A 72,089-nucleotide genomic window follows, 5' to 3' on the forward strand; every position below is an offset into this window, starting at 1 on the left:
AGAAACAAGGAACTTTGTGAATACGTTCTGAAATTGCAAATTGTGATGGCTTGGCCAATCAGAGCCATTTCCAATGTAGCAAATGTAGCATGTTACCCAAAATTCTTTATAAAAGGGGGTTAGTAGAAGGGTTGGGTGGTTGCGTTCCAGGAGTGTGATCCGAATCCCGTTGACCGATTTGCTTGCACGAGTGCTGGGTCCCCGGAGATCTTTGGGACTGCGTCGTGCTGAGCGAAATAACTTTTTCCCGGACTGATTGGGGTTGTAGCCTGCATTCGATTGGAGGGTTACATCGGAAGAGATTTGATTTTTGCAGGGCTGATAGGTTGTGGGAGAATGGTCGCCAAAATCAGAGATTAGGTCAATATAATTGTCATACTGATTTATGCCAATGTTATTAAGATTTTGATTGATTATAATGACGATCATGCCAATGAAGGTGAATTGATTAGATAAACGAAACATTTATTAATAGAGAACGAGTTTGTGATTCTTTAACGGGTATTAGTTAAAGATTCTGAGACTTTAAATGTGTTTTAGATGGTTCTAAATCACCATCAACCAGTCCAACCAATTGGTCCATCGACCAAGTGGTGGAGTGCCTTGATGCGAAGGTTAGGATTCTAGAAGTGCAGATGTATAACATGTAAATACTGTAAACATTTCTTTCTATAGGTAATAAGGTACCCCCCACATGTCCAGCGCTTCTCTTCCTCCTGTGTCCAGATTCGAGTGAGACGTATGAGTGTTGGTGTTATGGGCCCCACCAATGGATGCGTGCGTGAATGAGTTAGTGTGTGCAGATTCGAGTGAGACGTATGAGTGTTGGTGTTATGGGCCCCACCAATGGATGCGTGCGTGAATGAGTTAGTGTGTCCAGATTCGAGTGAGACGTATGAGTGTTGGTGTTATGGGCCTCACCAATGGATGCGTGCGTGAATGAGTTAGTGTGTCCAGATTCGAGTGAGACGTATGAGTGTTGGTGTTATGGGCCCCACCAATGGATGCGTGCGTGAATGAGTTAGTGTGTCCAGATTCGAGTGAGACGTATGAGTGTTGGTGTTATGGGCCCCACCAATGGATGCGTGCGTGAATGAGTTAGTGTGTGCAGATTCGAGTGAGACGTATGAGTGTTGGTGTTATGGGCCCCACCAATGGATGCGTGTGTGAATGAGTTAGTGTGTCCAGATTCGAGTGAGACGTATGAGTGTTGGTGTTATGGGCCCCACCAATGGATGCGTGCGTGAATGAGTTAGTGTGTCCAGATTCGAGTGAGACGTATGAGTGTTGGTGTTATGGGCCTCACCAATGGATGCGTGCGTGAATGAGTTAGTGTGTGCAGATTCGAGTGAGACGTATGAGTGTTGGTGTTATGGGCCCCACCAATGGATGCGTGTGTGAATGAGTTAGTGTGTCCAGATTCGAGTGAGACGTATGAGTGTTGGTGTTATGGGCCCCACCAATGGCTGCGTGCGTGAATGAGTTAGTGTGTCCAGATTCGAGTGAGACGTATGAGTGTTGGTGTTATGGGCCTCACCAATGGATGCGTGCGTGAATGAGTTAGTGTGTGCAGATTCGAGTGAGACGTATGAGTGTTGGTGTTATGGGCCCCACCAATGGATGCGTGCATGAATGAGTTAATGTGTGCAGATTCGAGTGAGACGTATGAGTGTTGGTGTTATGGGTCCCACCAATGGATGCGTGCGTGAATGAGTTAGTGTGATGACGGGTCTGTGACGCAGGGAGGATATGTAAATGTGCCCTTAACCGCTGGAGCAGAAGCTCAGACTTCCGACCAGTAACAAGTGGCCTGTCTGGGGTCCATGCGTCAGGTTGGTTTGCGTCCTTCCATTTCTGGAGTGTAGCAGCAGTTTTACGATCTTTTTAGAGTTTCTTGTTGCTCAGATGGGTCTAATTTCTAATATTTATAGGTTTCAATCGTCTTCATTGCTCGGTTTTGCTCGCAAGAAAGTGTCACTCGTAGTCATTGAAATCAGACATGCCAACCCTCCCGATTCAGGCGGGAGACTACTGATTTCAAGGCTAGTCTCCCGCCTCCCGATTCAAGCATCCAGAAACCCGATTCCTCGGGGTTTCAGGTGACAGGGCTTGTGTGAGACCGGCCTCACGGCGTTGCCCTCTCCATCATCCCGCCAACCTGCAACCACCCTCAAGACACGACATCCCCGACTCCGGCCGCCCCAGCCACCCCCGATCCACGGGCCGGCCAGAGACCTGACAGACTCAACACCCTACTACGCATGCCCAACCGAGGGAGCGGGAACCCTCGAGCCAGACCCAGAGGCGCCAGCCCAGTCACACCTCGGGTCGCCTTCCCCGGGAGGACTCAATCGGCCACCAGGCCCCTGGGGAGCAGGCGCCTCCCCTACCGAGCGTCTGGGGTCCCTCCCAGACCCACCTGAAAAGTCCAAAGAAGTGAGCGGCAGGAAATGCCGCCGAACCCCCTCCGTCACCCCAGTCCCCCCTCTGCGAGCACTCCGGACTTCAAAGAACCAGCGGAGTATAACAAGGGGTGCCGGAGGGACAAGGACAGAGAAGACCTGGAACCATCTGAGCCTGCTGACGCTGTCGCGGCTCCTGAACGCTGAATTCACCTGGGCCTGCTGAGTGACTCGCGGCCTCTTGCTATTGAACCATCTGAGCCCTGCGGACGAGGTCGCGGCTCCCGAACCCTGATCCACCTAGGCCTGCTGAGTGACTCGCGGCCCCCAGCTATTGAACCATCTGAGCCCTGCTGACGGAATCGCGGCTCCTGAACTCCGACCACCTGTGCCTGCTGAGAGACTCGCGGCGCTCCCCTTGAGGACGACTCGGTAAGAGATCGCCCAGAGACACGACACCCTCCAGCTCGAGGATTGAGAGCTTCCGCAGGGTATTTCGCAGAGACACTATCTTGAAAGACTGTCCCGCTACCCTCATTCCCCACGACTGATTTGTGATACGTTGTGCCACTGCTGTACTATTTGCCTTTGGGGTCATAAAGATCCCTTGAAATCATTGATAAAAGAACTCATCGTCCTACAAAGAATACGTGTGGTGTCCCTCTGTTCACAGTGCAGATCCGGGTGTGCGCGCCTGGTTCGGCTTACTTGGGAGAGGTGGGTCAAAGGGGTGGGCACGACGTGTATCGAACCCCCCTCCGGCGAACGCCTTTCCAACAGCTTGGTATTGTGTAACGTGCTAATTCTTCCAGCAATAGTCAGAACGGCGATGCAGGGGCTCTAGAAGGGGTGAAAAACCAACAAAGCCCCATTAACAATGGTCTTTTAAACACCTGTGAAGTACTGGGGGGGCGGCTGTGTGTGTGCCCGGAAGCTGTTTCAGCCCGGGCTGACGGGGGAGGGGGGGGGAGTATGCACTGACCGCAACCTGCCAGGCCAGTGCACAACTCTTGCATCCCCCTCTTTCTCTGCCTGCTCCATGCTTCTGAAAGGTGATAAAAAAAACACGTGAATTTGCTTTCAAATGTCCGATCCTGCAGCAGCCACTTCCAAAGTCCATACATGACAGAAACCCGCTTGAAGGCCCCATTCTCACGATTTTTTTTTTGATTTTTTTTTAAATCTCCCACTTTGCTCTTCTGAAATGTTGGCATGTATTCTGAAATTATGAAAATGTCACACACAGCAAATCTGAACCCTTGGCAGGTATGCTTTACAGACTGTAATCACAGCGCCAATGCTTGTTTGTATCCTCTTCTCACAGCCAGGAGTATTGTACTGTCCGTGGCAGAGCTGCAGCTGTGAGAGGGTAAAATATCCGCATCGGAAGCGCTCTCTGGGGTCTGTTTTCATCTTTTCTTGTTTCTGTCCCCCCACCCCCCACCCCCCTCCAGCAGCCGCCGAACATATCTCTGTTTTTCTTTTAGAAATGACCCGGGCTCACGCACGCCTGTCAATCAGAGTGTGTGAGGGAGTCTGGGGCGGAATCTTAAAATATCTGCCTCAGTGTATACACTGTAAATTTAATGACATCTAAACGTTAATTCCTGAATTGTTTTTTAATAAAGACAAACTTTTTTGTAGGCTCCGCCCCTTATCCCTCCGCCCTGAAACCTCTACCAGGGGTGATTGGAAGGTGTGCTGAGGCTGCCCCCGTCTGACCCCTCCCCTTGCCACACTCTGACGTCACTAGTAATGGCAGGGGTGGGGAGACCACATAAGCCCTGGATGCCAGCCAGGGAGTTACTTTCATCCCGAAGTGCTGCGTGGAGAGAGCGCGCCGTGTGATCTGCTGCAGGTGAGTTGTCGGTGTGGGAGGACTGGAGCCGGGGAAGGCACAGAGTGAGAGGGGTTTTGTTCCCCCTTCTGTCTGCAATGTAATTGTGGCGTAAGGGCCTGAGTAGCTGACTCTGGAGCTGGGAGACCAGGTTGGAGTTTCGGCGTCTGTTCCATCTACTGTGATTCTGGGCGAATCGCTTACCCTCCCCCTATCAAAAATGAATGTACCCTTGTGTAATGTAACTGGTGCTCGTGGCGGCTGGTATTAAGGGGCGTCGGGGGCGTTGCCTTACCTACGGAGAAAACGAATGGGTTTCCGGGAGGGGTGTTTGTTGCCGGAAGAAGGCGCCTGCAGCCGTGGTTTCAAAGGACACGACACCGGTGAGCCTTTTCCCTTTCTTTGAACCCCAGGACTCGGCAGACCTGCTGTTAAAGGTCGGACCCGAGTCCGGAGCCCCTCACTGCACACGAGAGCCCCTCACTGCACACGAGAGCCCCTCACTGCACACGATCTGTTAAGGAGCCTCTCACTGCACACGAGAGCCCCTCACTGCACACGATCTGTTCAGGAGCCCCTCACTGCACACGATCTACCCAGGAGCCCCTCACTGCACACGATCTACCCAGGAGCCCCTCACTGCACACGATCTGTCCAGGAGCCCCTCACTGCACACGATCTGTTCAGGAGCCCCTCACTGCACACATGATCTGCTCCAGAGTCTGAGCCCCTCCCTGTGCTATGACGCGCTCTCTCACTGCACAGAGTGCACGCACTGCCTGCTTCTAAGCTGCACACTGTACTCCTGCGGCTCTCACTGCACACAGCGTCTACTCCCGGTCCGCTCACTGCACATACCTACCATCTGGGCTTCTAACTGCCAAAGCGCACCTCTGCCCCTCTCCCTGCCCATACAAACTGTGGCACCACCCTGCCAGTGCCACAGCCACCTCCAGCATGAACTGGCATCCCTCCCTGCTCACCCCGTCATAACTCCCTGCGCATGCGGTGCCTCTCCCTTCAAACGCCAGCATCAGCCAGTGGCGTGTAAAGGAAGGGAGAGGTGCCGACCTGTACGGAGGGCTCAGCCCCACAGGGCCCGCACTGGTGATGGGGTCACTGGGGGTGCCCCTGTTGGCAAAGCTCGCACAATCACGTGCATCGTGCCGCCATGCAATCCGCCTTTTGGGAGCACTTCAAAGGCTCCGCTCCCCCGCCCCCAAGCGTGCGCGCGCCACGCTCTGCCGGCTTGTTTTCGAGAGTCTTGTAAAACTATACCTCTCAGCCTCGTGTACAGTATAAACGTTGGCTGATTGGGCTTGCCACACAATTAAAAAGACCAAGAATGGCGGCTCTGGGCCAAGTGTCCCCCCCCCCCTCCCCCCTTCCCCATGGTGACCATAATTATTGGAGAACATTTTTTTTTTTACATAAGCCCCAATGCGCATAATTTAATAATACCATGTGTCCGCCATTAAAAGTAAACTTCCGTAAAGGATGTTGCTCGTGTTTATACAAGAATTTTACTGTTCATAAGTCTTGGACGCTGCCCTTTAGTTACTTAAGGTTTATTTTATTTAATTACACCAAAACTCTTTAAGATCCAACGCAGCCAACACGTGTGTTGAGGTAAACACCTCACTTTTCAAAGCATCAGGATTGTCAGGAAATATCAAATGAGGATGTATGTGTCCGTCCATTTTTCACATCGCACTGTACATATTCTCCCCCCCCACCCCCACCGTGTTTGATATCAGTTTTTGTTTTCCTCTCAAAGACAACGACTCGCAACAAACGAATTCTACGAATTTCTTGATGGAATCAAAGTAACCTACTCACATGAACACGTGACTACATACCACAGCAGTGAGGGCCGGTGCTGGGGGTTAGAGGCACCGAGCTCTTTGTCTCCTTACCCCAGTTTCTATGAACGTTACTATTAAAGAAGAGGGTACAGTGGTGTTCATGAGGGTGAGCTCATTTTAAGGCACAGTGCTGTCAAGCAGTACGAAACACATCATCTGACATCTACGCACCGATAGCACCCCTTATTCGAGGGATTTCGCCCCAAAATGTAGAGCTGTCTAGAAGCTCAGGTTTTTATAGCCTCAATGGTTTCAACGAAGATACCAGAATAGCGCTCCCCTGTGGCGCTATGCCAGCAGCACCTCTTCGAGTCACCAGTGGGCCACGTGCGCGGCAAGTAAAAGGCGACTGATGCCATACACAGTCCAACCACAGAAGCCATATTGCCCGGGCGCACTCTCGACCTCTCTTGTTTGTGAATGACAGACCCGCAGAAGCCCTGCTCTGCAGCGGGGCCCTAGACCTTGGAGTGCAGGCTCGCCCCCGATGCACTGGTGTCATCAGCCCCCTCGCGCATACGTGTGATCGATCAGACTCCTCGATGCTGTGTGCAGCTCAACCGTATGTGATTGCGACCAAGCCCGAATGCATCTGTGTGCAGCCACTTCCAATGTGCAAGCCAAGACTCCAGCGGGTAGGTGTGACCAGATCCCGAAATCCTCTGTGTGGGCTAGCCACCTGTAGGGGGCAGACTCACACCGAGCACGTGCATGATCAGACCCCTCAAGGCTGTCTCTGCATCGACCTCCGGGCTGCAATTCCCAAATCCGAAAGTCCAGGGTACATCCCTAGAGGTTCTCAGCATTTTGAACAGGCGCGCACCTATGAATCCTTTTCGACGCGGTTGGCACTCTGTGCCTGTCTAGAGCATATTTAGGTCGACTCGTGGGGAGGCTTCTACAAATAACAATGCCTTACTAGGGAACAGCCACCTCAGTACATGGGATGCCAAAGAATCAGCACATTCAGCAGTTCTATAGGTGACAGTAGCAGGGCTTTCACAGGGCGAGTTCGACTATAACCCAAGTGAGAATGGTTAACCAACTCATCCACCTGTCCGCTCCTGGCAGTAAATTAAGCACCTGCTGTAGATATCTGTAAACTGTGTGCCACTCATGCCTTAATTGTACATGTTCTGTGAGCGATTGTACTAGTCTGCCCTACAGGCCTTATTCTGCAGGAAACGAAACACTGCACTTACTACCTTCTGTGAGAGAAGGAAGCTTGCTTTGCTACTGCCACACTGTCCCTTGATTCAGTGAAGCTTGCACTGCTGTTGCGCATATTGTACCTGCCATGTGAAAACTGCACTTTCTGCCTTCTGTGAGAGAAGGAAGCTTGCTTTGCTACTGACACTGTCCCTATTCTGTGAGGCAGTGACGCTTGCACTGCTGCTGCGCATATTGTACCTGCCATGTGAAAAACTGCACTTTCTGCCTTCTGTGAGAGAAAGAAGCTTGCTTTGCTACTTGTTAGACGGACCGGGAGGGTCGGCCGAGGACAAGGGGAGAGGTCTCCGGGGAGAGCCGTCTCCAGCGATCGTACAGACGAATAACTTCCCCCCCACAGATGTACACCACACAAGGATAGGCTTTAACGTTCTTTATAAGCAGTTTCTTAAGGTACGATGGAATGGTACAAGGAGGTCTGGACTCCGGGGTCCCCTCGATTTTAGTCTCTGGGTTCAGGGAAAGGGGGTAGCGGGACAGTCTGGTTACCAATCTGGTAGATGCGATGATGGATAGCTCACAATCCTCGAGCTTGGTGTTCTAGCTTGGACGGTCCGCGGCAGCGCCAGCAGGTCCCGATGAAGGTGGTCATTACACGGTCCACGGCAGCGCCAGCAGATCCCGATGAAGGTGGTCGTTACACGGTCCGCGGCAGCGCCAGCAGGTCCCGGTGAAGATGGTCGTTACTCGGTCCGCGGCAGCGCCAGCAGGACCCGATGAAGATGGTCGTTACAACGGGCCGCGGCAGCGCCAGCAGGTCCCGACGAGGATGGAGGATGCAGAAGGCCGCGGCAGCGCCAGAAGGCAGGATGATGGTTCACAAGGCAGGGCTACGGCAGCGCCGGTAGTCCGTCAAGGATGAGTTCTTCGCGGTGTCTCTCGACTCCAGGATACAACTGCCTCCCTGCTCTGGAGCTGCCCTAGTTATAGGTCTGGCGCCCTTTGATGTCCGGACCCTCGCACTTGGGAGGTCGGGAGGTCCGGGATGAGGGAGTCCCGACACCCAGCAGGGGGTGGAGCCAGCGCCCGGGGGAGCTGGAGGGCGATCGGCACCTGGCGGGGGAGAGCCCTCGACACTCCTTTCTCCCATCGACCTGCCAAGTGGTCCGTTCACCTCCTGGGTGGATGGTGGTGCCGGGATGGCGGGGCCTGGCCAGGCCCAGGGTTAGGGTCGAGCTGAGGCAACGCGGCCTCGTGGTGCAGTGTCCAAGATGGCGGCTGGGCCGGACGGGGGAGCCGGGAGTGGGTCGGCCCCATGATACACAGATGTCCGGGGGCAGGAGTTCCGTCTGGAGACGGGTTGCGGGTTGGTCCTGTGGGTCACACCTGGAGGGCCGGGGCTGGGGCCGTGTCATGCGGGGAGGGAGCAAGCCCTTCATGTGGCCTGTCCAACACTACTGCCACACTGTTCCTTTTCTGTGAGGCAGTGAAGCTTGCACTGCTGCTGTGCATATTGCACCTGTCGTGTGATGCGAAAAGCTGGTGCTGATGATACCATAGATGTACCGCCTTCTGAAGGAGACACGTTTTGCACTGTTTCTGCTGAAGCTGTGCCTTCTCTATGAAGATGGATGTTTCCACTGCTGTTGCGTGTTCTTATTAAGAACAAAGGATCTTTTGAAAGCGCTTGAATAATAACATGCCCAGTTCAGTCAGAAGCTTTCTGTTGGACTCGGGCAACAAATAGTTGTGGGGTCTGTTGTAGAGACACTGGCTTCTGTCCTAGCTTAACCAAACAATTTAAACCTGGGTAATTGCTTTTCTTCCCTATGTCTCCTTTTCTATAATCATCATATTTGAGGACAACTTGAAACTATCCAGTTCAGGATGTGCACAGCAGAAAAAGCTCTCTTGCATACGGGTTAATAGCCCGTAATGTTCTTCCATCTATAACCAGGGCCACTGGAATTAGTTGCAGGGAGGGCCGAATTATGCAGCAGGGTTGAGTAAATTATGCAGCAAGGGAAGGCAAACTATGTGGCATAATGTAGCACATTTTGTGATAGTATTACTTCATTATTTTATACATTTTACACTTGTGAACACTGTCTAGCCATTGGGTGCACCTCTTTAGTACCAATTTAACACCCAAATATAGCAATAAGCAACAGAAAGGTGGTTAGTCACCCTTTGCAAGGGACCTTTCACTGCCTGGCAATACATCACTACATTTTTTTTTGTCACTTTTGAACCGTTTGAGCTATGAGCATTTTTTTGTTAAAATCTGCAGATGATGGATTACGTGGCAAATGCGGCAAATCTATAATTGTGTGAAAAACCTGCAACCACACAATTGCATAATTCTAGTGGCCCTGACTACAGCAATAAAGGCTTTGTATAGGAGGCAGAAGTCAACTGACCTGTCACTTGGGTCACTAATATAATTTTCCTCAGGGTAGAAGGAGAAAAGAATGTGATATTCATCTAGAATCTGAGTTGTACAATGTCTCACAGGAAATCTGGTCTCAATCCCAGCTTTCAAGCTTGACCAAACAGTGTTACCCTAAACAATTAATTTTCTTCACTGCATCTTTTTGCATGATCTTCACATAAGAACGCATCTTGAAACGTTTCATTTCAGGATACCCAAAGTTAAAGTTTCTTTCTTGTTCTGATTCGGTTTCAACTGCGGCTATTTCACCCAGCTGCTGTTTTAACAGGTACAATCCAAATTGCAAGCAATGTGTCCCAAGACAGAAAGTGCGCTTCTGGGAGGAGGAGCTCTAACACATACACGCAGCCACCCATCTTAATAGCCGTGCAGTCTGGGATACGGCAGCTTTCCTAACTGCTGTGCTAGGTGCAGGAGGCAGAGGTCGTCTGTATATTCACTCATCAAGATCTTATGTTTGCTCAGTATGTTCCCTCCACTAACTGCCACCTTTCCATTTTATGTATTTTAAATGTGTCTCGGTATCTCTCTCTCTCTCTGGTCGAGCTCCTCTGTGTTTTTTTCAAACGACTGTCATTTAAAATGAAACGGATGTGGTGAAAGAACGGCACACCCTCAGCACCCAACGATAGCGTTAGTTTATCTTTAAATGGCTTTGACGTGCAAGATAGAACCCGTCTCTTCTCGTTAATCCTTTTGTTTTGGGCTTGTGTTCTCTATTGTGATGGGGGCAGGCGCGCAACACCCATTGGACTTAACCCCTTCGCTGCAGCGGGAATTCCGCCGCAGCGCTGGGGGCGGTTTGGGGGCAGCGCGGTGGCGCTGTGCTCATGACGGAGCCACTCCGTCATGAGCCGCGGTTGAGCTGTGCTCATGACGGAGCGGTTCCGTCATGACTCCGCCCACTGCGCTAATCGCCCGCACAGGCGGGGAATCGGTGCAGCGTGGGCGGAGCGGCGGCCAACAGCCGCAGCATGACGGAACCATTCCGTCATGAGCACACGGCACCCGTGGCTCATGACGGAATGGTTCCGTCATGAGCGCTGAAGGGGTTAAAGGGAAGGGCTTCAGCCCCCCCACCTTCGTGCTTGTCTGCCCGGGATGAGACAGCTTCCCGGGCAGACACAAAGCCGCGCCCGAGCACTTCACAGGTCTTTAAAAAGACCATTTGCACGTTAATGAGGCCTCGCTGTTGTTTCACCCCTTCTAAGAGCCCCTGCAGCTCCACTCTGCCTTGATTCAGCCCCCCCACCCCCGAAATCAGCGCCACTCTGCCTACTGTTTAAAGATTCAGCCCCCCCCCCCGGAAATTTTTGCTTACCCCCCCCAGATTTGGCTCTAGTTGCGCCTCTGGATGGGGGCATGCAGAGAAGTTGAAAGACACACTTTAAACATGATAAAGAACCACGAGAAACACAGATCATACATCTACTAGAATATGTTCAAATGAAATACTGATGAATGTGTTTACGTGGTGCATGTACTTTGTTGTTCATTAGTCATTAGGACGAGAATCTGTTACATAGCACGGCTCTCCCCAGAAAAGGTACCAACAACCCAAATAGTAATTTTTCGAAAGCATGGGTCATATTTATTTACAGAGAAAATGTTAAATTTGACAAGTACGAGGCCAGACTGTGGAATTAAAAGCCGCCCTGGCCAAAATGTTCAAATCAGTCCCACTCCCTTCCTCTGCATTCTTGCACTACATCTCTCCTACCACCCAGCCATCCATTCTCTCTCACCTCTCCCTTCTCTCTTCTCCCTCTTTGACCACTTTCTCTCCCTGCCCCCTCTTTCCCTTATTTGAAGCCTCCCACGTCTTCTACAATTAATCCCGGGGGAAAGTGGCAGAGGCACCAGGAAGTCACCGGGCTTTCAAAACAAAGGGGCATATTTACTAGAAACTGTCAGAGCGCAGACCTGCGCCAAATTGGGCAGCCCCACGCTCCAACATTCTCAAAGCGCAGGGCTGCACAGTATTTACTACAATATGGCACTCCCCTGTGTTTTCCCTAGCGCTGGCACTAAATGTGCCTGCCTTGCGCCAATGCAGGCACCCGTTCACCATAGTGCAAGCAGTAGCGGCCGGTATTGTGGACAAGTGGTGGGGGGGCATAATTAAAAAAACTTGCCTTTCGCTTCGCGTTCTTCTGCTCCTCTTCTCCAGGCGCAGGCTCCCAGACTACCCTGGGCCAATCCTGAGGCCGCTCTCATGCATGAGAGCGGCTTCAGGAGTGCCCTTGATTTGCTCTCACTGCCTGCTCTCTCCAACCCAGCAATGCAGCTGGGTTGGAGAGCTTTCACTGCGTATGGCGGTGTGGCCGGCCTGACACGCCCGGCCAAACCGTCATGCGCCTATAACTCCCCTCAGTGCCTGTCAGCCCCCAGACCCTGCCCCCACAACTCGGCAGGAAAGGAAAAATAAAACAAATGTTCATTGTCATTTTATTTTTCCTTTCCTGATATTTTTTGGGGGCGACGCTCCTCTGCCATAGCGGAGGAGCAGCTGCTGAGTGCAAGGGTGCCTGTGTTGCAGTTAATGATTGTGCAGGTAGCAAATCGCCATTATTTATTGATTGTTTATGTGCAGGAAATGAAACCTTCCTACACATACACAATCATAATGGCTTGTTTGCTCTTTCTGTGCAGAATACAGCACAGATAGAAAAGACAAAACATTTCTCCTCATGCACTATTCTAAAGCCTGCCCTTGCATGGCATTCATTTTTGGCGCTGCAACAGATTTACGCCTTCTTGAACCTCTGGGGCTGCATCAAAAAGCAATGGGTGTTGCGGTGGAACGCCCACAGCCACACCCAATGCAGGCCCCTTTCACGCATACGCCTGCGTGAAAGGGTAGCATATTTACAAAGCAGCGGTAAGCCACAAAAAGTGGCTTAATGCCACTTTGTGAAAATGGTGCAGGGCATACCCCCACAAGAGCATAACAAAGTGACGCTCCAGTGGTGCTAGGGGCTTGTTCATATGACCCCAGGCCTTCAAGGGCTCCAGCACACTGTTGAAATGACTGACGGAATAAAAGGCCTGTCCAGCGCTGACAACCACATTCAATCAGGTAAGTTATAATGCTGGCCAGAGAGTCTAAGAGTGGACTGCAACTTGAAACTTGACAAATCAACATACAGTGTTTTCAGCAGAAATATATGTACAATTGGCAAAAAAATCGAAGTCCACCTTGAGCTCAGTTTAGTTATTTTTTTTGCAGAGTTTTTTTTATATAGCGCGAACTTGACCCGAATCCAATCAGGTATCAGAGCGCTTTACAGAGCACCAGTTACATTACATGAGGACACACATTCATTTTTTTTGTTAGGCACAGGGAGATTAAGTGATTTGCCCAGAATCACAGGATGTTCAGCGTCATTACTGAGACTCGAACCCAGTTCCCCAGGTCCGAGGTCGAACGCCCTAGCCGTTAGGCTAACTCCTCTCCCTGAGAGTTATTGACCAAGCATAAATGCTGTACTGGTCTCACCCACATGAATGTCTTGAGAATTTCTAGACTAAGATGACAGCATCGTCATCATCCTTGAGTGCCCACACGGCCCTCAAACACTGTCAGTGGACGTCTACTTCCTGACCTAATATGCCTTTTTGCCTCCTGGGCCTTTCGGGTTGGGGGCATAGGGATCTGAAACATGGGCCCCTACCAGCGTCCCCCAAAACTACAAACTCCCTAAGTGGCCCACTGGAAGCCAAATTGTTCATGCAAAGCCTTTTTCACATGTCGAACTGTGAGGTATAAAGTTCTCTAAAAGTTTAAAACAACCAATAAAGCAATATTAACTTCTACAAGAACAAGCATTTGCAATGCAACAGGTCTCGCAGTTACGCGAGTTTCAGCTATTGGCATTGTAAATGACAATGCCTTTTATTTATGTTTTGGTTTTTGAAACCTAAATAAAACGCATTGTCATTTACAATGCAAATAGCTTAGTGTCTCTTTGTCTCTCCTTATTTTGATGTGTGCATCATTGTCTCAGTGTGTGCATTACTGTCACTGTGTAGAGCATGACAATGCAAACAATGTACTGAGGAGCAGTCATTGTAAACAGTTGTTCCACCTTTAATTAATTTATTTTTTATAATGTATACAATCAACAAAGTATAACCTGCTTTTAATGTAACCGTATAACACCCTAAATATAAAATAATTTCTTATCATATCTGACATCTAAGCACGTCATTGTTAGCCATGAATTTTTTTCTAAATCAGCAACAAAGTGTATTGGAGCAACAAAGCCACAAGTAAAGCGATCCTAAAAACTGAAAGCAATCGCTTTAGGAAAAAGAAAAGCCGCGAGTAATGCGCGTGCGCGTCTTTGTCTCAGGGTGTAAATTTGTATATGTGTCTCATTTGTGCATGTGTCACTGTCGAAGTGTGCACGTGTCTTTATTGGTATGTGAGGCATATCTCTGTGTGTGCATCACTATATTCTGCGTAAATCATTGTCTGTGACAACGCATCACTGTTTAAGTGTGCATATCATATGTGTGATATTACTGACGCTGTATGTGCATTATTGTAAATGTATCTGCAGCAGTGCCTCTGACCTTGTATAACTATGTCTGTGTGCCTCACTGTCCCTGTATGTGCATCATTGGCTATCTCTTTGCATTTTGGTCTGTAGGTGTGCACCACTGTCCCTATATGTGCAGCACTGTCTGTGTGTGCAATACTATCTTTGTATGTGCATTATTGTTCGTGACTACATCAGTACCTCTACGTCTTTGGCTCTCTGTGTATTTCACTGTTTGAGTGTGCCTCAATGTGTCTGTCTGTGCCTCATTGCCTATATGTGAACATCAGTGCCTCTCTGTATGCATCACTGTCTCTGTGTGCCTCATTAGCTCAGTGTGTGCATTACTAGCACTGTTTATAACTTACTCTCTCTGTATACACATGTCTGTATTGTGGGTGTGCGTGTTTGGCTCTGTGTATGCGTCTCCTTGCACCTCTGTCTCACAATGTCTATCTTTGTATGTACCTCTGTGTCTATGCGGCTTTGTATCTGTCTCTCTGATATGCATCTCTGTCACTGCGTTTCTGTTGGTGCATGTCTGTATTTAAATATTATTCCTCCCAACTGTAGCATGCTTTCTACTTTTACAGTCCAGCTTAGCTTCATCCACCATACAGATCTACACACATAGACGCATCTTGGCAAATGTTTCCAATATGACTACAAAACCCACACATTAACACTCCTCACAAAAAACAATCTGCAAGACCATTTAGACAGCAACTGCTTGCATAGACTGCAAAGCTCGCTTTCATTCAAAGATATCTTTATTGACAGCATTGTTTTACATACAATATTAAACACTATTTCCTTTTATATTATTACTTTACTTACAATACTGTAGCTTTTACTCCATTATACCACTTTGCAATTGAACTTTCTTATGTTATATGCACACACTACTTAGTAAAAAATCTCCTCCACCTGATATGTTATGCACACATACACTCGTACAGTTTTATATGCAACAGCCTTTAGATAGATTTTGTAGCTTTTAACTATAAACTTCCACAAGTCTTCAGAACACAAAGAAACACACTACTAATGTTCCAAATCTATACATAATAAACAAGAAAAGTGCACGAGAACATGCAAAAATGCGGATGAAGTAAACAAAAAGAACACGTGGAGGAGGCATTAGCTTGGTCATTGTAAAACGAATTGAGCCATCTGTTTCGTTTTCCTCATTTCCCTTCTCTCTTCTGCACTCCAGACGTCTCCCATGAACATCCTCCCACCCGCCCTCGTACCATTACTTCTTATCTACAGACTTCAAACAAGGCTTGGTGTTTTTTTTTAGCACTAGCACCAACTGTCAACAAGAAAGGAACTAGCGGCTCCATAACAGAAATATGCCCACACCTAACTTACAAGTTACAATATACACTGCTGTAGATAGCTATTAATGTATGGAATACAAAACATATATTTAAACGCCTAAACCTTTTGCTTATATACACAGTTTGGTCGTGAAAAAAAGACAATGCAGAGTCGACATTAAAAGGCCAAAACCTTTACTAAGTGTATCTGTGTGTGGTCCCTGTCTCAGTGTGTGCGTCTCTATATGTCTCTCTTTACTTTTACATCTCGATCTCTGTATGCGTCTATAAATGTGTTTGACTCACTGTCTATATCTGTGTATGTTTCTCTCTTTCTTACTGACTGTTTCTTTTTCTGTGTTTATCTTGTAATTCTTTCTAGTTCTGTACCTGTTTTTATATCTCTGTCTGTATGTCTCCATGTGTGTGTCTGTCTCTCTATGCAGCTATCTCTGTCTGTGTATGTGTCTAAGTGCAATTGTATATCTGTCTCTCAACGTCTCTGTGTGTATCTCTATAGGTGTGTTTTTATTTTAACTTTTTGTGTCTAGGTTTTTTTGAATCTTCATTTAAAGCTGCGTTTTTAGGTCTCGCCTTGCTATCGCGTAAGCGATCACAAAGCGAGACTATAGGGGCTTTTAAAAGTGCTCCCAAAAAAGCGGATTGCATGGCTAGCATGCGCACAATCACGCGCATCGTGCCGCCATGCAACCCGTTTGGGGAAGCGCTTCAGCCCACTGGCCACAGCCTCGGCATCATACTACTTCAAAGGGTCAGTTTTCTTATCTTTATGGGGCCATGTGTTTCAAACACATGGCCCCATAAAGACAACAAAGCTTTAACAACGGACGAAAGTGAAAGTGGACCGTGAACATTAGATTTCAATGCTAAAAACTCTAATTTTCACAAATGCGAGACTGCCGCACACTGCTGCAAGCCGCACACTGCTGCATGCCGCACACTGCTGCATGCCGCAAACTGCTGCACGCTGCTGCACGCCGCACACTGCTGCACGCCGCACACTGCTGCACGCCGCACAGCTGCACGCCGCTGCACGCCGCTCACTGCTGCACACCGCACACTGCTGCACGCCACACACTGCTGCATGCCACACACTGCTGCACGCCGCTGCACGCCGCACACTGCTGCATGCCACACACTGCCGCACGCCGCTGCACGCCGCACACCGCTGCACGCTGCACACCGCTGCACGCCGCACACCGCTGCACGCCGCACACTGCTGCATGCCGTTGCACGCCGCACGCTGCTGCACGCCGCACGCTGCTGCACGCCGCACACTGCTGCATGCCGCCCAATGCTGTACGCCACACACTGATGCACGCCACACACTGCTGCACACTGCTGCATTACTCACTGCTGCATGCTGCACGACACTGCTGCACGCCGCACACTGCTGCACGCCGCACACTGCTGCACGCCGCACACTGCTGCACGCCGCACACTGCTGCACGCCGCACACTGCTGCACGCCACACACTGCTGCACGCCGCACACTGCTGCTGCATGCTGCTGCACGCCGCCCAATGGTGCACGCCACACACTGATGCACGCCACACACTGCTGCACACTGCTGCATTACTCACTGCTGCATGCTGCACGACACTGCTGCACACAGCACACTGCTGCACGCTGCACACTGCTGCATGCCGCACACTGCTGCATTACACACTGCTGCACGCCACACACTGCTGCATTACACACTGCTGCACGCCACACACTGCTGCATTACACACTGCTGCACGCCACACACTGCTGCACGCCACACACTGCTGCACGCCACACACTGCTGCACGCCACACACTGCTGCACGCCACACACTGCTACACACCACACACTGCTACATGAAACACTGCTGCACGCCACACACTGCTGCACGCTGCTGCACGCCGCACGCTGCTGCACGCCACACGCTGCTACACGCTGCACACCGCACGCCGCTGCACGCCGCACAATGCTGCACGCCGCACAATGCTGCACGCCGCACAATGCTGCACGCCACACACTGATGCACGCCACACACTGCTGCACACTGCTGCATTACTCACTGCTGCACGCCGCACACTGCTGCACGCCGCACACTGCTGCACGCCGCACACTGCTGCACGCCGCACACTGCTGCACGCACACTGCTGCATTACACACTGCTGCACGCCGCACACTGCTGCACGCCGCACACTGCTGCACGCCGCACACTGCTGCACGCCACACACTGCCGCACGCCGCACACTGCTGCACTCCACACACTGCTTTTATGCGAGTTTATGCTACTGACATTGTAAATGACAATGCCTTTTATTTGTTTTAAAACCAAAACATAAATAAAAGGCATTGTAATTTTACAATGCCAATAGCTCAAAATCTTATAAATGCGAGACCTATTGCATTGCAAATGCTTGTTTACTAAGGGACGGGTCTTCAGATTTCAGTCCCACTTGGATCAAAGCATCATCTCTGAAAGTGTGTAAGGTTTTCATTTGGATGACTCCATCTGTGACATTGTGATACATAACGGCAAGATTGGGGGCGGGTCACTCTTAGGCCTATCCTGTAGAAGTCTTGCCAACATTACACAGGCAGTCCTAGAAGCATTATTAGGGAATGAAGTGCCCTTCGGAGCCTGTGGAAAACTCAATAATCCTGAATCCTTCCTGCACCAGAGACTTCTATCTAAACATCCTACAGAAATAGTCTGCGGCAGCTTGAAAGGAACACCCTGTAGTTGGCATTTTGTGATTTCTGATATAAAGCACACAGCGTAAGAACAATTTCACTTGTTCTGCTGCATCTCCAGAGAGGTTTGTAACATTAGCTCTTTCTGAGTTTCTTAGCTTCTATAGGACTTTATACATGTAGTGTATTCACTTGCTTTACATGTGATTTACTTTCAAACTGCAAAAAACCCCAATCCTCCCTCAATGCCGCGGGGCACAGACCATATCTCTGTAGTGCCATTTCAAGCACCGCTCTCTTGCAAGATGTAGCTGTAATATAGAATCCAGGGCATAGGGTAGAGAAGACCAGCACAACACAAAGGACAGACTTCTAGGCCCAGAGGGGCATTTACAGCCTGACAGCCACAAGTCATGCTGTTGTGAAGCAACAGAGGGCCTCCCCAACCTATCTACTCTGAGCAGGATTTATTTGGACACATTTACATTACTATGTTCACTTTACTCTGTGCACTTTTAAAAAGCCCATTACAATGCACCGCATAAACACACTCTCCAGCCATACCTGCACCTTTATTTATTTACCCCTTCCGGTACATTTGAGGTAACCATTCCACAAACCTGCCTTATCTTAGTGTGCAGTGCACCAGGCTCTTGTAGGAATGTGGCTTATCAGCTTCAAATGAGGGTACTGAGCCTCTAACCCAGACTCACCACCACTTAGCCACATTGTGTGATCCTGGCAAGTGTTTTATTTTTCTGGTCCTCCATTTCCTAATGTTGCAAGATTAGTAGTGCTCACTTAAAGGTTAACTCATTTTATTAAGAGCTACCTAAAACAACAGTAAGTTTCTAAACAGCACAGGAGCACTGTTAGTAACCCTAACTTTAATAGTGTTTGCAGGGGGTAGTAGAGACAAGAAGAGCTTTCTGAGACTTCCCTGTTATTGTTGTAAATTAGGTAAAATGTGGGATATTGAAATGCCGGCAGGCACGCCTGTTGTCAGTCACACCAGAGCTATAGCCAGGGCCACTGGAATTATGTGGCAAGAGCGGACAAAATTATGTGGCAAGGTTGAGTAAATTATGCAGCAAGAAAAAGCAAATTTATGTAACATAATGCAGCACATTTTGTAATTGTATTAGTTCATTATTTCATCATTTTTAAGCTTGGTAACACCCTGTGTGCATTGGTTGCAACTCATTAGTATAGGTTGAACATCCAAATACAGCAATAAGCAACAGAAAGGAGACCAGTCCAGCTTTGCAAAGAGGCTTCCACTGCGCAGCAAAACGCATCGTCGCATTTTTAGTAACTTTTTTAACCATTTGAGCTAGAAACAAATGTTGTTTTTGTTAAAATCTGGGTATTATGCAGCAGATGATAAATGATGCGGCAAATATATAATTATGTGAAAATCGCCGCAGACGTTCAATCCCATAATTCCAGTGGCCCTGGCTATAGTCTCTGTGACGGCGTGAGGTCGCATCACGTAGCAGATGTTAATGGATGACTTTTGTCCTGACTTAAAAAAAGACCCTCAGTCTAGCGCTCCAGTGCTGCTTTTAATTCATGCTTGGCGCTGCACAGAACAGTATATAAAGCCTCTCCTAGTTTCAAGTGCAAGATTTTGGTGATATCGTATCGCAGACAGTAAGGCTTAGGTTTTTAGTTTGTGGTAAATATATCACTGCAATCCTGCCTTCTAGTAAACTCTGCCTAGCCCCTTCTGTTTTCTTTTTCTGGCCTCCGAATCCTGGGTGCTTGTGAAGGAATAAATGCAGAGCCATAGGGGGGAGAAAAGCGCGTAGTGCAGGCACTGGTTTAGGAATGAGAGGCACGTGAAAATGAAAGCAATAGGGGTGGGCCTGTGGGATGCACAACAGCCCCACAGGGAAAGTAAGGGCTTTGATGTAGACTTGGTTGAGACAGTAGAGATGGAGCCATCAAGCACAGACGACAAGCAGTGTGTGAAGGGAGGGGCCCAAGAATTGCATGACAAGAAATCCGAGTATTTTACTGCAAGCGTATGTGATGCAAGGGGGAGGGGAGGGGAGCGACCTGGGTTCAGCACGAGAGGCCCAAGGGTGGAGGGCAGGATCAGAAGGGTGAATAAAGTTAAAGTCTGGTAGAAGCAAGAAGGAGAGAAGCCAGTCTCCTACCTGCCATTGCTGGGAGTGTTCTCGAGCTGAAAAGCTCCATGTCCGCCCCGTGATCTAAGGAAATACTACAGACGATTCGCTCTTGAATGTGCTGGTTTAGAAAATTCCTAGCAGCTCAAACTTCAAGCTGTGCTTTTACATTGTGAACACACTGCACTTAATTGAAAAAGGTCTCATCTTTTGTGTAGTTACGTGGTTTACCCCGCACGCACAAGAGACAGAGCTCGAATTCTTAAACTCCATGTGCACTCTCGTCACTGTGATTTCCTGAGTATTAGATCCAAAAGCTGTGTCCAATGTACTATAAGCGGTAAAGAATCACCGCCTGCATCACACCTCACCATTTACTACAGTCGGTACCTGTGGTGAGCAGAGACATTTATCACTCATTTCACCTGACTTCGCTTGACTGCCCAGGAGGGCTCCATAATCGAAAACAGGCTCTCTGCACCCTGCTGTAAATTGTGTCATGTGTGCGTGGGTTACATGATTACGCTGTGGGCGACACACACTGCCAATTTGAAGAGGTCTCAGTTTAGCATAATTTACTGCCTACTTGTCCTTCGGACAAAACAGTAATTAAAACTTCTTGCCCTTGCAATAAATCTTAATGTCTCGGGCGATGTGAATTACCCACCCCTGCATTTTGCCACCTCTGTGCATTATGATTTTATTTTTCCTCACTGAGGGAGGTTTACTGGCCGAGGTGAGACTGTAGTCATAGCCTGCAGGGGAGGAGTGATTGGGGCATTCAAGTGCGCATGATGATGTGGCCGGCCGTCTTTTGTGACAGAAGCGTTGTGATTGGCTTAGGGGAGCCTGTGTGTGCTTCCTGCTTCCGGGAGGAACAGAAGAGGACGGAGCGTGACTGAGGTGGCGGCCGGCAGCCAGATAAGTATTGTTATTGATTTTTCTACCCCTGCCCACCCATACTTTTCGGTGGCAGCTGCCACTGCATTTTTGCATTAAAAAATCTTTCCCTCTCAAATAGCTGATGAATGAAGCTAGATGTGCATGGAGCATGTATGGAAGGAGGGGAAGCGTGCATGGGTCATTCCTGGATGTAAAACAAGAAACAGGACTGCTACAAGCATCAGAAATCACCCTATATCCGGCATCAACTTTTGGAGACACCTTTCCAATCTGCATATGGTTGGTTCATCTGAAAGGTCTGCAGGTCTTGGGTAGTGAGCTGCAATCTGCCCCCATCTCTGGCAAACTGTATCTTTACAAACCCAGGTCTGTTTAGGATCGAGAGAGATATATCTGTATATACGTTAGTATTGCGTCTCCCACTTTTTTTTTTTGTTGTTGTTGTTGTTTTTTTAGGGTTTCCCAACACCTTTCCTGTTGCACACTCCCATCACTGTTATGGCATAGAGGCATTTGAACCCCTTAGCTGCTGAGGCTTTTCTGCCCCAGTGATTGGCTCTTTTGTTATATTTGGGGAAATTAGCGCTTACTCCTTCATGGCTCTGTTTTCCACCTAAAGTATCCATGCCAAATGTGCTTCCTTTTTTTCCAACATCCTGTGGATCATAAAGATACTCAGGGTTTGAACATTTCTCTCAAGTCCACTGTGAAAATAGCCAAAATAAAGATGCTTTTTGGTTTCTAGGGGAATTGGGGAAATGTGTTGGATAAGAAAACACTGTTTTGTCTAAAAATGGCAGCAATTAAATATTTCATAGTTCAACTTCCAGGAACAAGCAGTGTTGTAACAAACCTTTTTACCACAGCTTTTGTATTTTTCAAAGAGCTAATCAATTTCCCTAATCTTTGTGGTTTTAAACAACTTGCATTTTGGGATGGAAACAGGTTTAAAAAACATGGGTGATCTTGGAAAGCTATATATTTCTGAAAAGAAGAATTTTGATTTTGTTTTTTTTTTGTATTTCTTTATTGATTTTTACAAATTAACAACCAAGATGTTTGCACATCATTCAGGAGGGAGAGGTAAAAGAGACATTTAATTATATCACCAACAACTTAAATGGTTAAATATTCAATAGTCAGTTAAACATCACAGGTATATCTGTGTTGCCAGGTCATAGTAGTAGTAATCTGGAAGCAAGCAGGTACATCTCACATCGGACATTAGTCAGTCTAGTACGGTCATCGAGTGGGGCCTTATTCAGTAGTTTCTGGCACTATGGACCGTAGGTAGACCTGGAAAAGTGACCAAATATCCCCAGGGCACGCGGCGAGAGACTGGAAGTATGCATAATCGTCGCCCACTCTCACATCGGCTCATGCTCCCAAGCCAATCCAATCCAACCGGCGTGCAAGCACTTCCCCAGTGCAATGCTATCTCCCGCTTACCCAGCAGTTATGCCAGGGAGACCAGTCTGCAATTAGAACATGATATATTGAGGGTGTAGCCCAGCAGTGCCACCAGGGGATTGGGCATGAGTTCAATGTCAGTCATGGCAGAGTTATGTTCGAACACGGCTACCCAATAGGCACGTACAACCGGACAAGTCGAAGTAAGGTCGGCTCCCTCCCCCTTGCACTTCATGCAGTTATCAGGTCTAGTGTGGTTGAATGTTGTAATAGCAGCAGGCAATAGGTAGTTACGCAGCAGAAATTTAAAGTGTAAGAGATTGTGTCTCTGACATTGATGTGCTCCGCGTTTGTGTGCAACAGTATGTCCTTATTTTATCAATTATCGTCACCCCTAGTTCCGCTGCCCATATCCCTCGCACCCGCCCTGTAGTGTCAGGCCTCAATACAATACATGCTCGAGATATTCTTGAGGTCATATGGTCTCCCTCGGTGTCTACCATGGTCAGTGTTCACGGAGAGAAGTCTTTAGTGGGTTGTGGATAGGTGGGTACCAGCGATCTCCGAGTGTTACGAAGGCGTCTAAAAATAAAACAGTCCATGTACGACATGTCCCTCTCCCATGGGCCCTCCAAGGGCGTAACATGCCTATATGGGAACCGATTCCCCCCTGGTGTATTAGTTATGCCGGTGTAGTGTACATTGCACTAGTTTCACCCGGGTGAGCGGGAGCCAAGGATTGTCATGTATTGGAATAGCAGTGGAATAGATGGGGCCCCCCCCCCCAGCATACGTCGCAGGCGCCGCCATGGCCAGCATGTGGGTGATACCGTCTGTATGTCTTCAGTGTCTAGTGGTATGCCTTGGGTAAGATCTGAGAGTGTATTATTACCTCAGCAGCACCCACTCTGGGTGCCGGTAAGGTATCAGGGCATCTGAGTGGTACCAGCGATGTGTGGTGGCGTTGGGCTGCTAAGTAGTAACGGTGTAAATCCAGGACTCCAAGGCCTCCTCATTCCAGGGGAAGTGTGAGTGTATCCCACCGAATAGAGGGGCGAGCTCCTGCCCAGATCAGTCGTATTAGGATTCTGCAGAGTGTATGGAAGAAGAGTTGTAACCGGGGTACAGGGATGTTAGTGAAGAGGTATAAGAAAGGGCCAGGACAATAATTTTTAGGTCTCGCAGACCTACGTTGCAGCGCGCATGCGCTGCTCGCTCTGCAAGGCTTCTTGTAATCAAGCTGATTTCAGAAGTGGAGTGTAGACTCCGCCCCTTCTTTTCATTGACTTGCATCATAGTTCATGCTAAACGCTGGCTTTCTATTGTGAGGCTTTTTAGTCCCTCCTTATTACCGCCCTGTCTCCTTTTGGCCCCCTCCACCCGGACTGGATCTTTCACATGTGGGTAAGCACTCTGTGTTCATTCCGCGCTTCACGGGCCCCCATGTACCGTGCTATAACACAGCTCTTTTTTTAAATTATTTTTTTCTTTATTGTGTAATGCTTTTTATTCTTTTATTATTTATTTACTTTGTTTTCACTTTGGCCACTTTGGCTAAAGCGCGGGTGCCGCGATTGTTGACAAAGTGAACAAATAGAAAAACATCTATTTGTTTACTTTTGCTACAGTCGCGGCACCCGCGCTTTACTTTAACATGGTTAAAGGTAAAGCGCGTGTGCCACGATTTGTAGTAAAAGTAAACAAGTGGCCTGGCATTTTTTTCTATTTGTTTACTCTTGTTTACAATGCCATAGGTTGCAAACTCCCAATTGCGACACCTATAGCACTGTAAATGCTTGTTTCTTTTGCCTACGTCTCACCACAGGGCAACGTGCACCTAACCAATATACAGTGGTAGGATTTGATTTTGCTAAAAACTTTCTACTACTCCTCCTCACCCTACACCCCACTTTGTTAAAGACTTCTGCTTTCCCCAAGCTTGACTTCCCACTCTGACTCTCTACCTGCAGTAGTGCCCGCCCCAGTTTGCCTAGTACCTCTATGCCCCCCACATATATTAGCCCTCCTTACCCCTTTTCCCCATGTTATAGAAAACCACCCACCAGACCTCCAAACCAAAATTATTTTTCCTAACTGGCCCTTCACTTTTCATCACAATGTTCCACCCATGGCCTGACAACCGCCTCCATTTCCCATTTCCCCTCCAAACCCCCTGGTTACCCCGCTGTCGTTTTCTCACAATCGCCAGCTCAAATTTTACAGCCTTTTGGTGGCTTGACCCCGTGCCATTCTCTGGCATCCTACAGGAGGCTTTAAGCAGGCTGTAAAATATTCATAGGCCAGAAGCAGGCCGCCTATGTGACCTCCAGAGCTGATGTCATCTGACATCACTCTGAATACGGAGGCTGTAGCCTTCGCTCGGTGCTGCTTCTATTGGTCCAATAAAAGATTCCCAGGACGGCGGATCTTATTTTGCCACGCTCCTTGTAAAACGCCTGACTGTGTTCATGGTGGCAGCGGCGGGGCCCAGGGGCCACGGTCTGTCCAGATGCTTCAATTGCTGTTTCATGCGTCGCTATTTATACTTGCCAGTGCTTGTCTCCACTGGATGGTGTTAATATTCAAACCTTCCAGACTTACATGCGAGACGAGATAGCTTCTACTCCCAAACGTTTTTTTAATTTTTGGGGATGTGTGAGGTTTTCCCTCATGTGACTGAAGAAATGAAGTCCGATCTTGCCATCGAATGATGTACCATTTTCTTTATTGAAAGTCAAGAGGTTAGGTTTGGACAATTGTCCTTGTCATTTGATGTATATTGGTCAGACTTTGCAACCAGTTGAGGTGCGGGTCAGTCAACATCACAGCAGAATAAGATGCAGAGTACTGAACTCACCCTTGGTACACACATTCGGACAATGGGCCACACTGCTGATGAGATCAGATGGCAGGTGATCGACGTGGCCACCATACTGGAACGAGGTGGTAATATTACAGATATTCTCCAAAGACTAGAATGCCGCTGGATAGACGGGTGGATTCTATTACCCATGGACTCAATACCGTTGAAGAATTGTGTGGTTTTGTGACCACTCTGAGCAATTAGATACATTTACCAGATGGACAATTCCAAATCATCATGTACCTCCCCTTCTCTCTCGCTTCCTTTTTTGCCCTTTTTCTTCCCTGATATGGATCCAACAATGTGGCAGAAGATTTACGATCTGATAAGTATGGCTCATACATGGTGTTCACAACTTGCCTAAAAATAGCTGTACTCTGATATGCAATATGTAAATTATGACAACAGCAACATGATAAGCCTTCTCTGGTCACAGGCTGTGAACACAATATTGTAGCGGAAGATTCACCATCTGAGAAGCATAGCAAATACTAACTGTATACAACCTGCTTATAGACAAACATACCCAAGTATTTGAAATATGCAAAATTGTGATTAAGCAAGCACACTGGCTGTCGTCATCATATGAAAACTATATGATGATGTTTTTAAACATGTATATGTTTTGTAATCTACAACTAAACATAGTGTTTCTTTTGATTCTATAAGACATATATTGGCCCCACGCCTCCCCCTACTATTCTACCTCAGCTCCGTCTATCCAGACGAAACTCTTTTATACAAATATTGTCTTATGGGTCAAGACTTTTTTTACTATAAACTCTACTAATTTTTCTATGCTTTCTTTATTCTGGGTTCCATATAGAATTTATCCCATTCCCACACCACAATGGACATCATAGGCAACCTACACAGATACCCAAATGATGGCCAGGCCTGCCTTCTAGTCCTCCTGGACATATTGGCTGCCTTTGACACTGTCCGCCATGACACCCTCATAAACATCCTTGCACAGCGTGCAGGCATCAATGAAAAGATCCTTAAATGGTTCACATCTTCTCTTGAGGCAGCGCTTACAGATAATCAAACTTAACAACTTGACTTCAAAGAAACACCAGTCCCACAAGGAGTGCCCCAAGGGTCAATCCAGCCCTATGCAACCTCTATACAGAACAATGATCCTGCAACAAGCCAACATTGCTTATCTCTATGCAGACGACACCCAACTCTACCTGAAAATCTGGTCATTTAAAGACATCCAGCACGTAAATAGCACCCTTACCACAGTTTAGTCCTGGCTGCCAACCAACCACCTTAAACTCATCCACAACAAAACCGAATTCCTTTTCATTCAACCCAAATAAAACTCTTTCCCGTAGATCTCTGGCCCGACAACTTCACCGCATTAAACTGAAAACTATCACACTCCAATTCTATGAAATCCCTGGGGATTACACTTGAGCGTCATCTGAGCATGAAGGGGCATATAAACGCCTCAGCCACAAAGTACCTCTTGGATGCTAAAATCCCTATAAAAAGTCAAACCTTTCATCCCCTCAGTAGGCCTAAAGACTTGGGTGTGTTAAAGGGTAATAAGTTACCCCTCTGGTGTGGTCACAAGGCACCGAAACACTGCTTATCTGAGAATAAGAACACATGTGAAATGAGGGAATAAAGTTGAAGTGACATTTTTATTCAGCAAGTCATTAACACAGCAAAAGAAATATATTCATCAGCTTAGAGAGAATAATATGATCATAGTTCAATCAGTCAGAAATATCGATCACAAAATACTTATCAATAAATGTGTAGGTGCTTGGAAGGCAATCCTGAAATGAGAAAACTGACCATCCAAGAATTGCAATTTAAAGTCTCATTAAATGCAACGAATTGGGTGAGAACTGAGAATAAATGAAGGGATCAAAAGGTAATGAGGGTTATCTAAATTGGGATGTACCACCTGAGAGAAGGCATAGAAGTCCCAAATCAGATAAACGGCCGGCCGGAAAACCCACGCATGTGATAGACACAGTAGCAGAGTTCTGGCTTCTAATTGGGGTGCTAGATCTAATATACCCAAAAATGCAGAACAATGACACTGTTCTGACGCACTTTCTGACGCAGGTGGCTTGACCGCATGTCTAGGACACGGAACTGGTCAGGTAGTTGAAAACAAAGAACATCTTGTCCTGTACATGTCTCTAAAAATATGTAAGGGCGGAACTTAAAACAGGTGCTCCTATCGCAAAGCTGCGGCTGTGGTTTCACTTGGCCAAACTAGGTTTCGAAAATAATAATGTAGCAAGAAGTACCAACTGGTTCCAGCTGGTCTTTGTGTACGTGAATGTGTGGGTGTCTTGCAAATGTGTTGTGGAAAGTTACTGTACTATACGTGGTTGCCCAAGCTACCTCGTGTCCAGCGCAAGCAGAAATGCATGTTTTAAACTTATTTAGGGCCTAGTGTATTTTATTATTATGAAGTGGTGTCCTTTGCCCTTTGGCTCAGGCCTATATGCAGGGGTTTCAAGAGACCTGTTGGCCTTCATTTACTGATTGTGTATGGTGAAAAATGGTCACTTTAGCATATTTTCAGATTTTCTCTGGCAGGGCCTATATGGAGACCTTCATGCTGCCAAGGTCGATCAAAATACTCTTTTTGGTAATCCGATGGTAAAGCGTGATCCTCCATCAGGTGCAATCCTTCTTCCTCTCCAAGTTAGAGTACGGCAGCGCAACGATCATGGGCACCCCAATAACATACCTTGCACCCCTGAAAGTCACACTCCACGCATAGGCCAGACTTCTGTCCTGGGAGAGTCGCTTCGACCACATCACTCCTGCTCTCAGGAATCGTAACTGGCTACGAAGTAAGGCAAGAGCTAAATTCAAAACTGTGTGCATAACCCACAAAGCGCTCTACACTGAAAACCCAATCTACCTCACACATAAATTAACAAAAGCTGTTCAAAAGATACCCCTCCGAAGTTCTAACTGTCTACTCCTTATTCCAGCAAAATTTGAGAGAGAAATCTTGCACACGTTCTTTCTCCGGAAATGCCCCCAGAATTTGGAACTCACAACCTCAAGATTTACGGGACAATCAGTCATTCCCTCACGTGAAGAAGAAACTGAAACTGCTATTCTTCGACAAATACCTAAACTCCCCCCTTAAAGCATCAGTCTAAACTGTTTGCCTCCATCCCCCACCTTCTAAACAAATCTGAGCATTACTACCTTCGAGTAGGACAAAGCCCCGCTCTCCCCACCTTCACTACACCATACCTTAGTTAGCTCAGACCTTACATTGGTCATCTACACTACTGTTCGTCGTCTACAACGAAGATTACATTCCTCTATTTATTGTTATTATGGACTCTTGTCTACTCCTCATGTAACCTTTGTTATCGCTGATGGTTTAACTCTGTCTAGCGATTTACATATATAAACATTACTTACCTCCAAGAAGTGTCATCAACGTACCCTCATGTCTACTGTGCACGCCCTTTACGTATTGTCACTGTGTCTTTATCCACACCTAATACAGCTCATGTCATGGATTATATGCAAATTCTATGAAGCGCTCTAATGCCTTCAGCTCAAGTCAGGATGAGACCCTACAGCTAGAGTGGTCGACCTCGAAGCTGGGGAACTGGGTTAGAGTCTCGGCAGCAACGCTCAACATCCTGTGATTCTGGGCAAATCACTTAATCTCCCTGTGCCTAAAACAAATGAATGCGTCCATCTGTAACGAAACTGGTGCTCATGTAAAGCGCTATGACACCAGATATCTTCGGGCCGAGTTCAAGCTAGATTTTTTAAAAAGCATTAAAAAAAACTCTACAAAATAATTTTCAAAAAAGTTGACGCAAACACTCCACAGAACCAAGGCGTCGACGCGTCCCACCCCCGGGGAAGTCAGTCTGCCATGGGCCGTGCATCTCAACCCCACTCCACCAAGCGCTCAGTGCCACAGCCTGCAACCTCTGAGCGCTGCAATACCCCACCTTCTAGCACTACATTGAGACATTGAGACTGTATCCACACACTAAGAAAGGTGACAGAAGGAGATGCAGGGGCTGGGAGGGGGCCCTTCCCACGGGGCCCGCGGATGGAGAGCCAGCCTCACAGGTAGGGTGACCAGGCGTCCCGGATTTGCCCAGACAGTCCCGGGGTTTCACCTGGCCGATTTTTGCAATTTTAGCTCATGTCCCGTGTTTTAAAGGGGGTCAACTGAAACTAGTGAGAAGTGAGATTGGGTGTTCTAAAGTTGTGCTAGTTAGCAGCTGTTAAAAGGAAGCAATTTAATTAACAGGTCTGCTGCTGGTTTTAGAAATTACATTTTATTTTTTTCTTAGTGCTACTTCTGTGTTCCAATGTTGTTGTTAAGAGTTGTCATTCTGCGCAGCATTGTTGATGTAAAATTGTAGTCCTATCTTTGCAAAATGTCCTGGTTTTTTGTTCTCAAGATCTGGTCACCCTACCCACAGGCCTTCCCTGGTGGGGGAGCACCAGTCCTCGAGCTGGCACAGCCCAGACACTGATGCATCGCTACCCATGCGGGGGGCATGGAATCTCCTTTCATACCTCCCGCACCTCGCATGGCATTTCCTCCATCCCTAGCCCTCCAACTCCCTCCTCCCTCCCCTCTGTAGAAGAGGGGGGCCTCTCCCGCATCTGTGGTTAAATACCCCCTCCTCCCCCAGAGCCACAATCCTGTGCTTAACTTTACAACTGGGTTGAACCCAGTGTCCTTCTGCCCGTCCCTTCCCTGCCTTCACTCCCCTTACCCCCGCCCGGTCCAGGCCGGTGCTGCTCGGGGGTGAGGTCCAGTAAGGTGCCCGGTCCAGCCACATCCCCCCCCCTCCCTTGGGAAGGGGCGCTGAACCAAGGGGCATAGCAGACGGCCATTAACATCAATTATCCGTCGAGTGGGGGTGACTAGAGGGTGTTTTGGGACTGCCCCCCACCGTCTGACCGTTCCGCCTGGATGACGCACTTCTGACGTCGCTGGTAATGGTGAGGCGACCACATAAGTCCTGAATGCCAGACTCCGGCAGGTGAGTTATTTTCAGCCCGGAGTGCTGTGAGGTGAGCGTGCCGTGTGATCTGCTGCAGGTGAGTTGTGGGGTGGCAAGCACAGACACTTGAATTATTTTCACCCTGAAGTTCTGTGGTTGTACTTCATGCAGTTTTCAGCTGTATGTTCCAAGCTGAAGTGTGATGTTTCAAGTATTAGACGTGGGCAGTGGGTACGTAAAGACTGTTAGAATTGTAGTTAAACAGACAGTCTGTACTACGGCAAGACTTGCTTTGTTTTTAACCTGGCTAGTCAGGACCTTGTCTCTGATCCGGTGCTAGTAGCGCGCCTAGCCCTATGAGAACAGTTCAAGAGTATTCTTAAACAGTAACATTCCGAATCTCCCCCAGATGTCTATAAACAATTTAAGTTGAAAAATATCAACGCTCAGACTGTCACTCCGGTTGGGTACTCGGGTTGAAATGGAAAAGTGGTCCCCAGAGGCCCCAAAAATGGTGGCCCTTAGTATACCACGTGATGAAGTTGCGGACAGTGTTCCCGGATTATAACACATTGGTGTGTTTACATCGAAATTGGCTTAGAAATGCACCGCACCTATAGAAATACTGTGCAGTGAAAGTACAGTAAAAATAAAGAGCAAGGTACATTGGATTGTTCGACGCTAATCGTAAATGATATGTTTAACAACATGGCTGTAATGTTGGGATTGGTTCATTAAGCATCAGAGCAGCGTTCATTCGATAATCAAGTAACTCGCGTGACTGTCAGAGTGCTTAACACTGTAGGCTATGTGAGGCCTGAGGGTGATGGGCGACCCTACTCCCGGTCAGCGTACCTTACTCCCACTCGGAGCACATATTGGGTGCAACCTACTCCCACTCGGAGCACATATTGGATGTACCCTACTCCCACTCGGAGCACATATTGGATGTACCCTACTCCCACTCGGAGCACATATTGGGTGCAACCTACTCCCACTCGGAGTACATATTGGATATACCCTACTCCCGCTCATACTTTTTTTTTTTTTAGAGTTTTATATAGCGCAAACTAGACCAGAGACATCTTCCCCAACTTCGAGGTTGACCGCACTAGCCGTAAGGCTACATGCTCTCCCCATATTGGGTGTACCCTACTCCCACTCGGAGCACATATTGGGTGCAACCTAATCCCACTCGGAGCGCACATTGGGTGTACCCTGATCCCACTCTGTGTACATATTGGGAGTACCCTCCTCCCACTCGGAGTACATATTGGGAGTACTCTCCTCCCACTCGGAGTAATCCAGTAACTCGCGCGACTGTCAGAGTGCTTAACACTGTAGGCTATGTGAGGCCTGAGGGTGATGGGCGACCCTACTCCCGGTCAGCGTACCTTACTCCCACTCGGAGCACATATTGGGTGCAACCTACTCCCACTCGGAGCACATATTGGGTGTACCCAACTCCCACTTGGAGCACATATTGGGTGTACCCAACTCCCACTCGGAGCACATATTGGATGCACCCTATTTCCACTCGGAGCAAATATTTTGATGTCAGACTTTTTTAATGGAGTTCCCTCCACCCAAGCTATTTCTTGCTTGAGTAGTGTACATAAGTCGTAGCAGTAGGTTGGCTGTGAGGACCAGGGGTGTGTTCTTGTCAGGGCTTGCATGCATTCTCTACTGTTTGTCGTTGGACGGTTGTCATCACCTGGCTGGTCGGGTACACACTCCATTGGCCACCACCTGTCTCTATGCTTAGGTGTGAGATGGTCTGATTGCCATGTTCTGCCAACTGTCCATGGCATGGTGATGAGGCCCGTGTTTTAATATTGGAGGCATCAATCAATCATGTGTTTGGTAAGCACAACTACTGACCCGTAAGGGTCTCAAGGTGCTGGGGGTGGGTGGGTGCAGGTTCCGGTCCATCAAGGAAGGGCTCTTTTGAAAAGCCAGGTTGTGAGATTTCTTGCGAAGATTGGGAGCAATGTTTTCTGTCTGAGGTGCAGCAGAAGGGCGTTCCAGGCTCTGGCCACGAGGATGGAGAAGGAGCAGCCTCCCCATCTGGTCTTTCTGGTGCGTGGGACCACGGCGTAGGAGAGCTGGGTTGATCGTAGGGTCCTTTGGGGTGTGTGGAATTTGAGTCGACTGTTCAGGTATGCTGGTCCAGTGTCGTGGAGGACTTTGTGTGCATGGGTGAGCATCTTGAAGATGACGCTATCCTTGATGGGGAGCCAATGGAGTGTGCGCAGGTGCTGGGAGATGTGGCAGTGTCTTGGCAGGTTGAGGACCAGTCTTTCGGCGGTTTTCTGGATGTTTTGTAGTTTGCGGGTGAGGTTTTTGTTTATTCCGGTGAAGAGTGCGTTGCCGTAGTCGAGTCTGCTGGTGAGGCATCACTTTGTGACTTTTTTTAGTTAAGTCACGTTTATTTTGAGTTTGTTTACTTTTAGTAGGCTCCCCTCCCCACCCCCATTGACAGCTTGTTTATTGAAAATTTTAAGTGAAATCATACTGTCCTGTTTATCTATGATGAAGAATCAATACTAAATGTTGTTGCTAGAACAAATCATTTTAGACCAAGTTTCCTTCATTAATTACCCACCCCTTATTTAGAAGGGAGAAATTCTTCAATCTGTTTCCCGCAAGTTGCGCTGATTGAGACTAGAGTTGTAGGGTTTTTATTAACGGAATGTTGATTGAACAAGAAATCTCACCAGCATTATGAGGAATGGTCATGGCGATGAAAGCCGTATTTCTTGAGTTCCAGTGAAATGTTTAATGTTTTTAGGTCGAGCCTGGGCAGCGCATGCGCGGCTCTAGGAGGCATGCGGTTTTGGAGTATGTAATTGAAGCCCTGCCCATATTTGTCATTGGCTTGTCATTGTCCTTCGTAAATATGGCTTCTGATTGGTTAATAGGCTTGTTAGTCCCTCCTTTGTCCTGCCTTGTCTTCATTTGTAACCTCCCATGGCAACTGGCCCTTTTTCTTTGGTTGTTACATGTATGCTTTAATTAGAGCCTGGGAGCACTATTTTCTTAATTGGTTTTCTTCTGCCTGATGTTGCAGGCAGAACACGCTCTCTCTCTCAATGCTTTTTTTAGTTCGAGTTAGAAAGCTCAGCTGTCTCTTCGAGACCTGCTGCAATCAGTCTATGCACATAAAGTCCAACCCCTTTCTTGACATTGCTTTTCATTTGTCTGTCAGCGTCCTTCAAAAATCCCTGCTTGCTAGTGGTCAGTCCTGCCTCTTTGTCCCTCCTTTCTCTCTCCTGTTCCTCTCAGAGAGCAGGGACATAGTACGGTCTCATTCCACTATGGTTCTTTATCTGTTCTTGAGGGACTATTTTTTTTGCTTGAATTCCTGCTCTGTTATTGTTTGTCTGGGTTTAACTTCAGCTCCCTACCTGCTTATATTTAAGTATAAGTGTTAGTCCTTTCCCATCTCAATGCCACAGTTACATTACTGCTGCCTCCCCTGCCGTGCTTCCCGCTCTGCTTGAATTTTATTTAGCTTTATTTAATTTGTGGCACTTTTAGAAGTTCGCTGTCAACAAAAACAATTCCTGTGTTCTCCACCCCAACCCCTCCCACAATAGTGCTTGTGTGGGCCCCCGCCACCACCTCCAATATCGATCAGTGCTTTTTATTTGTTTTTTTTTTAGTGCACTTTAGGGCGAAAAACATTTCCAGGATCATTCACAGGATGTTGAACCGACTGCGGAGGCTCAAACACGAATCCCCAGCTCCGAAGTCTGCAACTCTGACTGCGGAGCCACGTCCTCTCGCTCTGGTGATCCCTTCTGGAGTCGCTCTTTGTTCGACTCAAGCCACGCATTAGCAGCAGCTCGCTCTTGGGCTTGTTGTTTCATTCCGTAGTGCTTTGCAAAAGCACCAGCTACGTTACACATTTGTTTCATATTTTTGGTACACACGGGAGATTACTTGGCAGCTCAGGACATTCCTTGTCTTGAACAGAGCTGCCGATTAATCTCCTCATGTCTACAAAACATATGAATATGTCATTGGGTAATGTTACTGGTGCTCGCTTCTTAGAGGAAATGCTCTGATTCCTTGCCAGGCTCTGTTTTTATCAGATGGTGATGTCAGCAGCACAATCAACGACCGAGATCAGATGGCTGTTAAAATGTGCTCAAGATCAAACTGGAGCCATAGTTTAAAGATCTCCAAAGGGACAGGGGTGCTTGTTTCAACATGTAGGGGGTTGATGGGGAGGGGGCAAGGGAAAGTGGAGAAGACAATTAGTAATAACCCATCAGGGTTATTGGCTACGCTGATCCGTATTCTATTTTTTGTTACATTTACTATTGCGAATCTGTTATGGAGCGCCTATCACCAAGACTGAGCACTATATAAATTAGAATACAAATACAGTGATTGTGTTTTATTTAAATTTTATCAAAAGATTTACTGTCCCACTTTCACATAAAATAAATGCTGTCTGCTATAGCTTCTTTTTCTTGTGTGCGTTTGCTTGAAGGGAGGGTGGGTGTAGTTTCTTTTGCCTGACAGTTGCGTGAATTTAGAAGAGACCACATGCTGTCACTGCTGTCTGGCCCTGGCGTGTAAAGATGGACTCATCTCCGTGGTCCTTCCTTTTTGGTTTCTAGCTATAATGGAGAATAATTAACGATGTATCTCTGGAATCGCCAGGGTTTATCTCTGCAGTTATTTTTCGGCTTTTATTCTCTGTGCTGTTTCTTGGTCAGAGACATCAATTTTCTCATTTTTCATTAACCTAATTGTAGCAGGGAGACATATAGTATGCACGCTGTCAACATGTGGACAGGCTACTCTGTGTTGCTTCTCATCTAAATGCTGTTATGTTTGGCTTGGTGTACGTTGTGGGAAACTTGGCATCTGATGCCTCGGGCAATATTTGATTGAAAATCAAGTATTAAAAGAACTGGGGTGAGGATATCTTGCTGGACGTTGAGCGTCTGCTGTTGTGCATTCCTGCAGCGTCACTCAGATCTATGTCTAAACAGAGCTTCCAGTAATGGGCTCCCTGTCTCTCATGTTGCGCTGCTGGTAGCCTCCCCGTACCATTCATATGGGGTCAGAGGGCCATCTGTTCGTTGTCGTGAGACTCCGGCGTCTGTGGCAGGAATTCCAAGGCACGTCACTCATTCTGCCAGACTGAGATGCTGCTTGTTGACATCCTTCTCCAGCGTTGCCCTCCCTCGAGGGCCTTCACTGACCTTCCACATGACACATTCAAAACATGCGCAGAAACACAAACGTGCACCCAGGTAATTTTTGGATTCTTCTTCTTTGCATAAATCAGTACATTTCAAAATCTAAGTATTTTTAGTGTGTGTGTGTGTGTGTGTTTTAGTTTTTTCACATACACTGGTAGCTCCTCCCAGTGTTGGTAAACACTGACAAAACAAGACGCACACCACTGTGAGGACTAGCGTGCTATGAGGACCGATCCCCATAGCGTTTGCATTTGTGCGTGTGCTAATTACAGCACCCTCTTAACACATTTGTGCAATCGGCCTCTCACTAGCAGGAAAACAGTGTTGCAAATAAATTGGAGCAACCATGAAAAGAATCCTTATTCTTGAAGACCTGCAGATTTATTCATTTATTTACTTGTGTGTATAGACCTCCTGGCACATCTGCAATTGCCCCTGCTTACATTAATAACTGACATGGTAAATGTCCATTTGCTTTACCTCAAGATCTGAAGCTTCCTCTCTGAGTCAATCAGCTGTCATTATAAATTCCTATCTGTGTGTTTTTTTTTTTAAACAACACTTGATTCAAGCATTCTGTGTTATGGTTTTGTTAATATGAGGCATTCATCTATTTGGGCGCTGTACACGCCTGTACCATGCAGAAGGCGGAAACTACTTATTGTGGTAAAGGAATTTGTAACCGAATATACCAGAACATATTTAGAAATGTGTGAATACTTTGTGAATAATTTAAGGTATAAACTACCCCCTGGTTTACGTTATAAGGATATTGCAAGATACATTTATGGACCTCCCAGTGACTTGCAATATACTGTTTAACATAAATAAACTATCCTTCCCATATGTATAGTTCTTGGTCATGCCCTCCCATCTTCTTTCCTTCAGTGCTCTTTTAAACTTTTGTGGCACCTTTTTAATGTAAAATGGGAGATCTTTAGTATTAACAAGCAGTTGTTTTTCACTTGTAGCCAACCTGTTATGTAGCTGAAGTATCAAAACCGTCTATATGATGTCTGGTAACACCTTGATATATTCATGTCGTCGTATAGCAACTCAAGCGGTGCAGTAAGTAAACGTGTTTCAATAAGTGCATCCTTATCAGCTATTGGAGAAGAATTTCCAGGGGAAAAAGATCTGAAGAAGGAGAGCGGGATATGTCAAGTCTCACTTTATTTAGGCGGCAGCGACATTTCTGTCCAGCGACCTGCCTTTCATATTCTCTACTGTATGTTGCTGGGGGCACCGTGACGTCTCAGCTGGAATCTAATACATTATTACAGTAGAGTAGATCTGTTGTTTTCTAATTGCAGTTGGCCACAATTAGACAGTAATAACTTATAACAGTTCAGTTGTGATATGATGCCTGCTGCCAGAGCCAACAGCCAAGGTGAAAGGCAGGTCAAAGAGCACCATTGCAGGTGCAGTTTAAACAAATTAAAGGAGAACTGCCTTTTTAGGCCGAGCTTGGGCAGCGCATGTGCTGCTCTGCGAGACATGCTGTATTCGAGAATAGACGTGAAGCCCCGCCCATTGTCTGCCCATATTTGTCATTGGCTTCTGTCAATGTTCTTCGTAAAAGCTGACTTCTGATTCGTTAACAGGCTTTTTTTGTCCCTCCTTAGTACCGCCTTGTCTTTGTTTGTAACTTTCCTTGAGGACTTACCATTTTACTTCTGTTATTACATGGTATGCCTTATGTAGTCTGTAAACACTACTTTCTTTAATGAGTTTCTCACACTGCAGGCACGACATGCTTTCCTGCAACATTCAGCGCACCATGTGCTCTTTCACTTTCCAAGCAGCCCGGGATAATGGCGGGCGCTTCTTTGAAATGGTATATGTCTCGCATTTACAAGAGTCTGAGCTATTGGCATTTTAAATGACAATGCCTTTTATTTGTGTTAATTATCAAAACAGATAAATAAAAGGCACTGCCCTTTACAATGCTAATAACTTACACGCTGGCAAATGCGTTACCTATTGCATTGGGTTGTATTTTGTTTACCGCGATTATGCATTTTCATCACATTCCAATACAACTCATTGTTTTTATATTTAAAAACAATGTATTTGTGGGGGGGAGACAACCCCCACCTTACTTTAAATTAGTGGTATTGGTATGTGATGTAAATGTATAATTGTGGTAAAAAAATGTGAGGCAAATGCATGCGATGTCTTTACCTCGTTGTAAAGGCTGTTTCCCATTGCATTGCAAATGCTTGGTTAATTTGAGCAGCACCGCCGCTTCAGCTGGGATAACGGCAGAGTTGTGCAAACCTGGTGAGCGCTAAGCGAGCAGCTTCAAGGCAGAGCGTGAGTAAACATTGAATGAGTCTCGGCCAGAGGGCTATAGCAGGGAAGGAACCTTGTGAGTAAACATTGAATGAGTGTTGGCCAGAGAGCTATAGCAGGAAAGGAACCTTGTGAGTAAACATTGAATGAGTCTCGCCCAGAGGGCTATAGCAGGGAAGGAACCTTGTGAGTAAACATTGAATGAGTGTTGGCAAGAGAGCTATAGCAGGGAAGGAACCTTGTGAGTAAACATTGAATGAGTCTCGGCCAGAGGGCTATAGCAGGGAAGGAACCTTGTGAGTAAACATTGAATGAGTGTTGGCCAGAGAGCTATAGCAGGGAAGGAACCTTGTGAGTAAACATTGAATGAGTCTCGGCCAGAGAGCTACGGCAGGTATGGACCATGCTCCAACTCCCCAGTGAGCCGGCGGCGGGTCGAAGAGATGTCTAGACATCATGATGAACAGCAGATGAGTATACTGTGTGCGCTCTGTCTGCCTGCACTTACTTACTACTGGGCTCGTCTGGCTGCAGTTTGGGGGCCAGGGCTCCAGGCACATGGTCCCCCTCTTCATTCCCAGCCCACCAAAGGTTGGGATGTGCTCGCATCCCCCTCCCCTGAGCCGCGCAGTTATCTGGAGGCCGTGAACGGCTGTTAAAAGCCTGACTGGCTGGGGCAGTCAAGTGTGAAAATACCAAGCGCTGTTCCCCAAAAATGTAATTTCCCTCGGCATAAAATGCACGGGAGAAATGGCGAGATTGAACCGCAAATAAATGCAGGGTGGCATCGGAACACAATCCATGTGTTTTTTGTGCTTAACTTGAAAAACCTTGGGGACTTTCTAAAAATGGTCCCCTTTTGGATGCACGCGCAGTTGTGGCTTTTTCTATTGCAGAAAAAAACCTCAGCACAACATATGTTTGAATTTACAGACCGTTTTCCGCATGTTCTTACGGTTTAAAAATTTTCCATTAGCTCTCGTTGTATGATTACACCCTTACTCATTCCTTAATCTGTATCTCTGAGAATAAAAAACAAAAATGACATCTTTAATTCTCAGTCATATGATGAGCGTACTTTCTCCCACAAGCATAAACATTCTCATGAAATTTTACGGCACAGACTTCTGTGGATTTGGCTAATATGAATTATGGTTAGCTAAAGCAAAACAGATGCTGAGTTTACTCACTTATCTATATATCGTATAATGTGCATAGAATGTAATTATCTTTTATAAAATAAGTGTTATTCTCGAACAGTTGAATTCCTATTTTAGACTTTGAATTGACACGTTGCCCGTGCTCCAAGTCTGAGGAATTCGGAATAGTGGTAAACGTGTGTTATTTATAAGTTATCCCGTTCATACATCCAAATATCACTCTAGTGTTGTAATATTACATCCAATAAATACTGCATCCTGCGGTATCATATTTTTTGTACGAAGTGAGCATTTATCCTCTGCTTTTAAGATTTTTGGGAGTTCCCCCTAGGGTTGTTGGAAAGAAGCGTTGGCTGCACTCTTGTGACGCAGACGCTAGCTTCCTGTGCGGTCTCCCCATTACCGGAATGAATATAACCAGTGGTATCTCCAAGCCCAGGGGATAGTACTCCACCTGACGTGAGTAAGAAATTTAAAGGGGGATTAATTTTTCTCCTCAATGAGGTCCTGACGAAAGCCATCGAACCGGCAAGGGCGCATGCAGGTTGAAACATGTTGGAAAAGTGATGTGACGGACATATTGCACGTCCCATATTTCACATCCACTGTTTTTAATCGTACCCTATAATTTTTCAGAATAAATTGCACCACATGATAAAAAGGTAATTTTAAATTTTCTATTCTGCACAAACTAGATCCTAGCCGGTTTTTGAGGATCTCCTCCTGGTGAAGGCCAACAAAAGACCCGATGATGATGCCATCAGCCAAGATTGCGCCAATGGCAACAGACATACCAATGGCGGATAATGGCTGTTGAGGGTCTTCTACATATTTGTGCCAGATCCTTCGAGGCCTCTTGGCTCCACTCCTTTTTGATTTAGTGATATATATCCGGAAGCTGAGTGGGGCCCCCAGAACGCTTCTACTCCCCCCTCCCCCCCCCCCTTTTTTGATATAGAAGCAGTATTATCACAGCCAAATTTGCATGACCTCTGAAACGAGGCTCTTAGTTGGCCCCACTGGTGTTCGAACCATTTGACCTCTGAAGTGTGCTCCGTTCTCTGAAGTGGGCTCTTATACCTTACTGGTTTGTTAAAAACTGAACTTTTTAAAATGAACCTTCTGTAGAGTTGTCATACGCTAAATCCCTTCCAGTTGCAGGACTCGGGTACTTTTCTATAAGTGGAGAGCCATGTGGGACACTTGAGGAGGAAGGAATAACCAGCACTCTTGGCAGGCAGCTTGCCTTCTCAAAATGCTTGTATTTATAATAAGACAATAATCTGGTCATGCAATACATATCAATAACACATGCCTTCCTAGTTGGAGCATTTTTTTTTTATTATAAATGTGAGTTTAATTTTGGATATGATTATTAGCATTAAAAAGATGCCTGCTCTTCTTGTGGAAGCATAGTGATAATTCTTTCTAATTGTTCATAAATTAGGGTCATCCTACGAAGGTTGACGAGGGCCAGACTGCACTCCCATTCTGGTTCCCATTTTCATTAGCGCATGTAAATAATTCAGGTGGATATTGTGAAATCCTGACATGGCTCCACCCTCAAAGGCTTTACTGACTAGGGAGGTTTACATGATGACTCCATGTCATTGAGAATGTGATTCACCAGCGCTGGGTTTTTCTTTTACAATGTCCTTCCTTTGAAGCAATCCCCACTGCCCCTTCTCCCCGGAGCATTTTCTTTGTCTCCTTCACCCAAAGCACGCTGCTTGCCTAGCCTTTCCTTCCTCTCGGGCACTAGCCTTTGCCCCCTCTCCTAGGCGCACCAAGGCGTTCTATGCATCTCTATGACCAAGGGTGACCAACTGGCATTGGTGTAAATTTAGGACGATGAGAGTAAAAATTCAGGACCCTTCTTTGCTACCTCCTAATGGGTTCACGCAGAGATACATCACTTTGTTTTTTCCGCAGCTGTATGTGCTCACTGTATCCCTGCCTCCCTGCAATATGCAAGCTCTCACCAGTCATCTTCGCTCCCACTGTGTCCATTGCATACACCCCCAGTCTCTGTGCTTTGACAGGTGTTCATCCTCCTCTTCTTACCTTATGCCTGGTTGATACCCCGTGCTCCAATGTGTGTCCACCCCCCAAATGCACCCCCTTTGGTTTATGCATCGCTGCCTTCATAACCTGTAATTCCTGTGTCTGCTTCAGCTCACATTGTCTCACTGTAGCCCTGCTCATCGTGTCTCTGCTCCCCAGGCCTATGCATCCAGTCTGTCTCCATGCAAATCCTATGAGTACAGCCTCCGGCTATGTTTCATTAGTCTGTGCAGAAACCTACTAGTTACAACCTGGAATTTTCTCTTTATTCTGCTCGTTGTGGGCCCCTAGGGATAATCGCATCACATTCATAGCAGCCATCCAATGGTGTGTTTAAAAACCAGGTAAAATTAGCACCATCATACTGCTTAATGTTATTAAATATCCACAAATAAAATAATCAGGTGACTCTTATTCTCTTGGGTTCAATATGTCCATATTATGTCCATTTATGTAATAAAGCATTCTTGTTGTGTCCTTAAAAAACTGCATAGTGTTCATTTGCTAAAACAAATCCAGGATTGCTTGATACTGTATCCCAGTAAGCACTATACACCAGAAACACAATCGATACGCTTGCTTATAAATTAATTGTAAAACAAACAATTGCCATCAGATCCATCCACTACTAAACGCATAAGTAAAAAATATTTATATTTACACTAATAGCTCCAACTCTAACAAATGCGAGACCTATTGCGTTGCAAATGCTTGTTCTTTCTTGATGTTGTGTAGCATTGGGAAAGCCTATATGTCTAAAAGGTGAGACTTCTTGACTTTGCCACTGTGTGTTTACTGTGGTTGTAAACCTCCTTTTTCTTGTGTAGCTCTGGTCAGAGCCTCTGATCTCTGGAGTTACACTATGTGAAAGATGCTCAGATTATTGTCTGGGTCCTATCATGGGCTCTCTGATACTATAAAGGACTCCCTTGCAGCAATTGATTATATTTCCTACCATTATTTTGATGCTCTTTGTTGTGTTGTCCATTCACTGGAAAAGGCTCGTAGACCTGACAGCCTTAGGGTGGTCTTTCCCCAACTTTTTACCTGCCTCCCTCCATTTTCTGTGCTTGTTTTTGCTGGCTTTAGGACTCTGCAACCGTTACCACTGCTAATCAGTGCTAAAGTGTTTGTGCTCTCTCCCCTGAATATGGTAACATGGGCTTATAGGGTTCCTACTCAGTTGGCATATTTAGTTTGCTTTAAGACCCTAGTAAAGTGCACTACATGTGCCCAGGGCCTGCAAATTATTTGCTACTAGTGGGCTGCAGCACTGACCGTGCCACCCACTTATGCAGCCTGAAACTCTCAGGCCTGCCACTGCAGTGCCTATGTGTGAAGTTTACTGCCACATCGAGTTGGCATTTAAAGCTACTTGCCAAGCCTAAAACTTCCCTTTTTATTACATATAAGTCACCCCTAAGGAAGGCCCTTGGTAACCCAAAGAGCAGGACTCTATGTGAGTAAAAGGCAGAACATATACTTCTATGTTTTACATGTCCTGGTAGTGACAAACAGTTAAATTACTTTTTCACTGCTGTAAGGCCTACTCCTCTCGTTGGCTGGAACCGGGAAATCAGTAGAATACCTTTAAGCTGTAATTCCTGATTGGAAAGGAGTAGCCTTTTCATGTTTCATATCTTTGCAATGGTAATGATAAATCCTCTTTACTGGTAAAGTCAGATTTAACATTACTATTTTTGAAAAGCTACTTTTAGAAAGTGGACTTTTCTCTGCTTGTACTGCTCTTTGTGCCTTACATCCTGTCTCTAGTACACATCTGGGCTAGGTGACCGACCCCTTTGTGTATTCCTTCTAGAGAGCTACAGACCCTGCAAGTGTTGGGTGTGATTTAGTTCTTATCTGCATCCCAATGGGTCTTTCGGGGCAGATGGGAGGAAGGGGCCCACACATTGAAAGTGTAATCTAGAATTTCTTTAGCGCATGTGTCTATGTGGTCAATTAAATGTCTCATTAAATGAAAATAGCTTTTCGTGATAGACCCACCATTTAAACTTATCCAGTGTTTTTATTTTTCTTCTTTTCCAACAGGTGCAATAAATGCAGTAATGAACAAAAAAGAGGAAGGCATTAATCACTTGTGTAGAAAGTGATGTAAAAACAATACACCTTGAAATTTCTTCCCTTGAAGGCTAAGGCCTCGCCAAAGTCTTTTTCTACAGCAGAAAACCCAAACTGCCCAATGTGGTCTGAACTTGGCTCTTAGCAATCACCTGATATACATTGATGAAATAACACACTGACTTACAGAAGCAAGTCTGATAAGGTTCTCATTACAAAGGAAGAGCTAACCTGGATCAGAAAGAACACATAGAAGAGAAACCGTATAAATATCTAGAAACACATTTATTAGAGAAAGAGCAAGTGCAACATCAGAAAATCATACTGAAGAACAACCATATTGATTGACTGACTGTGGAAAAGTTTTCTTTGCAATGAAAGACCTAATGCAGTATCAGAGTGTCTACGTAGAGGAGAAACCATATAAATGTACAGAATGTAATAAAGTGTTCCATAGGAAGAAGAATCTAAGGCAGCATCAACAAACCCATACCAGGGAGGAGCCGTATCAATGTACAGAATGTTACAAAGCATTTATAACAATTGGACAGCTTAAACGACATCTAGAACTCCACAATAGGGAGAAATTATATAAATGTACAGAATGTGACCAAGCATTTATAACAAATGGACAGCTGAAGCGACATCAAAATATCCACACTGGAGAGAAACCATATAAATGCACAGAATGTGACAAGGCATTCATTAGAAAGTCTCATCTAATGGAACATCAGAAAGTACACACTGGGGAGAAACCATATAAATGTACAGAATGTCACAAAGCATTTATAAGAAATGGAACGCTAAAACGACATCATAAAATCCACACTGGGGAGAAACCATATAAATGCACAGAATGTGACAAGGCATTCATTAGAAAGTCTCATCTAATGGAACATCAGAAAGTCCACACTGGGGAGAAACCATATCAATGTACAGAATGTAGCAAAGCATTTATAGCAAATGGACAGCTGAAGCGACATCAAAATATCCACTCTGAGGAGAAACCATATAAATGTACAGAATGTGACAAAGCATTTGTAACAAATGGACAGCTAAAACGACATCACAAAATCCACACTGCGGAGAAACCATATAAATGTACAGAATGTGATAAGGCATTTATAACACTTGGAGAGCTAAAGCAACACCAGAAAACCCACACTGGAGAGAGATCATCTCAATGTACAGAATGTGAAAAAGCATTTATAACAAATGAAAAGCTGAAGCAACATCAAAAGGTCCACACTGGGGAGAAACCATATCAATGTACAGCATGTGAAAAAGCATTTACAACAAAGGGAGAGCTAACGCGACATCAGAAAATCTACACTGGGGAGAAATAATATCAATGTACAGAATGTGGCAAAGCATTTATCAAATATAGACCGCTAAAGGAACATCAGAGTTCACACTGGGGAGAAACCGTACGAATGCACTGAATGTGACAAAGCATTTATATCCAATGGAGAGCTGAATCAACATTTAGAAAATCCCCACTGGAGAGAGACCATTCAACTGCACTGAGTGTGAGAAGTCATTTATTAGAAAGTTGCATCTTATGTAACATCAGATAGTCTATGTAGGAGAGAAACCCTATGAATGTACATAATGCAACAAGACATTTATTACTAGGCAAAGATAAATACTACATCAGAAATTCTACACTGGTGAGAAACTATATGGCTGTACTGAATGTGTCTTAGCAGTTATTACAAAGCAAAGTTTAAAAATACATCAGAATGTTCACACATGAAAGAAACCATATAATTGTACAAAATGTGACAACACCTTTATTCCAAATGGAGGGTGACCATTCAACTGCACGGCATGTGACAAGGTATTTATTATAAAGGGAGAGTTAAAGCAATATCAGTGTCTACACTGGGGGGAAACCACATGAATGTATAGAATGTGACAAGGGATTTATTACAAAGCAAAATGTAATACAAGATCAGGAAGTTCACACAGGGGAGAAAATATATGTATGTACTGAATACCTCAAAGCATTCATAATAAATGGAAAACTGAAGCGACGTCCGAAAATCTACATGGCAAGAAATCCAATGTATGTACAGAGTTCAAGCAAATCTAACACAGGAAGAATAAGCTAATGCAGTATAAACAAATCTACACTAGGGAGAAACCCTATTAATGAATAGAATGTGACAAGGGATCGATTACAAAACAAAATATTATCAGAATGTTCACACAGGAGAGAAACTATAAATGTATTGAATGTGGCCATGCATTCGTAAATGGAGAGCTAACTCGACATCAAAAGTCAACCCTGAAGACCGCACTGAATTTAGCAAGGCTTTTATTGGCAAGGGAGAGTTAAAACCGCATCAGAAAGTCCCCATCTGTATGAATGTACAGAATCAATCAATGGGTATTAAGCATGGCAAATCATCAGTGAGGTTCTCAAGGCGCTGGGTGAGGAGTTGTTGTCCAGAGGGGCCGATCAGTTGAACAAGGGCACCTGTTTTAGCATCTCTAGGATATTCCTGAGTAGGCCAACCTATTGTAATTTTACATTTTGCCCATAGATCTGCTGGTACAATTATGTCAAATAGACTGTTCAAATCAATCCACAGTACTTTTGATAATTTGACAAACCTATCTACCTGCCAATACCATTCCACCGGATTCTCGCGAAGACGGGGGAAGTCATTTGTAAATGATAAAATGTCCTGTCTGGTCCAGGGAACATGCACGTAGCCTCCTCCTGGGATCTCTCTCATGGGACACTCAGTTACCACTTTCTCCTTTTCTCTTACTGGGAAAGCCGCTGGAATGGTAACGATAACACACGACGATGTTACCAATTCGAACTTAGACAATGCGTTGTGCGACTCCAATCGTCGCACGTTTTCCCCGTGTACCTACAGAGCAACAGACAATACACTGTGCAACTTCACTTGCCACACGTTTTCCCCGTGTACCTACAGGGCATCCAACTTCCTACATCCCAGAAGTCTTCAAAAACAACATAGAATGCAACGCAACTCAACATAGAATGTTAGAACATAAATCATTAATTATCCAAACATCCATCAATAACCAATAATCAGAAATCAATAAGCAATAATCACCAAACCAATGCTATAAAACCATCAATCTGCTACCAGAAAAACTGATCCAGTGGCAAGGGCGGGTGTAGGAGAGTAGGGTCTGCTATCCTATGGTCACCCCAAATTTTTGCTTTTTGCTTCACTGGTTTTTTGACATATTGAGGCTGTGGGCCTGCCAATCAGACCCCCAGCCTGCTGTTCTCTCTACTAAATTAAAACTATGCACCCTAGGTGCATAACCAATTGGAAGTGGATCACCCTGTCAGCCCCTGTACCAGTGTACACTAGGTACCCAGGGCATTGGTGTACCCAAGGCCTGCCAGGGGCTGAAGCATGTATTATGCCACCCCAGGCTTGGCCTAACAATTTGACACAACTGGCTGATCACTCAGCTGGGGTAAGTTGGTGTAACCACCTCTTACTTAGGTGTAGTATACCTATACCTAACCTTAAATGGGACACATGGTAACCTATAAGTCACTCCTATGGCAGGCCTTAACAATCCTGACGGCAGAGTGCTTGGCTCCATGTGAGATGGCGCTCTGGCATGAGCTGAGCCTGTCTGCAGTGGTCGGAACAACTTCCTTCTACTGTTTCCAGATATCGTCATACCATATACTCTTAAGTGCATTATGAACCTCGCGGTTAAATGCTATCTTTGGTTTGGCTTTATCAAAACATGTCGAGTAAGGTGTCATACGAATTGGAATACTAACCCCTCGCCAATTCTGGCGACGGGGTTAGCATTCCACCCTTCTAGAGGGACACGACATGTACAGTACCTGAAACCCGGGTAAAATCAGACATAGCCTCAGCTCCACAAAATGGATGCTGCCACCACAGACACAAGTCTGCCCTCCTGCTGCTGGGAGTCCTTCCAGCTTGGGAGGTGTGGACAAAGGGTTTCCTGCCAGGGGAGGTGCGTGCACCACCCCAGACAGGATTTTGTGTATTGGTCAGGTAGGGCTTGAAAGAAACCAGACATGCCTGTGGCTCACAAGGAGCCTCGGTGCATATGCCAGTTCAAACCGGTCCTGGGGCACACCAGTCCCGGGCCTGGGGTGAGCTGGACAAAGGATTGGGGGTGTAACCACCCCCCTTCCTGGTCCCACCCATAAGGAGGGACCTAGCAGGTAGTCCGGCCCCTAGAATCCGCTTAAAGGTAGGAGCTGTGTCCTAAGACTTCAGACATCCTGGAATCAACTTAACACTAAGAAGAAGATGGGAACTTCGATGCTCTGCTGCACAGAGGACTGAAGCCAATCTCCCCTGTGGTCAGGGAGTGACCACCTTGCTAACGCAAGCACCATCCAGCGAATCAACGTCCGCTTTGCCGCCGCCGGAGCCCGAGCCCAGAGACTGACAAGACCTGGACCTCCAGACCTCTCACCGCCCGATCCACAGTCCCTGCAAAGAGGAGACCCGTGGAGGCACCGAGACACGTGGAGCCAGCCATCTTGAAACGACCACGACAAGCTGACAAGTGCAACAACCGAGGATCCCTCCAAGTTGTGCTTTGGGATCTGAGAAGCCCAACCCTCGAGCAGCATCTGCACCAAAGGTGAGCCCTCCAGCATCTCCACGATCTGCATGGGGCCCTTCTGCATTTTGCCACTCGACGCGCCTAACCGGTTGCTGGCCCGCTGGCTAGTAGCCATCTTGGCAACGAACTTTACGAAATACACTGCTGGTCTGGTTGCTCCAGACTGGCCCTTGCTCCCCTCCAAAGGAGCAGTCCTTCTGACCTTGCTGGTCAGAACCATCAGCTTATTTCATCTCCTACAACAATTGCTTTTGCCAAGGCTTGTTTGCTTCGATCAAATCGCCGACACCGAGAGCCTGCGTGGGACAGCTCGTGAACCGACTCCTGGACGTCGTCGACCTCCAGGGACCACGTGGCTGCAGAGACAAGCTACACCTTTCTTCCTGTTTGCACCCAACATCGCCTGGTACCCACCTGGTGCCACGCCGGTCACTGGCTAGTGACTGTGAACACTGTCCCCTCTGCTTACAGGTCTTCAACATCTTCAATCCACTCTTGGATCCACTGCATCCCTCCCGGACTGACCGCCTGCAGCATCTTTGTCTTCAGGCTCCACGGAACAGATAGAGGAAACCCAACGCACTTCGAGGCCTATGCACCCGCTTCCTGTGGGTGAGGTAAAGCTGGCACACCTGTGCCCAAGTGTAGTATTACATCTCTAGTGCCTGTGTTCCAAATCTTGAGTTCCTAGTCCATCCGGAAGATCCGCTTTGCAGTAACTTTGTACTTTTTACGCACCCATTGAAACCTATGGGAGCACGTGTGTGACTATTTGCTCTGCACACGCCACCCGTGGACCTCCTGGTCACTAACTGAAGTTAGCTCCTTGTAGGCCCAGCGATTCTAGAGGCCCTAGGCCTTTTCCCTTTTCTGTTCGTGGTACTTATACCACTATTTTAGTATATTGTTTGAGCGGCCACCAGGGCCTATCCATATAAAGTGCAACTTCTGTGTATTCTACTGTAATCTTGTTTGACGATTTGTGCTCCTGTGCTCATAAAGAGACTAGGGGTTACTTTGAGAAATAAATACATATATATTTTGAATATATATCTGTGTGGTGTCCTTTCATTGGTATAAAAGGGGGTTACATTTGATAAAACAGCTGGCTTAACACGCTTCACGAGTTTAGCCTCAAAGACTGCTTAGCCTACGCTACCACTAGGGCAGCTAGTCCGAAAAGGTTGACTTACAACCACACCATAAGGGTTGCTTGGCATGGTACAAGGTGATCACTTTAACTAGTGAGCATCATATACCAGGCCAACTTCTCACATTGGTGAGCAGCGGTTGGATTTGAGCTTGCTGTGTTTTACCATTGTAATCTCTTGGTTACCAATTGAAAGATCACATAGGTACCTGTAGGTACATATAAAACAAGATTAGATATACATAAGTTCTACTGAACTTAGTTGTTGTAGAGCAAAGGGAGTAGCACACCCTGACTACAACTACTAGATAGGTTTAGTAGGTAAACCCAAGTGTAGGTAGATTGCAACACATCCACCCATACTTAAGAGCAATGGCCGGGGCAGAGGGGTCCACTGTACCCATCTCTGTTGAGAGTGACCCCCAGAGGGCACCATCCAGCTTTGCTACCCTTAACCAGAATGAGCTCAGGCATTTGGCAACTCTTAGAGGCCTTAAACAGCCCAAGAACCCTACCTCTGCTGAGCTCAGAGAACTCTTACAAAATGATGAGAATCAGAGAGAACTCAGGAAAGCTTCCCAGTTAGCCCCCTTAGGGTCAGGAACAGGAGGCCCCCCTTCTGAAGATGCTACAGAGGTACCCAGTTCTAATAGCCATCCCTTAGATGAGAATCATACTACAGGGGAGGAAAGTGGTGAGGATACAGAAAGTAGTGATGATGAAGGGAGAACTAGCCCAGTGCCAAGTGTTCTACTTGGCCCAGCTAAACTAAGGCTATTGGGGATTGACAGTGGGTTTACCCCATTGGGTCTCCCCAGTGGACTTAACACAGGGCTTGGGAGGCAAAGGAATCGCTCAGGTGACTCCAATGCTTCCCATGGCTCTAGAGGCTCTCAAGGTCACTCCAGGAAAAGGATGACCACCCCTCAGAGGAGGGAACATGAGGCCAGAATGCAGGAAGCCCAGCTGAGGATCAGGAAGCAGGAGCTAGAGGTAGCCCTGATGGAAGAAAAACTGAACAAGGCTAGGCAACCTAGAGAGAGTGGGTCTATACCCACTGGTGGCAGCATTGTCCCTAAGGACAAAGATAGGGTATTTGATAATAAGAACCTGTCTAAGGTTGTGCCCCCCTACAAAAGTGGGGATGACATCCACAAATGGATAACTGCTCTTGAGAGAGCCTGCAAAGTACAGCAGGTTCCTGAAGACCAGTGGGCAGCAATCCTCTGGCTCTCCTTTGAAGGAAGAGGCAGAGACAGACTCCTCACTGTTAGAGAAGAGGATGTCAGAAATTACAGAGTCCTGAAGAGTGTTCTGGTAGATGGGTTAGGCTTAACCACTGAACAGAACAGGTTAATGTTCAGAGACACCCAAAAGACACAGACTCAGGACTGGTCTGAATATGTTGAATGTGCCACTAAGGCTTTGGAGGGTTGGTTGCTGGGAAGTAAGGTATCTGATTTTACAGGATTGTATAATTTGATGATGAGAGAACAGATTTTAAATAACTGTCAAAACCAGCAACTGCATCAACACTTGGTTGACTCTGATCTGACCTCTCCCCAAGAATTGGGAAAGAAGGCAGACAAATGGGTCAGAACCAGGGTTAAGCAAAAGAACCAGAACCAGAACCAGGGCCAAGGGGGTGATCAGAAGAAAACAGACCAAAAGGATGGAGATCAGAAATCTAAAGACCATAAGTCTTCAACAGGGCCCCAAACTACTGCTAAGGAGGGTGGGTCCCAACAACAGTCCAAAAAGAAGAAAGAAGGTCAAAAGAAACCCTGGTGCAATCATTGCAAAAATACAACTCACTGGACTAATGATTGCAAAAAGGGTGGATCCCCCAACCCTGTTGCCCCTAAGGCACCTGCTCCCAGTACTACTGTTAGCAGTGTTGGTCCCCAGACAAAGGGTGTAGTGGGAATCACTATGGGAACTGAAGGAGATTCTGACGTAGACAGAACCCTGACACAGGCAGTCTTGATCTGTGATGGGGACATTGATTTGTCCCTGACTGTGAGCCCCAGTAACCTGGGCAAGTACAGACAGACTCCTTTAATTAATGACAAAGTGGCTCAAGCCTACGGGGACACATGTGCCAGTGTCACTGTGGTGACACCAGGCTTTGTGGACCCTGGACAGTACATACCAGGTGAGAACTACCTGGTGACCAATGCCAGCAATGCCACTACTTCACATAGTGTGGCAGTTGTTAACTTCTCATGGGGAGGGGTAACTGGCCTCAAAAGGGTTGTGGTTAGTGCAGACCTCCCAGTAGAATGTTTGTTGGGCAATGACCTAGAGAGTTCTCTATGGTCAGAAGTGGAGTACAGGACTCATGCAGAGATGTTGGGTATATCATCACATGTCCTTGCTGTGACCAGGTCACAGGCCAAAAAGTGCCTCACTGAACCTCAGGTCTTGGATCCTGGAACAATGGACCAATTACCTACCAAGAGGAAGAACAGGAGGGTCAAGGCTGTGCCTTCCCCCCTGCCTCAGAGTGATGATCAGCCTTCCCAGGAAGCTGATCTAGAGGACCCTGAAGGAACTGTCCCTGAAGAGCTTGAACCTGATCAGGTTGAGTTTCTGGGGACAGGGGGACCTTCAAGGGCTGACTTGAGGCAGGCTCAGTTATCCTGTCCCTCTCTTGAACCCCTCAGACAGCTGGCTGCTGCTGAGGCTGCTGGGAATGCTCAAGGTACCCATAAAGTGTATTGGGATGAAGGGCTCCTTTATTCAGAGGCTAGAGACCCCAAGCCTGGTGCTACCAGGAGGTTGGTTATACCTCTGCAATTTAGGGGCTTCCTTCTTACCTTGGCCCATGATATTCCTTTAGCAGGACACTTAGGCCAGAACAAGACTTGGGACAGGCTTGTCCCTCACTTTCACTGGCCTCATATGAATGAAGATACAAAGGAGTTTTGTCGCTCCTGTGTGACCTGCCAAGCCAGTGGCAAATCAGGTGGCACAACAAAGGCCCCCCTAATACCACTACCTGTGGTGGGGGTCCCCTTTGAAAGAGTGGGAATAGACATAGTGGGTCCCATGGATCCTCCCACTGCATCTGGGCACAGATTTATACTGGTGGTAGTGGATCATGCCACCAGGTATCCAGAGGCAATTCCCCTTAGGACCACTACAGCTCCTGTTGTGGCCAGGGCCCTGCTGGGAGTATTCTCCAGAGTGGGGTTTCCTAAGGGGGTATTATCTGACAGAGGTACCAACTTTATGTCAGGATACTTGACAGCTATGTGGAAGGAATGTGGTGTCAACTACAAGTTCACCACCCCTTATCACCCACAATGCAATGGGCTTGTTGAGAGATTCAACAAGACCCTAAAGGGTATGATCAAAGGATTACCTGAAAAGCTCAGGCGAAGATGGGACATCCTTCTACCCTGCCTTCTGTTTGCTTACAGAGAGGTCCCACAGAAAGGAGTTGGCTACAGCCCCTTTGAATTGTTGTTTGGGCACCCTGTAAGAGGCCCACTGTGTTTGGTGAAGGAAGGATGGGAGTTACCTCTCAAAAAGCGTAAGCTAGACATAGTGGACTATGTACTTGGTCTCCGCTCCAGGATGGCTGAGTATATGGAGAAGGCATCCAAAAACCTCGAGGCAAGCCAGGCCTTACAGAAAGCTTGGCATGACCAAAAGGCTGTCTTGGTTGAGTTTCAGCCAGGACAGAAGGTATGGGTGTTGGAGCCAGTGGCCCCAGCAGCACTCCAAGACAAATGGTCTGGACCCCATACAATCCTGGAAAAGAAGGGAGAGGTCACCTACTTGGTCGACCTAGGAACTCCCAGGAGTCCCCACAGGGTACTCCATGTTAACAGGCTTAAAGCATATGTTGACAGGGCAGACATGGGCTTGCTCATGGCTACAGATGAGGGACAGGAGGAAGAGAGTGACCCTCTACCAGACCTGTTGTCTCAGAACCCTGAAGATGGCTCAGTTGAAGGAGTGACCCTTGGAGGCAACCTCACTGCCCATCAGCAGACTGAATGTAGACAGGTTCTACAATCATTTTCACATATGTTTTCCTTGATACCTAGTCAAACTGACTGGTGTACCCATGTGGTGGACACTGGTGACAGTCTGCCTGTAAAGAACAAGCTTTACAGACAACCTGACCACGTCAGGGACTGTATAAAGGCTGAGGTACATAAAATGCTGGAATTAGGTGTCATTGAACCCTCAGAGAGCCCCTGGGCTAGCCCAGTGGTTCTGGTCCCCAAACCTCACACCAAAGATGGCAAGAGAGAAATGAGGTTTTGTGTGGACTACAGGGGTCTCAATGCTGTCACCAGGACAGATGCACACCCTATTCCAAGGGCAGATGAGCTCATAGACAAACTAGCTTCTGCAAAGTTTTTGAGCACATTTGACTTAACAGCTGGCTATTGGCAAATCAGATTAGCTGAGGAGTCTAAGGCCAAAACAGCATTCTCAACCCCAGGTGGGCACTACCAGTTTGTGGTGATGCCCTGTGGTCTGAAGAATGCACCGGCCACCTTCCAAAGGCTGGTGAACCAAGTCCTTACTGGGTTGGATGACTTTTGTGCAGCATATCTTGATGACATTGCTGTCTTTAGCTCCATCTGGGAGGATCACCTGATCCACCTGAAGAAGGCTCTTGAGGCTCTGCAAAGGGCAGGCCTCACTATCAAGGCTACTAAGTGCCAGATAGGGCAGAGTAAGGTTGTATATTTGGGCCACCTTGTAGGTGGAGGCCAAGTTCAACCACTGGAGAGTAAGATACAATCCATCAAGGACTGGTCCCCTCCAACCACCCAGACTCAAGTTCGAGCTTTATTGGGCTTGACTGGGTACTACAGGAAGTTTGTTAAGAACTATGGCTCCATTGTGACTCCTCTTAATGATCTGACATCCAAGAAGATGCCCAAAAAGGTTCAGTGGACAGTAAGCTGTCAAAAGGCATTTGATGACCTGAAGGAGGCCATGTGCTCTGCACCTATCCTGAAAAGTCCTGACTACTCCAAAGAGTTTATTGTCCAAACAGATGCTTCTGAGTTGGGTGTGGGAGCTGTGCTGTCACAACTTAATGTAGATGGTCAAGACCAACCCATTGCTTTTATTAGCAGAAGGTTGACCCCCAGAGAGAAGAATTGGTCAGCTATTGAGAGGGAGGCCTTTGCTGTGGTGTGGGCCCTGAAGAAGCTGAGGCCATACTTGTTTGGCACTCACTTCAAGATTCAGACCGACCATAAGCCCCTCTTGTGGCTAAATCAGATGAAGGGTGAAAACCCCAAACTGCTTAGGTGGTCCATTTCCCTACAGGGGATGGACTTTACAGTGGAGCACCGGCCAGGTACTGACCATGGGAATGCAGATGGTCTCTCCAGGTACTTCCACTTAGGACATGAAGACGAGACTGGTCAAGGCTAGTTTAATGTCCCAGCGTTTGGGGGGGGGTTGTGTAGGAGAGTAGGGTCTGCTATCCTATGGTCACCCCACATTTTTGCTTTTTGCTTCACTGGTTTTTGACATATTGAGGCTGTGGGCCTGCCAATCAGACCCCCAGCCTGCTGTTCTCTCTACTAAATTAAAACTATGCACCCTAGGTGCATAACCAATTGGAAGTGGATCACCCTGTCAGCCCCTGTACCAGTGTACACTAGGTACCCAGGGCATTGGTGTACCCAAGGCCTGCCAGGGGCTGAAGCATGTATTATGCCACCCCAAGCTTGGCCTAACAATTTGACACAACTGGCTGATCACTCAGCTGGGGTAAGTTGGTGTAACCACCTCTTACTTAGGTGTAGTATACCTATACCTAACCTTAAATGGGACACATGGTAACCTATAAGTCACTCCTATGGCAGGCCTTAACAATCCTGAAGGCAGAGTGCTTGGCTCCATGTGAGATGGTGCTCTGGCATGAGCTGAGCCTGTCTGCAGTGGTCGGAACAACTTCCTTCTACTGTTTCCAGATATCGTCATACCATATACTCTTAAGTGCATTATGAACCTCGCGGTTAAATGCTATCTTTGGTTTGGCTTTATCAAAACATGTCGAGTAAGGTGTCATACGAATTGGAATACTAACCCCTCGCCAATTCTGGCGACGGGGTTAGCATTCCACCCTTCTAGAGGGACACGACATGTACAGTACCTGAAACCCGGGTAAAATCAGACATAGCCTCAGCTCCACAAAATGGATGCTGCCACCACAGACACAAGTCTGCCCTCCTGCTGCTGGGAGTCCTTCCAGCTTGGGAGGTGTGGACAAAGGGTTTCCTGCCAGGGGAGGTGCGTGCACCACCCCAGACAGGATTTTGTGTATTGGTCAGGTAGGGCTTGAAAGAAACCAGACATGCCTGTGGCTCACAAGGAGCCTCGGTGCATATGCCAGTTCAAACCGGTCCTGGGGCACACCAGTCCCGGGCCTGGGGCGAGCTGGACAAAGGATTGGGGGTGTAACCACCCCCCTTCCTGGTCCCACCCATAGGGAGGGACCTAGCAGGTAGTCCGCCCCTAGAATCCGCTTAAAGGTAGGAGCTGTGTCCTAAGACTTCAGACATCCTGGAATCAACTTAACACTAAGAAGAAGACGGGAACTTCGATGCTCTGCTGCACAGAGGACTGAAGCCAATCTCCCCTGTGGTCAGGGAGTGACCACCTTGCTAACGCAAGCACCATCCAGCGAATCAATGTCCGCTTTGCCACCGCCTCCCGCTGGAGCCCGAGCCCAGAGACTGACAAGACCTGGACCTCCAGACCTCTCACTGCCCGATCCACAGTCCCTGCAAAGAGGAGACCCGTGGAGGCACCGAGACACGTGGAGCCAGCCATCTTGAAACGACCACGACAATCTGACAAGTGCAACAACCGAGGCTCCCTCCAAGTTGTGCTTTGGGATCTGAGAAGCCCAACCCTCGAGCAGCATCTGCACCAAAGGTGAGCCCTCCAGCATCTCCACGATCTGCGTGGGGCCCTTCTGCATTTTGCCACTCGACGCGCCTAACCGGTTGCTGGCCCGCTGGCTAGTAGCCATCTTGGCGACGAACTTTACGAAATACACCGCTGGTCTGGTTGCTCCAGACTGGCCCTTGCTCCCCTCCAAAGGAGCAGTCCTTCTGACCTTGCTGGTCAGAACCATCAGCTTATTTCATCTCCTACAACAATTGCTTTTGCCAAGGCTTGTTTGCTTCGATCAAGTCGCTGACACCGCCGACAGCGAGAGACTGCATGGGACAGCTCGTGAACCGACTCCTGGACGTCGTCGACCTCCAGGGACCACGTGGCTGCAGAGACAAGCTACACCTTTCTTCCTGTTTGCACCCGACATCGCCTGGTACCCACCTGGTGCCACGCCGGTCACTGGCTAGTAACTGTGAACACTGTCCCCTCTGCTTACAGGTCTTCAACATCTTCGATCCACTCTTGGATCCACTGCATCCCTCCCGGACTGACCGCCTGCAGCATCTTTGTCTTCAGGCTCCACGGAACAGATAGAAGAAACCCGACGCACTTCGAGGCCTATGCACCCGCTTCCTGTGGGTGAGGTAAAGCTGGCACACCTGTGCCCAAGTGTAGTATTACATCTCTAGTGCCTGTGTTCCAAATCTTGAGTTCCTAGTCCATCCGGAAGATCCGCTTTGCAGTAACTTTGTACTTTTTACGCACCCATTGAAACCTATGGGAGCACGCGTGTGACTATTTGCTCTGCACACGCCACCCGTGGACCTCCTGGTCACTAACTGAAGTTAGCTCCTTGTAGGCCCAGCGATTCTAGAGGCCCTAGGCCTTTTCCCTTTTCTGTTCGTGGTACTTATACCACTATTTTAGTATATGGTTTGAGCGGCCACCAGGGCCTATCCATATAAAGTGCAACTTCTGTGTATTCTACTGTAATCTTGTTTGACGATTTGTGCTCCTGTGCTCATAAAGAGACTAGGGGTTACTTTGAGAAATAAATACATATATATTTTGAATATATATCTGTGTGGTGTCCTTTCATTGGTATAAAAGGAGGTTACATTTGGTAAAACAGCTGGCTTAACACGCTTCACGAGTTTAGCCTCAAAGACTGCTTAGCCTACGCTACCACTAGGGCAGCTAGTCCGAAAAGGTTGACTTACAACCACACCATAAGGGTTGCTTGGCATGGTACAAGGTGATCACTTTAACTAGTGAGCATCATATACCAGGCCAACTTCTCACAGCGGGCAAGCAATTTTACCAATCCTCCCTACGTCACAGATTCGTCAACCGCACTTATTCATTCACACACGCATTCATTGGTGGGGCCCATGACACCAACACTCACACGTTTCTTACACTAAATCTGCACGCAGGAGGACGATGTATCTGCTGGACATGTGGGGAGGTACCTTATTACCTATAGGGAAAGAAAATGTATTACAGAATATAAATTTTTACATCAACACCTATAGGATCCTAACTTTAACATCAAGGCACTCCATCACTTGGTTGCATGGACCAATTAGTTCGACTGGTTGATGGTGATTTAGAACCTGCTAAAACACATTAAAGCTTCCGAATCCTTTTAGCAACCTACTTGAAGAACCACAAACTCATTTTCTGTTAATCAATATTTAGTTTATCTAATTTCTTACACGCAATTATATAATTAGCATTTCGGTCAATCAAGTTTGAATTTCAATCAACACAAATTGCATGACATTTTATATTTACCTATTCTTGCTATAGGGGTTCTTTTCTAATTCAATTGGCTCTGCCTAACCCAAATTCTTTGCTCAATCGTCAGTGTCAGTGCGCTAAACAAATCATTGTTAACATAACATAACATAACATAACAATCGTCCCAATCGAAAGCAGGACCCGATTCAATAAGTCTGAAAAGTTCTCTTGCTCAGCACGGCACAGTCCCAAAGATATCCAAAGGACCAAGCAATCGTGCAAGAGAATTGATCACGCAAGTACTGGACACTCTCCTTCGGACACAATCTCTCTAAGGTGGCCCTTTCAAACGACTAACGACGAGCACCCCACACCTGTATCTCTCCCCTCATTAATCCACCCCTCCCTATTCTACTACGCTTTTTATAATAAAATTCTGGGTAACAGGAAACATTTATTGAACTAAGAAGAAATGTGATTGGTCCATTTTGCAAAAATTGTTATATGGTCCAGGTTTCTCACTGTCTTGGGTTCTCAGAGAACTTGCTTGGTCACATCCTCAGTCTATGTCATGCTCATGCAACGTTGTTGATTCTTGATTATAGGTGACTATTGTTTTCTCTGGGTAATTTCACTGACTGAAATCTGGCAGTCCTCCATGCTCTTATCCTTGACCAGGAACACTGTTCTCTGAATTGAGGATGCCTGGAGATCTTCGGAGCCATCCGAGTCTGCGCAGAAGACATCGTGCTCACAAGACGGTGGCCACTTCCGAACTCCATTTTGAATGTCATGGCTTGGTAGGCCCAAATGCCAACTTAAGCAAAAAAAACCACAAAATAATTATTAATATGCGGAAATGAAGATTCTAATGTTAAACCCACACTGTTCCCTTTATGTATTAGTATTTTCCTGGCGTTTAGCGACATTTAAAGCAATAACACTCACCATTCGGTATCCACAGGAACGCAAACGTCACTAAAGCAACATAAATCATGCAATATTCGATCACCACACATACTACTATTAATAGGTGTACCACAGTTAGTTATTAGAGTTATTCTGCTATGCAAATAGCAATGAGTCCCGCGTGTGATTTGTGTTTACCAAAAATGCATGTTGTTGGTTAATATATCGCAGCACACAGTTAATTCAAATTAATATATAAATTGATTAAGTCATTAGTATTTTCATGCAAAATAGAGAAGGTATACAAAATGTTGCTTTACCTGCTCCATAGAGGGGATTGCTCCGGACTGGATCACATCCTTCCTACAAAACAGAAATAATGTCATCCACACCCCCCTTTCTCATCCAAGCCTTACTTCGCAAAAGCAGGTGTCCCTCAAGGCTCTATCATCTCACCCATGCTTTTCAGCATCTACATGAAGTCATAAGCAGCACTGATCAATGAGTTTCACCTCACATGCTATAACTATGCAGATATCACACAAATACTCCTTGAACTGGAAAGCCCAAGACATTGAAGCTCACAAATTTTCAGCTGCTTCAGAGCCATTGATCAATTTATGAAATGGCACCATCTCAAATTGAGTGCTCCCAAAACAGAAATACTCACATGCGGCAATAAAAAATATCATGACCTACTCGCCTTCTGGCCTGACGATTTGGGAACACAGCTTTAAGTATCTAAGGAAGTAAGAAACCTCAAAATGATCATGTACTCCAAGTTATCAATGAATACCCAAGTGGACAAACTAGCAATATCAAGCTTCATTACTATAAAAACTCTGTAACACATCTTTCCCCAGTTGGGATTTCCACACAAGGTCCAGGCCACTCTCTCTTGTACTGTCTAAACAGGATTACTCCAATAGCCTCTAACACAGATCATTTTTAACAATGAAAAGATTACAACGGATTCAGAACTCTGCTGCTAGACTCCGCCTGCGTGTAAAGCCACAAGCCCACAACTCCCCTGCCTTGAGGGCCCTAAATTGGTTGATCCAACCACAAACTTTTCCACTTGAAAAATTATGCAATTTGGACTGAATTAGACTGTTTCCCTGAAGAAGAATTCAGAAAACGACTCTCCTGCATGAAGCTGACATTGCACATCTCCAACCACCTCCCTAGGGCACTTGTCAAAAGTCTTAGCTACATCATCTTCCCCGTATGGACCAAAATCATCAACAGTTTCTCAATGTCAGCCTCACCTTAAACCTGGACAAATCACCCCATCATCAAAAAAACAGATGTCACCCTGAAAGACATTTACAGACAGATAACTAACCTCCCTCTGCTTGGCAAAGCCATCGGAAAATTTGTGTTTGCACAACTAAACAACCACATTGAAAAAATACAACTTTCCAATCCAGATTCAGAAGAGGTTGAAGTACAGAGACTGCAATACTGAACATCACAGATGGCCTTCACAGATCTCTGGATGATGGACAGGCGTGCCTCCTAGTCCTCCTGGATCTCACGGTGGCCTTTAATACTGTCAACCATGGTATCCTCCTGAACACCCTCTCAGTGTGCAGGCATCACTGGAACTGTCCTTCGGTGGTTTGCTTCTTTCCTGGACCAGTGTTCACAGCTAATCAAGCTAAACAGTTACACCTCCAAACAACACCACTCTCACATGAACTCCCCAAGGATCATTTCTGTCTTCTGCACTATTCAATCTCTACATGGAACCCCTCATTATGGTCCTCAAATAAGCGAGAATTGGGTATCATCTGTATGCAAATGACGCCCAACTCTACATTACAATCTCCTCAATTAAAGACATCCATCGCTTAAACTTTACTCTCTCAATGGTTCAATCCTGACTAACCAGCAACCATCTCAAGCTCAACCCCAACAAAACCAAACTCCTCCTCATCCAACGGAAAGAAAGTCCTTTCCTGTAGCTATTTAGCTCGACAACCTCACTGCATTAAACTGCAAACTATCCGTCTCTAACTCAATCAAATCGTTGGGGATTACACTTGACACAAACTTGAACATGAAAGAGCATATTAATGCCTCAGGCTAAAGTGTGTTCTACATGCTGACACACCTTAAAAAAGGCAAACCCTTCGTCCCCATCAAGGACCTAAAGACAGTGGTGCAGTCCTTATTCCTCTCCAGGCTGGACTACGGTAACTCAACATCTCACAGGCACCACAAAAACACACTTCGCAACTATGACAGGTACACTCAACTGAGCAGCCAGACTACTTTTGGGGGAGAGTCACTTTGACTACATCACTTACACTCAAGAAACTCAACTGGCTACCAATAGAGTCAAGATGTATACTCAAAACTGTCTGCATAACACACAACACTCTCTACAGGGAAACTTTCCAAAGCCGGCCTTAAGAGACCTCTTCATAGCTCAAGCAGCCTACTCTTGATTCCACCCAAACTGAACAAAGAAAAATCTTGCACCGGCTTCTTCTCCCGGAAATGCTCCAAGACTATGGAACTCGCTGCCACAGGATCTATGTGACATTCCAACACTTCAAGAAGAATCTTAAACTTTTACTTCTCAACAAGTTCCTAAACCTCGCCCCCCCGCCAAGCCACCAGACCCTCTAAATAAATCTGAACAGGCCTGTGAAATTCCACTCATCAGGCGTTAAACTAATGCATTCCAGTGTGGTGGTCCGCATCACCGTACTGAAATGCATTGTCTGTCACTCCTGATAGCACCTACTCCAATTCCCAGCCGGAGAGCTGCTTAAGTACTACTGACTGGTAATTTGGTTTTAGCTGACAGCGCATTGCTGCGGCAGGCTTTGTGGCTTGGAGGTTTGGTTCAGGCAACTCGCTCTGGCCAGTCAGGGTTGGCTACAATGGGCGTCAGTCACTCTGCGGCTAAAGTCAGTGACTTGACATCAAGTCTTGTGACTTAATTTGGCCAATCAACAGCCGAGGCCCGAGCCGTGCGCAGATTCAGTTTGCAAAGCCAGGAGCTTGCAGGTGCTGCTGAGCTGAGCTCACAGGGCCCGATTCACAGAACTAACTTAAGACAAAACCCTAAACTTACTACCATTTTGGTATTCACAGAAGGCACTTACTCATTTTGGTATTCACAGAAGGCACTTACTCATTTTGGTATTCACAGAAGGCACTTACTCATTTTGGTATTAAGAGGTGTGGTGCAGCGTTCTGGGCAGTTAACTTCGGAGCACAGGATTCACGGTTCGATCCTGCCTCCGGCGGCAGCTCAGATCAGCAGCATGTGACTCTGGGCAATAGCTTACTTAATTTCCACGACGGCCCCCAGCGCCTTGAGACCCATAAAGATGAGTAATTGGCGCTTTACAAATACGGATTTACATACGGATTTTGAGTAACTTACTCATTTTGAGAAACTTTCTCATTTTGGTATTCATAGAAGGCACTTACTCATTGATTAGTAAGTGCCTTCTGTGAATACCAAAATGAGTAAGTTACTCAAAATGAGTAAGTTACTCATTTTGGTATTTTCAGAAGGTACTTACTCATCAATGAGTGACTGCCTTCTTGAATACCAAAATGAGTAAGTTACTCAAAATGAGTAAGTGCCTTCTGTGAATACCAAAATGGTAATAAGTTTAGGATTTTGTCTTAAGTTAGTTCTGTGAATCGGGCCCACTGAGCGGCCCCCATAAGATCATTGGGACCTGCGCAGCCATTGAGGGAGAGTCAGTGGTGCAGCCATGAATGCAGTCGGAGTGCGACCGCTGTCGCTGCTCAGACCGGCGGACCGGACACAACGGGCAGCACTTGCTGAGAGTCTCGAGTGAGTGTCACTGTGTCGATTGGGCTGCTGAGATCAGAAGCTGAGGCCAAGTATCCCAGTATTCTCTGACTTTGAAAGAGACAAGCTGCTGCTTGTCGTGTTGCTTCTCTGAATTTCCTGCAGCGATAAGGAGGAACCGGCGCCCCTCTGCACTTAGCTGCAGTGGTGCAGAAGATGCCCTTTGCTGAGCCACAATGCGCTTGGATGCTGGTGCCTAGAACTTGAGACCCCGTACCCTGTTCTCCGGGTGTGCTTTTCAACTCTGTAACTGCCTCAGAAATGGTATGGTCTATAACCCTTTGCTGCTGTCTTCAGCAAGTTACGTTTACTTTATATATACATGAAAGGCCCTTTCCCCCCCCACTCTGTTACGTGCAGGCTGCAGCAACATGAACGTAAGCATTCCCGGGCCCATAGGTGTTGACTGGCAGGGCTGCAGTCTATTGGGCATGATTAGAACGTTGCATGTTGTGTGCTTGCTGAGCAATTTGAAAGCCCCATCATCCGTCCTCTCCCAATTCCTGCACCAATGTCCTTGAAAGTCCATGCTGGCTGTATGAAAAGAGGCATTTAAAAGTGCTGCCAGCCCAAGGCCTCAGAACCTGAAGTAGCGATGGATCGCCCAACTGGCCGAAGCAAGGTAGGTAATGCGTGCTGCAGTCATCACTGCAGAGCACCGCCTGTCCAATCAGCCCTGTCCGCCCCAATGAAGAGCCCCTGGCTCCCATCCTGGCAGTAAATCATTGGGCAGCACTTGTCCCTGGTGAGTTGTGCTGTGAATGGGTCAAGGTGGAGTGAGATAGGCTAGAAACCTCGCCACATTTCCAAGTAAATTAGGTTGTAAAATGTTTTAAAGACCCGCACATGATAACGTGGAGTTCATACAAGATAATCTGTATTCATTTTTAACACTGCTTTGCTTCATTTGTTTACTTTATCAGCCAGGGACCATTAAAACAGCTATGTAACACATTTTATGGAAAAATTATCTTTAGTTAGATCTGTTAAGCTTCGACACAGCTCACGCCTACAACCGTTGGCCGGCAGCGTCTGACATGAGTGAAGTAGTAAACCGTCTTATGCCTACAACCCTGGGGCAGGTGGCGTGTCTCCCAGTTATGCGTTTTATATATCTGAGATAACAACTAGGAAGTGAACCAATGGCACAGAGAGGCCAAATATGTCAGTAAGTGGAAAGTCACAACAAAGGGATGAACACCCACCCCAATCTCCTCTGCACCTTAGTGGCTACATCCCAGTGTTTGCCGGGACATACAGGCTTGTATAAAAAATAAGGATATTGTTCGTTCAGACAGCGGCCTAAGTGGACTCCCTTACCTTTTGTGACTCAAATCGCAGGATTTGCAGGTATTATGGGCAGGTCACTTCTCTGAATTCCTTCGATAAGATCGTAATGAACAGTGATCATAATTCTGGATATTCATCTGTCGTATTATCTATCATCATTGACATGCACTCCATCGCCAGCACCACCCACAGTTTTCTTAACCATGCGGAATGAGCAGGCATCACCTCTGCGCCCCAGTATGCTGGACTGACTTTTCATGCTGTGTTTAGAGCAAGAGCTATTTGTCTGCCCCTAACTAATCACACGGGGAAGGTTAGGGGGTTAGAGAGACCCAAGATTGTGTATGCAGGAAAGAGGGGGATGGCCATGTTAAAAGCTTGATCGTTATTATTCCGGATCTGCTCCCAATAACGGACTAGCTTAGGACACTTCCAGAGAAGATGAAGAAGTGAGCCCGTTTGCCCACATCCCCGCTAGCAAAGTGCTGAGCGATTCCTGTTCCAACTATGGACTCGAGCAGGTATTAGGTACCTATAAGAGGCAACTTTATAAGCCAACTCCGCGCCCGCCATATTGTGTGCTGTGTGTTGGGGTCTGAAATGGACGTCCTGCCATTCTTTGCTGGAAAGTGAACACTCCAGTTCCTCCTGCCACCTAAACTGACCCTTGAACCTGGAGGGTTTGGAGTCTGCCGATGTGAAGGCATAAAGCTCAGAGATAATACGTTTGTCCCCCTCTTTGGATATGACCCATTTTTCAAAATGGATCATTGGGCAAGATGTCCCGGGTCCAATGCCAGGGGAGGACACCCAGTGTCTCACCTGCGTGTATGGGAACAAGTCCGTTGCTAGTAGCGAGTAGTACGGTCGCAGCTGATCGAAGTGAATGATCCCTTTGGGTCGAATAGCGAGCCCACCCGTATGCAGCCTATTTCACGCCAGCGCTGAAAGACCTCTGATCTACACCCCAAGTGGAAGTCCAGATTGTCAACTATTGGTGTCATCGGCGAGGGAAGTGTTGTGAGGTTGTGCCGAAGAGCTACAGCATCCTAGTTCTTCAGAGTCCTGGCAGTCACCTGTGAGGAGTAAAGCTCCTACCCCCTATGCGTGCAAAGTAGCCATATCTTCCGCCAGACATTGATTCCCGCAATAGTGTGATCCATAAAGGACCAATGCTTTTCTGATAACGGGTGGTTTAATTCCACAATAAAGCATAAGTGCGTGCCCTGAAAATACCTTGAGATCAGGGGTAGCCCCATACCACCCTCCGCTTTAGGTTAAGTGATGAGCTGTTGACTAAGGTGCGGTTGTTTGCCGCTTCAGACGAACCGATTAATGGCAAGTTGTATGTTACGTAGGATCGATGGAGGCAATGTCAGAGGTATGGTCTGAAAAATGTAGAGGCTACGCGGCAGAACCATAATTTTGATGGCTGCGATACGGCCAGCCCATGACAGGCTGGCGCGTTTCCAGGTAGCTAGCGTCTTGGTGGTCTGATCTAAGAGGGGGCTATAGTACAGCCACCATTGTCCTCGCTGGCGTGGAGGCCAAAAGGATATCCAGATATGGGATCGTGTCTGTTTCCCACTTAAAGGGGAACTCTGATCGCAGTGCAGCAATTAGGGCTGGAGTGACTGAGACGTTCATGATCTGAGATTTGGGGAGGGTCACCTTGAACCCGGAGATGACACTGAATTGCACAAATTCCTCCATGAGAGATGAAAGTGAGGTCATTGGGTTTGTCAGGGACAGAACAACATTGTCTGCATACATGCTAATTGTGTGCGTGTCTGCTCCAAGCTGTATCCCTGAGACCCACAGGTTGTCCCGTACCTTTTGCGCCATGGGCTCTATTTAAAGCGGGAAGAGGAGCAGGGAACGGGGGCAGCCCTGGCGAGTCCCACATGCTATGGGGAAAGACGCAGACCCTAACTGTCACCCTGGGAGGGCTGTAGATGCAGAGCATCCAGGAGATGAACCTATCCCCAAACCCAAACAGACAGAGCTTAGCACACAGATACGGCCAATGGACCCTGTTGAACGCCTTTTCAGCCTTGAAGGAGAAGAGAATGGGTTCTCTCTGCAATCACTGGATGAGGTCCGTGAGGTGGATGAGGCGCTTCCTATTGTCTCCTCAATAACAACGGACGCCTCACTAGAAGGCTGGGGAGCAGTCTTACAAGACCTTCAGGTAAGCAGCCGCTGGCTGCCCCAGCATCGCCTACTCCACATCAACCTGTTGGAGCTCAGGGCGATTCATCTAGCCTTACAGGCCTTCCTTCTGCGGATTCAACGATCCTCTGTCCTGGTCCGTGCGGACAACGTGACAGTCATGCATTACGTAAACAAGCAGGGAGGTACAAGGTCTCGTCGACTATCCAAAGAGGCTCAGGAAATTTGGGACCTCGCAAAAGCATTACGTTTAGGAACTAATTGGGGCGACCAGGAGGACTGATCGTCAAAAATAACCCCCAAGTATGGAAATCTTGTTACCCTGGAGAGAACATTCCCTTCAAAGTGCATAGTCTTAACTTTTTTGGGCTTACTGCCCACAATCATGACATGCGATTTCGCAAAATTTACACTTAAGTCCAGTGTTTTCATAAAGTTAGAAAATGAATTTAAAAGACGTTGCAACCCCTCTGCTGTACGTGCTATTAAAGCGGCATCATCTGCATATAATAATGCCGGAATAAAATACTTGCCCGCCCTAGGAATATCCTTACACGCCTCTGTTATTACAGCACCCAAATCATTAATATAAAGGGTGATGGGGAGCTAAAATGCACCCCTGCCTAACCCCATTGGTGATCCCAATCTTGCCCGTACAATTACCTAAACGGTCATATCTGACTGTGGCGGTAAGGTCCCTATGTAAATCAGCAAGAAAATACACAATATTTTTATCAATGCCAAGTTTAAGGAGCAATCCCCAAAGTTTGAACCTATTCACACGGTCAAAAGCCGAGGAAAGTTCCATAAAAGCTAAATATAGCGTGCCCTTTTTGGCAATAGTGTATTTTCCAATTAATAGGTGAAGGTTGAGGCTTTGATCTATAGTGCCTCGTCCCTTCCTAAACCCATATTGCAGGCATGAAAGGGTATCAGTGTCCTCCAACTACGCTGTTATTTTACCTAAAACCACTCGCCCCAACACCTTCACCGCAGAATCAATGAGGGAAATAGGGCGATAACAACTAGGATCGCCTCTATTAAAAGATTCATCCTTACTCATCAGATTTTGCCGTACATTCTGGCATTGGCTAAATCAGGTCTCGCTCATTCTTCTATCAAAGTGCACCTTGCGGCCATCTCTAGATTCAGATGGACTTCTTCTGGACCTTCCCTCTGGTTGGCAAGGATTGTAAAGCAATTCCTTAAAGGACTTTTTAGAGTTTTCCCACAAGTTAGGCCTCCACCGCCTCTGTGGCAGCTTAACTTAGCTCTTACTCAACTCATGAGGCCGCCTTTTGAACCAATTCATAGGGCGGACCTTAAATTCCTCTCATGGAAAGTTGCTCTCCTTCTCGCCTTAACATCTGCCAGAAGAGTAGGGGAACTGCACGCTTTCACTATTCAAGAACCGTTCTTACAGTTTAAAAGAGAGACTTTGATTCTGAGAACTAATCCCAAATTTATCCCGAAGGTGCCTTCAGACTTTCATTTGAATGAACCAGTTATTCTCGAATCCTTTTTTCTTCGACCCACTACTCCAGCGGAGAGGGCTCTCCACTCTCTGGATGTTCAAAGATGTCTGAAATTTTATCTTCAACGTACCAAAGACTTCAGAAGATCAACACAGCTCTTTGTCACTTTCAGTCGCTTTCAGTGCTCCTCGCAAGGGTTTCCCTCTCTCAAAGCAGGGTATTGCTCGATGGATTGCCAGCGCGATCCAATATTGTCACCAAGTACGGGCGCACTCTACGAGAGCTATGTCTTCTTCAGTTGCTGTCTTCGCCGGAGTGCCTCTCAAGGACATTTGCAGAGCAGCGACATGGAGCAGTGCCCATACCTTCACAAGGCATTACTGCTTGGACACCTCCACGCGTAGTGACGCTGCAGTGGGACAGCCAGTCCTGATGAACGTCTTTCAATGAGTGGTGAGCTTTCCTTTCTAACCCTCCTTCCTTTTTATTGGTTATTCGCACATTTTGTAACTCTAGATGCTTTTACTATTTCTTCTTTCCAAGTGAACGGGGCATGAGGGATACCATCTTCAGTCTCGTAGTACCCCATGGCCGCTTCTATGACCACCGCTAGACCTTCTCCTGCGACTAGCCTCAGCTGGGCTGTCGAAGCTTCATGATGCCTTTGAAAGGGCAGATTCCCCTGATAGTGCATGGAGCACTGCTTGTCTCTCCTTGTACATGGTGTCTGGATCTGGCTATGTTCGGATTTGCCATCACCCTTGCTGTTTCAGCCGTTTGTTGCTAGGGCAAAGGGACTAATCCTGTGGTCCACCGGGCGATTCCACTTGGAGCAGGGTGCAAGCTTCCTTGAATGATCATATTTGGTATAGGGTTCCTTCGAGATGAAAATTATACAAAATGGGAGGCCTCATGAGTACGGAAGGTTGGTTTTCCACAGGTGTTTTGTCACTGGCAAAATTCCTTGCATTTCTGTAGAGTGATCCAGGAGAGATCCTATTACAGCACCAGAGAGTGACCTCGGAATTGAAGGGGTTGCACCTCCCAGCTTTGCTGAGAAAGTAGTCCTTTGTTTGGAAATCGTGCACAAATACCAGGATGTCAATGGGGGACTTGTTTTACGTCTGGGGGGTCCGATCCGATGGACCCGGTCTAGTTGCAGTGTAGCCTCACTTGCTTGTCCCAGGATGTAGCGGAAGAGATCTGTGACATAGTCCCGGAGGTTAGATCCCTCCGCTTTCTATGGCACACCCCTGATAAAAATGTTGTTCCTAGGGGGGTGATTCTCCGGATCCTCGTCATGCCCCTGGAGATCTATGTGTTGTTCCTTGAGTCGCAGTACCTCTAGCTGCAGCCACTCCAAATATACTTCTCAGCTTGTTTCCCTGTCCTCCAGAGCGGCTACCCTGTCGCCAAACTCCTCGATATCACGCCGGACCTCCTGGAGGTCCGTTGCTAGCTACGCTGTCATAGCCTGGAGGTCTCCCCGTAGGGAAGCAAAAAGGGATTCTAGGAAGGACTTAGTTACTGGGCCATCCCTGTCATCCGAATCTGCTCTGTCGCCCCCGTCTCTGCTTGTTTATCCTCTGCTGCTGTGCCTCCCTGCGTTCCAAACATGTCCTTTGACGAGACGTCTTTTTTTGCTCTATCCACTGTCATTTTACTGCTCCATAGGAAGGCTCTGCAGGAGGGGCCAAACTTGCTGCGGGAGCCGGATTAGTGGTCCCTACCGTATCCTTAACTTCACCTTATTTATGGGGGCCCAAGTGTGGAGCAGATCGGGGCTTTCGAGCTCCAGTACCAGCAGTGTTGCCCTCACCGAGGCAGAGCCCCAAGTGGGGAGCAGTACAGTCACCCCTGTGTTTCATTCTCTTCAGCCCTCTCGGTCCGGGACAGGGCTTTGCAGGTGTTGGCAGGAGGGCCTCGCAGACCTGTTAATGCTGATCTCCTTGGCGGGGAACTGCCTGCCTGGCTTACTCTTTGTTCCTCGGTGGGGGTGTAGGGCCTGGATGTTCTCCTCTCACTCTTCCCGTGGCCCCTCTGTACTCCCAGGATGTGCCTACGCTGTCTGAGTGATGATTTGATTTGATATAATTTGTGCATTTATAAAGCACACGAATGGCTGGGGGCGTCTAGGCGCTGCTACCAGAGAGTCCAGTAAGGTTGCCAATGTGAAAGTAGTTGACATGTTAGTTGGCAAAGAGCCAGGTTTCTATCGATTTCCTGAAAGATAGCAGCGTAGGGCTGTTCTTTATGCTGACCGGGAGCGAGTTCAGTGTCTTGGATGTCCCTAACAGAAAGCGTCTTCAGCCCCAACGAGCTTTCTTGAACTTGGGCGTTTGTAGAAGTTTACTATGTGCAGATCTTAGACTTCTGGAAGGCACGTACCAGTTCAGATGTTTCTTCAGGAATTGAGGACCAGCACCATGCAGCGTTTTGAAAGCCATGCATTGGGATTTAAATTTGATTCTCTTGTCCACTGGAAGCCAGTGCAGGGCTCATGGCTGGCAGGGGGATAGAGGAGAGAAGAGGGGAGGGGAGGTTCAATAATAATAAAATAAAAAATAAAATACCTTTCTGCCGGCCCGGGTCCCGCGTCTTCACTGCTCGGTCTGCTCCTGCTTTCCTGCCTCCAGGAACAGGTAGCAGGCAGCCTCCCTCCCCTCCCCTAAGCCAATCACAACACTCCAGTGGAGCGTTGGGATTGGTTGGGACGCCGCTCAGCCAGGGGCTGTAGGGGATTGCATGTTCTCCATGTAGGTTGCAATGCAGCCTGCATTGAGAGGTGCAGAGTACGCATGACTGGTTTGGGCGGCCCGAGAGGCAAACCACTCCTGCCCTGCCCGCCCACAATGCGGAAAGAAACATCAAATGGTAATAACCAAAAATAATTACCATTTTATGTTTTGGCTTTCTCGCCCTGTGAGAAAGCAGTGGGCCGTTGCTCCTCTGCCCTAGTGGAGGAGCTGCCCCTGGTGGAAGACAGGCTGGGACCTAGGAATATCCAGCAGTAATCTAGCTACCGCATTTTGAAGACGCTGCAACTACTGTAGATGCTGCAATTGGATGCCCATGTACAAAGCGTTACCATAGTCCAATCTGGACAGGGCTAATGCAGTTACCAGGGTTTGTAGGGAATCTGGCGGATAAAAGGGTGAACATTCCTGGTTCATTTTAGGAAGAAAAGAAATAGTTGAGGTGAGGGTACTGATCTGATTTTTGAATGACAGTTTGTCATAAAAAATGAACACTAGGTTTTTCACCTTTTGCACTGGAACTGGGAGGTCGCCCAAGCTGGGGGGCCACTATCTAGGTTACCAAAAGGAGGTATCAGTACCTAGCAAAAGAACCTCTGTCTTTATTTATTTATAGGTTTTATAATGCTCTTGAATCACCCCCGGAGGGGTATCTCAGTGGAAAGGGCACGGCAGGCTAAGCTGAAAGACCAAAGGCTAGAAAAGAAAGGTTTTAAGACGCTTTCTAAAGCAAAGGTTATCGGGACATTGTCAAAGTTGTATGGGAAGCTTATTCCAATAAGACGAGGCAAGGTGAGAAAGGCCTTCCATCCTAACCTTGTTCTCTTAATCCGGGGTACCTTGAGAAGGAATTTGATGCCAGAGCGGAGGGTTCTAATAGGGGAGTATCTGGTGAGTTTTTCAGCAAGGTAAGAGGGGCCTTTATTATAAAATCTTCTACACCGTGCTGCATATCTTAAACTGCACCCGCTGGCGAACTGAAAGCCAGTTGAGTCGGCGGAGAAGAGGGAGGGATGGAGCCCTAGGGGGAGCGTTGAAAACGAGGCATGCAGCGTTTTTTTGAACCACCTGCAAGCGCTGCAGAGACGACTCATTCGCCGAGATTAATAGCGCATTACAATAATTGATGCGATTCAGAACCATCGCCTGCATAAGTGTTCTACGTGACGAGACAGGGAGAAGTGGAAAGACTCTCCGTAGTAGTCCCAATACATGAAAGCAAGCACATGCACCTTTAAGGTCAGAGCCTGATCAAGACGGATGCCTACATTTTTAACACAAGTCTTAGGTTGAGGGGGAACGCCGAGATCTTCTGGACACCACTCGGGTGTCCACCACAAAGGAGCATCATCAAAGAGCATTAGCTCCGTCTCTCCGGCATTGAACTGGAGGAAGTTGTCCTTCATCCAGATAGAGATTGTGTTTATCCCTGAAGCAAAGGAGTTTTGAACTGAGGGAGTGAATTTATTAAAAGAACACAGCAGTTGCTTGTCAACCACATAGGATATGGGGGCAAAGCCCAATGTCCTCAAGAGGTTAGCCAGGGGAGCCACATAGATGTTGAATAATGTCGGGCTCAAACATGAGCCCTGAGGGACTCCCCTCTTTATTTCCCTAGTCTGTGAACAGTAAGGGCCAAGATTGATGGTCTGAGATCCAGAGGAAAGAACGCTGGACATCCACTGCAAAGCTGCACCTCTCAGTCCTATCTCCTCCAATCTTCCCAGCAAGATCCGGTGCGAGACCGTATCAAATGCAGCGGAGAGGTCCAACAACACCAGAATCGTGGAGTGGCTGCTATCTAGGGTCATTCTGATGTTATCCGTGACCACTAGTAAGGCGGCCTCCGTGCT

The 72,089-nt window shown here is 47.0% G+C and overlaps 1 protein-coding gene across 1 annotated transcript; it reads left to right on the top strand.

Annotated features, from left to right (window-relative positions):
- The first annotated feature begins 4,136 nt into the window (after positions 1–4,136).
- Positions 4,137–46,538, top strand: LOC146822384 (uncharacterized). Its single transcript, XM_085613468.1, has 2 exons — positions 4,137–4,260; positions 43,363–46,538. Exon 2 carries the CDS (start codon positions 43,767–43,769, stop codon positions 44,736–44,738), a length of 972 nt encoding a protein of 323 aa, XP_085469594.1. The 5' UTR covers positions 4,137–4,260; positions 43,363–43,766; the 3' UTR covers positions 44,739–46,538.
- Positions 46,539–72,089: the final 25,551 nt, after the last annotated feature.

Source organism: Triturus cristatus, chromosome 6 (assembly GCF_964204655.1).
Source record: "Triturus cristatus chromosome 6, aTriCri1.1, whole genome shotgun sequence".
Classification (NCBI taxonomy): domain Eukaryota; kingdom Metazoa; phylum Chordata; class Amphibia; order Caudata; family Salamandridae; genus Triturus; species Triturus cristatus.

Bases quoted from the DNA above. Each gene is read 5' to 3' on its own strand.
- LOC146822384 (XM_085613468.1), top strand. From the start codon at position 43,767: ATGAAAGACCTAATGCAGTATCAGAGTGTCTACGTAGAGGAGAAACCA.